Source organism: Emydura macquarii, unplaced genomic scaffold (genome assembly GCF_026122565.2).
Source record: "Emydura macquarii macquarii isolate MOO-44397 ecotype Brisbane River unplaced genomic scaffold, CSIRO-AGI_Emac_v2 contig_1253, whole genome shotgun sequence".
Lineage (NCBI taxonomy): Eukaryota > Metazoa > Chordata > Testudines > Chelidae > Emydura > Emydura macquarii.
Genome location: NW_027131390.1, coordinates 73,684,388 through 73,745,335, shown reverse-complemented (window position 1 = coordinate 73,745,335; position 60,948 = coordinate 73,684,388). Strand labels below are relative to the sequence as shown.

Here is a 60,948-nt window from a genome sequence, read left to right as displayed (position 1 = left end):
ATCATATACATGATTATTAATAATGCTTAGCTCTTGATTACACATCAGAAGTTGTAGGCATTTGATATGGAAGGTGGATATCTCAATGATCAGCTCCCCACCACATACAAATACTCCCTGTAAGGAACACCAGACTAGAAGACTGACATAACAGTGGTATACTAGGAGGCCCAAAACTGTTCTCTGGTTCTAGGCTTTGATATAATGTAAACCACAGAGAATTACCCTGAAGATATAGGGTATACACTGCAATGACTTAAATCTACCTTTAGGTTGGTCATGATCCTCTACCCTTGGTCATGCAGAGAGAACCGCTGAAAAAATTGAGGCTAATAGCAAGTCCAGAAACCTAGTCAGAATCTTGAGACGTCGGATATGTCTACACTGCAATAAACATCCACGGATGGATTGTGTCAGCTGGCTTGGGCTGTGCGGCTCTTTTTTAATTGGCCTAACATCATTTTCTTGCAGATCTTAGCCAACTTTCCTACATGAGGTCTTAGGACAGATCTACACTACCGCTTAAGTCAATCTAACTTGCGTCACTCAGGGGTGTGAAAAAGACACCCCCCTGAGCGACGCAAGTTACAGCGACCTACGTGCTATCCACACCGGCCCTTTGTCAGCAGGAGATGCTCATCTGCGAACATAGCTTCTGCCTCTCTCAGAGGTTGAGTAATTACGCTTACAGAAGAGCACTCTCCTGTCGACATACATCATCTTCAGCACACTACAGTGTTGCAGCTGTGCCAATGTAGCACTTCTAGTGTAGACCTGCCCTATCTGTGATAGTTTCTACTCAGAACATGGAAAACTTACTGAGATAAACTTCAGTTTAATCATAGTAAATAGCTTGTTCTTTTTTCATCTCCATCTTCCCTGCAAATGGCAGATTGCTCCCTACTGTACATTTCAAGGTGTATGTCCAGTCTTAAGTGTCCTCAGTTATTATGCTGAGAATTCCTTTCATAGTTTTATCCTAAGTGTTTACCAATAAGCAGTTAAACTCCCCAAACTGTTTTTCACAATTCACTTTTTTTATGTGCTGAAAAAGCACCCCTTTTCCATTTTGGAATTTCTAGTTTTTTCTTTTTCTTTTGGAATTTCATCCTTGAATCTGTTATTGGGAAGTTAAAGAATACATCCAAGATATAGTTAGCTGTTATTTGGAGCATATCATTTTTATAGCTTATGAACACAGCATTCTTGGAAATGAGAGTTGAAACTGGGAAGAAAATTCACACTAATGCTGACATATGTAACTAAATTCTCATGGAGTTGACAAGTTTGTATATGTCTATACTTATAGACAGCATTTGTAAAGCTACAGTTTGGCATCACATGTTGCTGATACCCACTGTCAACTACTATACTTTTTGTAGTATAGAGAGTGTACGCTCTTTTAGTCTAGACAGGAGTTGAATTTCTAATTTAAGACACAAGTCAAGGAAGGGAAAGTGCCATACCTATTTAGATATTCTATACATCATAAGGCAGCAAAAAGAAAGGAACAAGACCAACTTTTCTCTCTTTACAAGTCACCTCTAATTTACACTGTGTTCTAATTATGACTTGTTACACGATTTCAGCTGTTTAGAATATTTTTGTTTCCTTTTACCTGTCCTCAGCTTATACTTATACCTTTATTATATTTCTTGATATTGAATTGTTATCCAAAATCTGCATATATTGCTTGTTTACTTAAGTCATTTAATTCTTCCTTTATATTAACTGTTTCTCCCTCCAGATTTGTATTATCAGTTTATTGTATGCTTTCATTCATGATCCCAATGCTGATGGTCTAATCCTTCCATCCCAAAGTGTGTTCCATTCTAGTTTTGATATCTAGTGTCCTGGCCCTGATCCAAGGTCCACCCACATAGATCCAGTTGCAGGATCAGGGGGCCAAAGTTAGTACAGTGTTTGGTTAACTACAGGAGTTCACACTGCTTGTAAATTAGTTGTTTGTATCAAAATATTTCCTTGAGTCCAAAATAAGTTATGACCATATCTTCTGCAAATTTACTGTGTTGCTTGATCAAGAAATTCTTTTCTACTTGAAGATAGGAATAATCACCCTCTTATGAATCCACATAATCTTTCTTTAACTAACCAAATTATTCCTCAAAGTCTATTTCCAATTAACATTTCAAGTAACTTCCCTAACGCGGAAGTCCGACTTCTCCTGAGGCAGGAATTACAGCAAGTGAGTGATGCAAGATACATAATTTACTTGGACTTCAACAAAGCTTTTCAGTCCAATACTACATCATATATGTTTACCTAATAGAATGTGGATTGGACTCCATTAGATAAAAAACTTACTTCATAACACTGGTCAGAAAGTGGTTAGACCGTAATTTAATATGTGTAATATCATAGTACCCAGAGGCCCCGATCTTCATTGAGGCCTCATTGTGCTAGATGCTGTACAAGTGAAAGATCAGCACAGAAGTGGCTAGGGTCTTGCCACAGGAAACAGTATTAGGCCCAATTTTTTTTGACAAAAGTCCACAAACTAAATCCTTAGATAAAAGCGTTATTGATGGCAGGCTCTTTGCTGCCATTTTGTTAATGGGGCTGCTGATTCCAGGCAAGTTACTGTTTCAGCTCATAATGAAAATTGTATATTTCTTCATGCAGTTTTTCTATTTAACTGCTTGACTTAGTACTAGTCAAACTTAGTTGTAAGCTACTTTTTATATTACCTAACTTAAAACTACTTTTCTATACTCTTCCCCCTTCCATTACTAAAGTGCTTATTTTTCTGCTTCTTTTATTAGATACTTGCTTTCACATTATTTTGTTTTCTCACTCTATCAGTCTTCATATCCACTCATGTCTTCAGCCCAAATGCCAGATTATCAACTATCCAAACTGTAATTGGAGTATTCCCTTATCAATCATATTCAATCCCAGGGTGGAGCTCCCTCAGCTTCTCTTCTGACCATTTAAGGAGTGGAAGTAGCATTTTCTAGTAGAGCAAGTGAAACTACTGGAGCACTGCAGAGGTATATAAAAAAATCAGGTAAAAAGAAGGACTAGACATATTAAAGGATATATATGAGTGTTAGAAGAGAGTAAGTTGAGAAATGAAAGTTGCAAAGAAACATCAATTGTCTTTAGAAAAAGGTCTGAAAGGAAAGAAATTGCAAGAGCAAAAAATCTATTAATAATAAACTACTAAAATTCTAAGTATTTTCTATAATTAGTATTTTCACATCAGGAGCAAACAAATTTCAATGGAAGAAAAGGAAACCAGAAAAATCAGGGTCACAAAAGAACAAGTTCTCTAGCTAATTCTAAATATCTTGACAAGCACATTTACATAGCCAGAACCATCCAGGAAGTGGCAATGAGATCTGCAACATAATAATTTACAGAGAGGCTTTCCCTCAAAAGTCAAATGAATAACATACCATGAGCTTGATTCACTGGGAAACTTGGAAGAAAAATTAAATAGGGAGTTTTTTAGCTCACATGTTGACACTGTTTGAGTGTCCATCAAAGAAAGGCTTGAACAAATGAAGCACCATGAAGAGACCTGGACGTTTTGTATGACTTTAGAAAACTGTCAGCGGACAGGAAAACACTCTTGAACAATTGTATGGACCTTCACCGGATGCTGATACATGGGGAATATTTGGATGTCAATGATAAAGACCTCTGTGTTGACTTGGACAACATCCATCGCATTTTGCCACACAGGAAGCACTCTCCACTCTGTGTTCTCCAATTCATTCAGAATGTAGAGCTGAAGGACACTTTTCCTAATGTGTGGATAACTTTGAGGATTCCGCTCATGTTGCTGGTCACAGTGGCAAGTGTGGGGTGCAGCGTTTCAAAGCCCAGGCTCATTAAAACGTAACTTCGATCAATAATGGCCGACAAGAAACGGACATCACTTGCTATTTTATAGCTTGAAAATGCCATTTGCCAGTCCATGGATCCCTCTAACTCTGTGCTTCAGTTAACATTCTAAGCCTGTCATGTACTGTAACACTAAATACTGGTCCAGCTGATATTGGTGCACAATTCAATTTCTTGATGTTTGTACATTTCAGTTATTCTTAAAATTAAAAAGTTTCTATAAGCTTAGAGGAAAGTAATTTTTTTATTTGCTTATATATGGCATGAATAAATACAGATTTACAGATCCTATTATGCAAACGTGTCATTTTATATGACAGGAATAAATTATGCATCAAAATCATGAAATGGGATTACAAATAAAATATAAGGTCTTCAGAACTTTAACAAAGGGGCAGAGGGGGTGTGCGCCGAAATGCTCCTTGCCTGGGGCACTATTTGGTCTAGAGCCAGCCCTGGATCACAGAAGTCGATATTACACAGCTCATTCATTTTACCTTGTAATTTCCACTTTAATAAATCTAATTTTTTTAACTTCCTAGAAATTATTTACCACTGGGCCTCTTATTATCCATGTTGCCTTCTCTATACCTTTTTAATTTGTAGCCTCCACAATGGATTGTATTCTTAATAGGACCTAATCCCAGGCACAACGTGTACTGCTGCAAATGAACCAAGTAAATCAAATGAACCAAGTAAAGTGTTTGCTGGAAAAGGTCCATAATTGTGGCTCCCATTTTCAACAATGTTCATCAGATGATCCTTCTCCCCTCTGCACAAGAACAGCATAGGAATAAAGAAATAGTGGAGACTTATCCACTGGAAAAATGCATCTCTATTTATTCTTTTACATAGTCTGGCAAACCTTTTGTTCTTTGAGTGCTTGCTCGTGTCCATTCAATTGTAGGTGTGCGCGCGCCTTTGTGCACGGTTACCGGAACTTTTTTCCCTTTAGCAGTACCCGTAGGGCTGGCTTTGGCACCCCCTGGAGCCCTGCTCACATGCCGCTGTATATGAGGCACTGCTGGCCCTATGTCCCCTCAGTTCCTTCTTTCCGCCTGTGACAGTTGCTGGAACTGTTTCGGCTTGCATCGCAAGTGCTCATTCCTTCTTGTTCTCCTTAATCTGTTGTTTGTCTTAGTTAGGTAGTTTAGACCTTAGGTGTTGTTAATAGTGGTAGTTAGGCACTTAGGATAGTCCTGGCTGAGACGTTGCCGGGAGCGGGGCATGCCCCGGTCACCGGGCTTCAAACCGTGCGCCTATTGTGGGAAGGCCTTCTCACTGAGCAATCCCCTAAAGTGCTTGGGGGGAAGCTCATCGTAAGGACAAATGCAAGATTTGTAAGGTTTTCAGACCTCGGACCCAAAAAAGACAGAGATCCGCTTGAGAGCCTTACTAATGGAGGCAGCACTCAGACCGACCTCCGAACCAACACTTTCTGCTTTGGTACCAAGCATGGCATCGGTGCAGAGCACGCTGTTGGCACCGGCCCCGCCTCAGCAATGGACTTCTTCCTCTCCATCGAGGAAGAAGCGGAGAAAGCAGCACACAGCGTGGGATCACTCCCCTGCACTGTCCAAGAAGGCGGGGTTGAGCATGGGGCCGCACTGAAGCCAGGCAGGGGAGACTTGCTCACTGGAGCCTGTGTCTCCAAGCAGAGAGTCACCCCCAACTCCTGGAAGTGGGAGGATGTCTCTGCACCTGCCGGTGCCGTTGACACTTGTTGGTCTTTTCTACGCCATCCCCACCCTGGCCTCCACCCAGGGAGAAGGGGCTGATGTTGCAGAAGAAGCCTGCGTTGGGACCCCCTGGTTGTCTCAGGCGATCCCTGGAGTAGGGAGGAAGATCTCCAACAACCTGGTCGCCCCAGGTGGAGGGGTCGACATGATGCCGCTCCCCCAGAAATTGCTCCAGGTCGCATCAGTGCGGCACAGAGCGAGATCACCCTCCCAGCGCCAGTTATCATCCTCAGCATCAGACAAAGTTTGGCCCAGGAGGCATTGCCTGTCTGAGTCGCCTGCAAGGGGCTGCTCCCCAGAGGGAAGTTAGCACTGCTCCCTGACACTGAGGAGTTCATCCACACTAGTGTGGCTCGGACCCTGGTTGCTGGAGCCGACTCGGCACCAAGAGGGAAGTGGCGCTGAAAGCCATCGGTGCCCAGGTGCCACTCTGGGTGCTCTAGTTCGCAGTCGAAGCATGGTTCCCCGTGTCTGCACCGGTCACAGTACCGGCACCAGGTCTCGTCATCATCAGGATTGACGACACAGAGAGGCCATTCTCCACAGCGCCGGAGCACCCACAGATCGGGTCATCACTCCCCCACTACGTGGCACCGTACAGCTGGACCCTCCGAGGCAGCCCCGCCGTGGTCGTCTCACAGTGAGTCAGTGTCCTCTCAAGAGGACGGCCACTGAGCAAGTCATCGCCTCCAGCAAAAGATATTGGAGCACCCTTTGGCTCAAGCAGCCCCGGGCTGGTTTCAGGGCAGTGGTCACTCCAATGGCTGTATTGGGGACCCTGGAGGTTTCCGGTCCGGCTGGGTCCGCAGTCGTTCAGGTCGTCGGACGTGCAACCCACACCACCAGTGCCAGAGAAGGGACATTGTTCGGCCTCTGACAATGATTCGGACCCCCCAGGCAGGGACCTCTGTTGGGGCCCCTCGTCAGCGGGAAGGGATGCCACCACCCACCACACCCCTCCAGTCCTCCTCCTTTTCCCCAGACGAGGCGGTCACCCAGGGACCCTTGGCGCCACTGGATAATTTCTGGGCTCATCAAGAGTGTCTCAAGAGTGTGGCTTCCCACTTGGGGTTGGAGGCAGAGGAGTTGAAAGATGTGTCATACAGTCTCTTTAATGTCCTGGCAGCGTCCGCCCCAGCCCAGGTTGCCCTCCCTGTGCATGAGGGGATGTTGAAGCTAGTGAAGGCCCTGTGGCAGACCAGCTTCTAAGGGGGCCGAGAAAAATTGTCCCGGCCAAGGGATTTGAGTACCTTTTCACCCACCCCTCTCCCGGTACCCTGGTGGTGGATGCGGCCAACCAGTGGGACAGGCAGGGACAGCCCCGTTCCACATAAAAAAATAAAGAGAACAAGAAATTGGACCTGTTCGGGAGAAAGGTTTATTTGACAGCAAGCCTGCAGTTTTGAATTGCCAATCAGCAGGCTCTCTTGGGTAGGTACAACTTCAATCTCTGGGACTCGCTAAAGCGCTTTGCGGATGCTTTGCCCCAGGACTAAGCGCTGGACTTTAGTATTGTCTAAAGGAGGTATCATTGTGGAGGTATCATCTGGAAGAGGGTATCATAGTGGCCAGAGCAGCGCTGCAGGCGTCTTCAGATGCAGGAGACTTGGCAGGCAGAGCCATGGCCTCTGCAATCTGTATGCGCAGGTGCTCGTGGCTGCAATCCTCGGGTCTGTCCCAGGAGATCCAACAGTCCATCCAGGACCTCCCCTTCAATGAGTCGGCCTTGTTTTCGGACCAGACAGATGCGAAGTTGCATGGTCTGAAAGATTTGAGGACCACGCTCCACTCCCTGAGTCTTTATATACCCCAGACCTCTAGACGCCAGTTCCGTCTTCAGGGCCAGCAACAGCAGAGGTACCAGCCACAGCGGTTCATGCTCTCAGACAGAGGGACAGAAATAGGGGGTCTAGGACATGTCAACTAAATGCCATCCCCCCAGCAAGGTCATCTAGGCGATCTGGTAATCAAAGGAGACCACTTTGAAGGTGCGTCCGAGGGTGGCGTTCCAGCCTGTTCCCTGGATCCCTCCCTGAACCATCTAGCCCCCTTCCTGTCCGAATTGGCCAAGGTCACTTCCAATTGCTGGATCCTTGGCATAGATTCAGCAGGCTGTGCCCTCCAGTTTGCTTCCATCCCTCCCAACAACCCTCTTTCCCAGTCCCTCTTCAGGGACCCCTTTCATGACCAGCTCCTCATGTAAGAGGTAAAGACCCTTCTCAGCCTGGGGGCCATAGAAGGGTTTCCACCGGACATGTGGGGGAAGGTTTTACTCGAGGTACTTACTCATCCCCAAAGCAAAAGGAGGTCTAAGGCCTATACTAGACCTGCTTCGTCTCAACAAATATCTCAAGAGGCTGAAACTTCGCATGGTCTCCCTTGCCTCTGTCATCCCCTCCCTGGAGACTGGTGTGCCACCCTCAACCTAAAGGACACATACTTCCACATTTCTATTTTCCCCAGCCACAGGCTTTTCCTCCATTTCTTGGTGGCTGCCTCCCACTACCAGTTTGCAGCATTGCCCTTTGGACTTTCCTTGGCCTCCAAGGGTGTTTACAAAATATATGGTGGTAGTGGCAGCACACCTGAGGGGGTCCACATTTTCCCCTACCTGGACGATTGGCTAATCAGAGTTAGGTCCAGGGCCTAGGTCATGGGCCTGCTAATAAACGAGCAGAAGTCCACATTAACTCCATTGCAGCGGATAGAGTTCAGAGTGGTCCTGGATCCTTCCCAAGCCAGAGCTTTCCTGCCCCATCATGACTCGCCTGCACCTCTGACCGACTACAGCAGCCAGGCACAGTACATGGCGGCCTGCACTTACATGGTGAGGTTGGCTCAGCTAAGACTCAGACCATTTTAGTCATGGCTCACCTCGGTTTATGCCTCGAGCAAACACTCCCTGGACCGGATGGTCACAGTCCCCCGCCCAGATCCTGGCCACACTAGACTGGTGACGGAACCCTGGGCAGGTTGAGGGGTGTGCCGTTCAAAGAGCACCTCTCTCTGGACCCCTGTGTGCCGAGGTGCAGATATGGGCCCACCCACCCTAAGCCTGAGGCATCCGATATCAGGGTAGCTCATCCATAACTCCAGGGTAGTGCTTGTGAGTCACCTACAATGGAATGGACATGAGCCAGCACTCGAAGAAGAAAGGACGGTTACTTATCTTGTAACTGTTGTTCTTCGAGATGTGTTGCTCATATCCATTCCATAACCCAACCCCCATTCCTGCTGCTGGAGTTGGCGGCAAGAAGAAACTGAGGGGTGGTTTAGGGCCAGCAGTACCTCATATACAGCGGCATGTGCGTGGGGCTCCGAAGCCGGCCACTCCTGTAATAGACCCTTAACCTATGACTGAGTTATCAAAGTCCTCAGTTCATGGTTTAAAGACTTCAAGCTACAGAGAATCCACCAGCAAGTGACCCATGCCCCATGTTACAGAGGAAGGCAAAAAAAACCCAGGGCTTGTGCCAATCTGCATTTTAAAAGTCTTGCTTTCCAAATCCACAGTATGGTGCTGAAACAGAGAGGTCATGGAGGTAAAGATAAGAACCTGACGTTATCAATCAACTGGAGCTTTTTCTTTGGTCATGTGAATAAAAGTTAATTCTCATACTGACGTCTCTTGTAGAATCATTGGTTTACCTTATTTCTCGTCCCAAATACTAATACTGAAAGTAGCTCATGGTGCCCTAGGAGTTAATTTACCAGACATTTTTATGGCTGCCTCGGATGTGGTGTTTTCCCCCTGCCATTTATAAATTCCATTGTTCTATGCATTTTCCTATCTGCTACTGAACAGTGATCTGAGGGTTTTAGTTTCTATCCAGTATCAGCTACAGTTCCTTTTCTTAAACAATGCGTTGGAGCTTGTGACCCTTTAGGCCCTGATCTTGCAAACTGATCTGCACAGGTGCAGAGGTACACTCATGTGGAGCAGCTTGCAGGTTTAGGGCCCTAATGTAATATACCTTTTGACATTTTCACTACTACTCTCTTCGTTACTTTTCTTTTTAAAGTGAACAGCAAAAGGAAAGGGATGGGTTTTGTGCCCCTTTTTGCTTCTTTATGATTTATAAAGTAGGCTGAAAGGATTGTGGAGGTTGGGATGGGGGAGAAGTTAAGGATTTTTTTAAAAAAACAAGACATTTGTAATTCCTATATCTACCATGTTTTTCCTGCAAAATAGTAACAACCAGGTTTACAATCATCACAAATACCAAGAAATACCTGACAGAGGTTGGGAAGTTTAGTTGACTGTGTTAAACACTAGGGTTTGTCGAAGTTAAATGGGTGGTAATAAAAATAAATCTCTTACTTAGAAACACCTATGAGAAAAATACATCTTTCTACTCTTCACTTAAGGACTGAAAATATCACATCGGGACTTCAGCAACAACAAAATTTCACTTGGATGTATTTTTTTAATAAAATAAAAACACAACCTCTCCCCTACCACTTTTGCAGATCACCACTGACCACATTGCTCGTGTTACTTCTCAGACCATGCTCCAGTTTACTCTTGGTCCTTTTAAACTGATCCTATTCCAGCATTATTAGCCAGCCTTCCCAGTTTAATATCACTCTCAAATGTCCATACTTTCCTGTCCTCTGTCCTTTTTATTCCTAAAAATTAATAGGCGTTAAAGCAATTCTGCATTATTTTCAAGAAATATTTTCAATGTTGACGAGTTCCAGAGGGGTAGCCGTGTTAGTCTGTTTTTAGCAAAACAATGAGAGTCCTGTGACACCTTAAAGACTAACAAATGTAGGTGCCACAGGACTCATTATTTTTCAATTTATTTCTCTTTCTTGAGGGCTAGTTACTATCTACATTATTGAAGTGCATCATTGCTACTTTGTTTTCATAAACTTAAAAAACCCCTTGAAAACCACAACACTCTTCCTAGGACTATGGTGTCAGTTAATTACAAATTGAGGGTGAAATCCTGGTCCAATTGATTTCTATGGCAGAACTCCACAGACTTCAATGGGGACAGGATTTCATCTCAGAACCCAAATCCCACAAACATTTTTTGCACCTACTGAACTCTACTCATGCAAGTAGCCCATCAAAGTTAATGGAACTACTTGAGTGTTCAAAGTTAAGCATTGGCAAGAACATTTGCAATATATCCTGTGTTCCACAGAACTAAAGTCAGATTTTCAATAGCATAAATTGCACTTAAGATTGGGAATCCTGCGCATAAAGTGCCATGTACAAAGTTTGAACCTTAACATTGTGTACGTTTCCCTAGAACGGTTTAATCTATCCATGGGCATAGTTGGGGGGAGGGAGGTGCAGGCACTGCAAGTCTCAGGCAGGTGTGGAATTTGCTCCTCCATGCGCAGCCCCATTGGCCTGACTGGAGCTGCCCCCCTAAATATAGAAGTCAAACTACACCTATTAATCTGTCCTCCTCCCGCCCCCCAAAAGATAGTGCTCTATTGTTTGTGCACACACTACAACTTTGTGTTTGTCAAATTTCTAGTCTACTGCTGTCTGATTCAGAATATGGCAGGTTGTTTGGTTTATTTTTAAAGGGAGAAGAAAATCTACCCTTGAAATTAGCAACTTTTTCAAAGTAGCCTTCATGATCTTCTTCTACAATATGCTAAGAATAGGTGAAGGCTGGATGGACTCTTGAGATCCTGTTCTTAAATAATTCCTGTTTTCTCGTACCTGGTCAACTGAAACTCGAGATAACAGGAAGGACAAAAGTTCTATCAACAGCGTGCACAGTTGCAGGAAATTAGAAGTTTGGGATATTCTAACCATATTCTAACTGATTATTCCTGCCCCGTGCCCTAGAGAAAGAAGGGGAAATTACAAGGTCCTTGTGTCCCAGGAAGTGCAGGCAATTCTTTCTTGCTCTGAAGTCTGGCAATTAATTTAATATTGTTTATGTTAGCAAGAATCACTGTAGTTAAACATCTAATCCCATTTGTCACCTGGCATGCTATTCATGTCCAAGGACCCCATCATTCCATGCAAGAGAGATTCCTACGCAAGGATATACAACTCTGCCCACTCTTAGTTTCCTATGATTTTTTCCATGCAGAGTGTGGTTTGCCCACATGGAAGATGTAGCAGTAAAGGAACAGCTCAATCTCCCTGGGAACGACTTGGCCCTTGGAATGCGGCAGTTGTTACATAAGGGTGGAGGGCCCAGCCTCTCCAGCCCTGGACTCCAGCAAGAAGTCCCCCATAAGGTCATTATACACTCAATGACCTCCTCTTCAATCCCCAGCCCTAGGAAATGACAGAGGAGCAGCTGAGACTCCCAGAATTGATATAGCAAGGTATGGGCAGGGATAAATCACTCAAAACATTACCATGCTGGACCTGTACTCCCGTAGGGTGCTATTTGGAGGCTTCTCTGGCCCCTCCCATGTTTCCAAGTTCTAGAATTTAGAGATGTTCTTATCTTCAGGGGGCAGCATGTGTCCCTTGGCACCAGTGCTCTGCTGCATTATCAGAAGTGACAACTCCCCCACAGAGATCTGGTAGTCATGCACTTTTGAAACCGGTGAGTGATGCAGTCTCCTGTGTTGGACAGCAGCTCCAAAGATTAAGAGAGTTGGTACCAATGCTACCAAGGGGTGGTCTCTCTTTGAGGAGATAGGCATTTGGAAGTGGGAGTGTGGGCTTTAAGAATGGGAGCATTTGATTAACTTCAGTTATAGCACATCACTGTGTATTTGAGTTGCTCTCTGGGAACTGACAGGTCTGTTTATTTTAGTGCATTTTCTAAAAGTTGTCAAGGGTTCCTAGAACACTGGATGGCTGCTCTTTTATTACAGCTTGTATAAAGCTAAATAAAAGGCACTATCCTGCTTCTTTGTCATGAGGTTTCAACACACCAGAACTAACAGCTGCTTTTCAGCTCCAGTTAGGAGTGTGTGCCTTTATAATGATCTCTGTTCTTCTACCTTGGATTGCAGAAGACAAACTGTGAGAAATGCACAATCAAGATTGCATGCTGTACAACTAAGATTTCCAAGTACACAGTCCCCAAACACTTACTTTAATGCTTGCTTTTTGTTATACCCATTTCTTTCCTCTTCTTGAGTTGGGCATGTTTGATGAGGTGACTGGTTTTGTTTAGTTTATTTCAGCAGGCTTACTTCACCATCAAGTGTTTGCCATCAAGGACTGAGGAACTGTCTTAACTATTGCACTTCAGTATTCACAGTATCTTCTGGATGGCTCTGCCTTTCTTTTCCCTTTCCTATGCACAGTAACTTATCTTTCATCTACATCTCTCTTCTACACTGTACACTTCAGACTCTGGTTTGCTTGGCATGCTCACCTCTCTAAAAATATCATCCATGAACTTTTTATTCTTCTTAATGTTGTGTAGCAAGGAAAGTTGGCTCTCAAGATCAGCAATCTTGCTCTTATGTGCTCCCGAAACCAATGCACATATACTCTCTTGGATGTCAGCACCATATCTCCCATTGCTCTGATTCACAGTCCTTCCTACCCTGCACAAAAGAAAAAGAATTTGGCAGTCAAATCTCACTATTTTCTCCGTCTTCTGAAAAAGATTAATTATAAGAAAAAGAGAAGTAACCATTTTTGACAGCAACAGAGGTTAAGGACTGTATGACATTATTACTATTCTTGCTGTTATACATGTATGAAGTTCATCTGAGATGCTTTTTATGAATTTTTTATTATTTTCCTTTAATCTTTTGTTGCTGAGAGAATAATAATGATCTGGCATGAACAGGAATCTCCATGTCTCCAAGCAATGACATTAAGTTGCAGTCTTATAAACCACCTACATTTTGTACTTTTATGGGAAAACAAACATCCATCCTTTTCAGCATATTGCAGCTGTCATTCCGTTTTTAAAAACAGGTCTAAAATAAATTAGAAGAGTAGGTCTCTTTTTCTACTCTGCCATTCAATAGTTAAGGATATGAGAAATTATAGTCAACACTCTTGTTAAGTTACATATCTACCTATTCAAAAATGTACTTTCATTTTATCCCATCTTAGGTTAAATACTACCATAAAACCTTAGATAATTAGCAGTATTACATTTTTTTAGTGACACTAAGGTTAATCACTGGAGCCATTATATTCTCAGATAAATTAATCATTTTAGTGTTATTACTAGAAAGACAAACATGCATAATAAAATAAGTCAGTTAAATCTGCAAGTAAATTTTATGCAGGAGGGGATAATGCATTTTCTCAAGCACTGCTTTCTTCCAAGGAACTAAGGCAGTGGGATAAGCACTTAAAAGTTAAACACATAGTTAAGTGCTCTCCTGAGTTAGGGTCTAAATGCTTATGATTCTCTAGTCTGCTATAATGCTGTCAATAGTGAAATAGTGGACCAGGCAATGCTAGATAACATCATACAAGTCAAGAGATTAATTACTTATTTGCAAGAAATGAAAAAGCAGCACTCAGAAGTGGCTTTCAAGAAGTCAGATGAAAAACAATGTCTTGGTTTTCTAAATGTCCCACAAAATCTTGTCAACTGCCTTTTTGTTGATTTTGGGGAAAGTAACTTACCATTTCAAAAAAATTAATGGTACTATTTGACTTCTGAAAAATGAACTCAGCCAAATATTGCTCTGATCAAATAGAAATCAATAAGAATTAAACATGTTAATTGATTATTTCCCAAAGGCAGGAAGATGGAGCTGACAGTAGCATTTCATTTAACACCAGCCAATCATGCATCAAAAAAATTGGAAGCAAGCATGATAATGAACTAAGTCCTATTCATTTCTTCCATTTTCTCATTGATTCAACCACCATTTCTCCAAATTTAGTTTGGTCATCAGTATAAATAATCAAGAAATACAAAAGACATTTCAGTAAACACCCAATACTGAATCTAGGCCAGTGTTTCCTAGGGAAAGGTGATGAAACTTGTAGAGCGTCTGACATATCCTGTTGTAATTTTATATAAAATTGTTTCAGATATATTGTATGGAGAATCAAATCTGAGGATTTCCAACAACTGAAAAAACATTTAGGCCTCTTCACTGTTGCAACTAAACCTGCTTGAAGACAAATTGTTTTCATGTTTATAGTTTGCAAGATGAAATATTCTCAACTTTCACAACATATTACTATGCACCAAGACCAACACTTTAGATCTCCTAGAAGTGTTTGAAATCTTAGATTATGCTGCTGTAGTAACAAAGCAATGACCTATCTAGATATGTATGTATATATATATATATATATATATCTATATATATATATATATTCTACTATAGTAGTATCCGAGCATCTCACACCCTAATGGATTTTATCCTCAAAACTCTCATATGGTGGAAGGAGGGTATTATCCCTATTTCACCAATTGAAAATTGAGGCATAGGGAAGATTAAAGGGATTTTTCCAAGATGACACAGGAAGTTTTGTGACAGAGCCAGGAATTGAACCCAGATCTGTCAAGTGCCACTCCAGTACTCATTCACTAGACCATCCTTCCTAATCCATGAAGTTACATCAAACAATATAGTAGAAGAGTTGTACTTCCATTGCTATTTGTGTTTAATAAAATACATTTCAAAGTAAACTTAATACTCTGTTTCCCCTTTCATGGAAAGTTTCTGCTACATCCCTGGTTAAAGGACCTACACCAAATAAAGAAATAAAATTCAGTAAAGCATGGAATTAATTCAGAATTAACTCCCTGCAAAGTCATTGAGAATACACATGTAAACACTAAAAACACCACTTTAGTAAACTAGTTGAATCATCAGTGAGGGGTTTTAACTAAAGTTCTTTCACTCAAATATTTTCTTTTTGTGGGTAAATTCTTGTTTTTAATACAGCCTTAATATGGGGCCTATTTCAACCTGCCTGCGTCCCTTTACAGTTTGAGTAAAACATTTTTCTTTCTTATCGCAGATTTTCTACATTAACACACTTTCATTGTTTGACATATAATGCAACTGTGACAGCAGTATAAAATGCATTTTGCATTCTCTACAAAGGAAAAAAAATGAAGAGGGCCTGGTCAGTTGACAGGATTCCCATTGATAGAACCTGAACTAACTAAAGAGCAATTTCATGTATTTGCATTCTGGGTTACTCAGCAAAAGAGCTATAAGAAAAGGTTGATTGAGAAGCCCACGCCCACCAATACCAGAGTAGTTTTGAGATTCTACATGGACTGAACATCAGGGGTCCTGGGCTGATGAAGTTTGCAAAATCCACTCTAAATCCCTCCATCAGCCATCCCTATTTTTTTATTTTTGGCCTAATGGTACTGTATTTATGGAGTGCTTATCACTTTAGTGGCTAGATGCTGTGATACATGAGTTTTAAATAGTAGCCTTTTGGGACTATTTTGATAATTGGTGGTGCTGCCCTGATAATGGCTGCAGATTATTTTGGCCTTGTTTTTCCTCTTTTTGGGGGCTGCACAGTACTTTTAAAAAAAACTGTTTATACCCACCTTTCCAGTATTAGTAATTGTTTCCTTGTGGGATAGTGCTCTCTCAATCATCTCCTTATGGTTTTCAGTTTTAGCCACCTGCCCATCTAAGTTGTTAATTCTCTGACATTTTCCTGCATCTTTCTTCAAAAAAAGAAAGAGTACATTGAAGCATATCGTGCAGTGTCTCAAGCAGTTCCCGAATTGATCCATCATGGCTCAGGCTGGCAAGAGGGCAACAGTCTTAGAGGCAGCACACGACAGAATTTTTTGAGGAATCTTTGAGCTAGCAGCATGCTGCTTGAAAAATCTTTTTCTTTCAGACATGTTCTTGCCTTGAGTCATTACCATAAATAGAACTTATTCTTTCAACAGATATTACTTTCACCACATGAGGTATCTAAAACCGTGGGAAAAGGTAAGGCTGAAAAAATACACAAGATATATTGTCAAATATGGTACACGATTAGATCATATAAAATCAGTGGAAGAACACTAGATGGAATTATCTGTAAAACCTTAAAGTGTAATCAGTAATTTTGTAACAAAGATTTAAAAATCCCCATCACTTCCGGTGCATTTGGTCCTCCATTGAACTACTCACACAACTGCTGTCATGGAACCTCCTTGTTTCAACATTGTCTCTCTACTGTAGGGAAACAGCATCAGTCTTTCCTCCCACCTAAGCACCAAACACTCTGCACTGTCACAAAGCAGCCTCTCTTTCTATTTCCTTTCTGTGTGGTTTGTCTCTATCTCCCATTACACCACCAAGCCAAAATAGGAGTTTTAATAGGTTATTGGCACATGGCTTAGGCAAGTTCACTCACCCAAGAAGTGCACCAGTAGCCTTGTGCTGCACATTGTGACATAGCTTAGTGCTCTTAGAGAATGGCATATTAATTTAAGATGAAGCAAACAATGTTTGGGGTGTTCATGCAATGTGTCCTTCCACCATGAAAATATTTCCTAGGAAAAGGATAAGAGTAGGAGAAAAGTAAAATTCTTACTCTTAAAAGATTCCCTGAACTGTTAAGATCCCTTTTCCCTCCTTCTGTGTCCTAGAAACCAGGCTGCCTTTTTAGCAGCAGTTTGTTCCCCCAAAAGCCACTTCAATATAATTTTCTATTATAAAAAGAAATCAACAGTTCCAACTTTAGTCTTTATACTAGGCAGTCAGTTTAGCATGCCGGAGGCCGATGGACTGTCACTGAAAGAGACAAGGGAGCAGAGAGCTTAAAATAGCCATTTTCTCTTTTGGCTTGTCCCTGTCAGTCTCACTGCTTCTCTTCCCATCTGTCCCAGACTCCCTTTGTTCCTATTTTAAACAGTAAACTCCCCTTCTGCCCCCACCCATTTGACGTAACAGCCACAGGGATTCATGTTCATTTCAATGATTATGTCCCAGCTGTGCACCATTAGGAACTGGGAGTACAGCTATAACACCATCAGAAGGCTCAAAGTAGTGGCTTTAGGCAACTGGCACCCACAATCACATTCATTTGTGTTCTCTATCCTCCTGACCTAGGATTTTTCTCCCCTTATATTCTCTCTGCTCCCTCCTTCCATTCTGTGTGGTTTCCCTTTCGCCTAGCTCTTCCTCCTATTCCTGTGCAGTCTTCACCTGTTTTGTTTTGGTTTTTTTCATATGTTTCTATGTACAGGCAGGAGAGCAGCAAAGTGAAACTCTTTAGAATTTTGCTACTGGTGCTCAGGCTTGACAGTGCTTCAGAATCCACCATTCCAGTCAGTTTCACTTTGCTGCTTCCAGTCTGTGGTGCATTCATGTTAAGGCTCTCCATTTATAGGAAACAAAGATCTTTGAAAAAAAAAATATACCATTTGCCATAATGTACAAAATGCATACACCCATGCATAGTACAGTCCATATTTTATCCTTGTTCACTTAAATATTAAAAACCAGTTACTAAGAGATTCAATCGGCCCATCTCAATATTTCTCAAATATACACAAAACAATATTCACGATTATGTTTTTCACCATAGAGAAAGAGTAACCATTTATGATGAGTCATTCAGGCTGAAAGTAAACTAAAAGTAAACAACGAAACAAGAATGTATAAGAGCAAATTCTACATAAGTGAGTACTGTGACACTGACTCATTGACAAAGGAACCCCTGTCCTTTGCAAACTACTTTCACCTCAGCTCTGACAAACTCACTTCACCAAACCTGTGTCTTACAGGCTATTCATCAATAAAGAGTAATATATCTGCAGAAAGTTCATAACTTGTCAAGATTCAGTCATTGTGAGATGTGTGCATAGGTAATTTTTAAGGAATCGTGTTTATGTTGAAAATGTGTTTTAAGGACGTGGTCACCAGGAGTGCAGTGTCTCTGTGCTGACCAATACAAGCAAGAGGGAGTTGTCAATCCTCCCTAGTCAGCCAGTGAGATAATGCAAGGTTCTATTGTCTACCCTTGCCACATCCCAGAACAGTCAATGGAAAACCATGAAAGACAATTGCAAACTGTTAAAACATCTTGGAGGATAACAGGCAGGAGATCGCCCTGGCTAGGAATAAAGAAAAAGACTTTCAGTAAAACAGAGTATAAGGAAAGGCACTCTGGATCCATTCATTGAGGAAACCCCTTGACTAGCATGGGGCCTTCAGATACTTTTGGACCCTGGTTCTTAGGAAACCAGCTAGCTCTGTGACAGATTGAACTTTGGGAGGTAAGCCTGCTTTATTAGAGAGGAAAGATAACTTGATAAATGTATAGAGCCAGGTTTGCATTTTATGATTTTGTTTTGAGTTATAACCATTTGCTTCCATCACTTTTTCTCTAATTTCTAGTTAAATCTTTGTTCTTTCTTAAATAAACCTTTTGATTTTCCATAAGTACTCACAAGTGCTGTGGGCTTTACAGGAGAGGTGGCTTGCAGTAAAACTGGTAACCTGGGGTACGTTGCACCTTTGGGTGCAGAGGATTTGGGATTTCTGTGAGTAGCCAGTGACAGGAGCTAGATATCACAGGGGAATGAGTCAAGAGACTTGGGTGCACCTATTGTTAATATACAAAGCAAAGTTAGTCTAATATTAGCCCTAGTTAGCCCTAGAGGAAAGTACTTGAGTGGCTAAAGGGGTGGCAGCATCAGGGAGCTAACACCCAGCTATCACAAGAAAGAATCCCTCTCGCTGGAGGCAGAAGTAATAAGTTGACTCCCAGTCCATGGATGCCTCAACAACCATCATAAACAGCGTGCGTCTTCTATGTAACGTGAATGTTATGTCCCTAGTGGGAAAAAACTAGGTAAGTCTAATCTAAACTTAACACTAACTGAAGCCCTGTCACTATTAACAAAAGAAATTATTAAGAGAAATCTCTGTGAACGACCTCTGCTAAGACTCCGTCTCAGACCAAGGGCACTTGAGACAGAACTGAGGGCAGTTTGGCCACAGAGCGCTATGTAGCAACTGAACACGGCATGAGATGGGGAGAACACGTGCAGCCCAAATGGGCATTGCTACCAAAAATCTCCAATATTAGGCACAAAGACTCAAAGACACCTAGAGTGGGGCACCTATAGGGACATACATCTCGAAGACTCACAGTTACTGCCCAAGGTGAGTAACCTTCATGCTGTATGAATTGTGCCTAACAAAATGGCCGCCTGTTCATAGAGACAGTTGGGCTCTTTAGAAATAGAAAGGTAAAGATAAAGAAAAGGAGTCATAACAATACATACATACCACCAAATACCTACTGGCGTTTTGGGCTGTGTGTGTGTTTTTTCAGGGGAACATTGAAGATCTGCAAGGAGAGGTGGTTATGCTGCTCCGCCAAATAGAGAAAAAAGTGAAGGATAGGAAGGGAAGCAAACCATCACTCTTTTTACCGCCTGAGCACTGAAGGTCTGACCATACTTGTATGAGAAACAGCACCTGAAGCATTACTATGCAAACATTTTTCAGACACAAATACAAGATGCATTCACACACCAAACTATCCATAACTTCTCTATAACAGCATTTTGCACACATTCTATTGTTCCTCTGCCGACACTCTGATCATATAACTTGAAAGCTAATGAATTAAAATGAAAAACACTGACACTATAATCCCTAGAAGTAAATACACTGAATCTAGCTAAAGGTATCATGCCCCTGCATGAACCAAAAATCTAACTTATCTTCATTTTACATCTTTGACCCACTCATATTACACATTGAATGCAGCAGCGTCTCACAAAACTTGGCAATGAACTATTTCTTCCCCTAGTTCTCTGATTAAGATGCCTGGCAGAATAACATACATTTGTTAGAACTAGAGAACAATAGTAGGTCAAAATATCACAGAGAGAAGAAAGGGGAATGCTCACCCCCCAGCACAGAGATTGTGTTGGGACAGCAGGAAGAGTGGCCCGCTTTCACTCTGCCCTTTCAGGCATACTGGTCCCTAGGCTCATAACTAATCAAATGAGCCCTGAAGCCCCACCCCTTCAGCTGCACCCAACACATATCAGGCACAGCTGACAACGAAGGGTTAGTTTCCCTTGTTTTTTGTTCCTTTCCTTCACATTGTTCCATGGTTACATGCTTGGCTGGTGCTTTTCTTCAGTCTTTTATTTAAGAAAATAAATTATTAAAATCCTTCCCCTCACAATCACCTTCATTTCCTCTTCCGGCTCAGCTCATGTTCCTTCACTCTCTCTTCCTTCTCAAATAGGGGGACTAGACAGCAAATGTGAAAATCAGGACGGGGCTGGGAGGGTAATAGGCACCTATAAGAAAAAGCCCCAAATATCAGGACTGTACCTATAAAATTGGGACATCTGGTCACCCTGTAAATCTCAAATTCCCTCCCCACAATTATTCCCCCGTTCTCCCCATTACCTTTCTAGCCTCTCTATGCTGCCTCAGGAGAGGTGAAAGGACCAGACACCCTCACCCCCATACATGACTAGAAATAGGTGACTCATCCTCATTTCCCAGGTTGCTTCCTCCAGGGGGATGCTGGCTGGGGCGAAAGTCTGTTTCAGCTCAGTGGGGAATATGATGATCTGTATGAAGAATTGTGCTGCTTCTGCTGTACCATACCCATGGTCTGCAAATGTCCAGTGCTTCCCCCTGCGTCACAATCACTGTGGCCTCTTAGTTCTTTCCCAATCCCATTCCTGAGACAGGTGCATCACAATCCTGATGGTCTTGATCTGTGCCTCACAGCTACTGCAGCCACTTAGCAGCTTCATTCCTACTTCCTCCAAACAGGTGTACATTGGGATGGGTGGAGCTGTCAGAAATTATAGTTCCACCTAATTATCAGGGAGCCTGGAAGAATCCACTGAAGACCTGCAGTATCTGGCCCAGATCAGATCTGCCAACCAGCTTTCTGTGCAGGGAAAAATCAAAACTATTCCCTCACCCTAGGCCACATGGCTGGCTTAGCCTACACTGCGTGAGGGGTATCTGGGCAGGAGCTACACAATGCCTGGCTGGACCATACTTAAGGTCCAGTTCCACAGATTGTATATTCAATGGGAAAAGACCCTATCTTCCTCTATATCTGGAAAGTACTTAGTACAGTCTGAGACACAGCCAGAATACAGGAAATTAATAATCACAGGTGGTCTCTCTCTGAACACAAACTGGGTTTCCCTGGCCAGTGTATGTAAGGATTTTTTTCCCCTGCCTGGAAAACAGGCTAACTGAACTGTGTAATGCATCCCCCCATCCCTAGTAGTCTATTGCATGTTTCTACAATGCTGTTAGAAAAGGGTTCATAGAGAAACGCACCCCCGCCCTTGCCCTGCACACCTGCCAGGGGCACATAGCAATACGCATGGTTGCTAGCACAGTTATAACCATAATGTGGTGAGAGCAAAAGCAGGGAGTGCACTTAGCCTGTGCTTGGTGGTATGCCTTGCTGGCACTTCTCTGTTTGTTCCACCAGAACATTTAGACTTTCATTAATGAACAAGTTTCTAGCCCCTACAGCTGTGATGGAGAGATTCTGAATTGGAACTAACACCATTGTCTTCCAGAGTCTATCCAGATATAAACAAAAACCCCCTCCTAGGATAGGGATCTGCCCCGACCCCCTGAGTACTCAAGCCCCCTCAAGCAACTAGCCCAAGCCACTGCCCATGCTATCCTGGCTACATTGCTATTTTAACACACTAGCTCCAGCAGAGCTAACGCGGTATGTGTATGCAAGCTGGAAATCAGACCTCCCAGCTCAAATGTAGACATATCCTTAGAGTGTCAAATGCCCCCCTCTTTACTCAAGGGGATATTAACTCTAAGGTCTGCTGACAATTTACACATCAACACAATTTCACTATCCAATTTTAGCAGAAACGCTCTGGAGGCTCTGGGCAGAGTTTGGGATGGTTGGTGGAGCTTCAATAGAGATTTTCCTCCCAGTCTGAGTACTGGATCTAAATATTGTTAAAAGATCAAGTAAAGTCCCGAATAAATTAATATTGGTGGCACATTTTTCTTAGCTGCTGTGCTAGATTACTAACTAGAGTCTACAAGAGGAAGTATCTTGTGTTTAAATAAAATGAGATAGCACAGTCCCATAAATAAAAGAGTTGTGTTTAATTGGACCTGCGTGGGATGACTGATCACAGAGATTTATCAGACAACCATCTCAGTAGATCACAAAGCTGCCAGAACAATATTTGGTTGCTTTTTATATCTTCCTATTTATCAAATTCTTTTCCAAAGTTCTTTCATTGTTTTCCCGTTCTGTGTTTCTTCCTCCTCCCCAGCTATGGCTGGTATTTACAGAAGTTTTACTTCTCTTTTTTCTAACTTTCTTTATTCTGTTTTTTATGGCTGTCACTCCTAACACTGAAAAGCCTTTTCTTTCATTTTGATATATATTATATTACTGAGGTAGGCAGGAAAAGAGAATGCTTGTCTGGGCTTGTAGGGAAGATGTCCCTGTAAGGTAACACAGACAAAGGAGAAGAAAGCTGCAGGACGGAAGACACAGAGACAAAGGGAAATGAGGAGGAGAGTTGATTTTTAATTGATTTAGGGGGCTGATTTTGTTAATTAATATTCATATTTCTGATCATTGCTTTTTTATAAGAAAGGATGGGAGAGCACTTGTGTGGTTAGACTCAGTGGAAAAGAGTACATCACCAAGCTGGGTAAGATCAAGATGTACCAGGCCAGATTCTGGGGTGAGGTTTCACCATGTAGAACACACGTTGTGGGGGGTGGAGGTACATGCGGCCATGTGCACTCTTAAATCTCATCTTTGCACTCCCTCACACTCCTGGCGTTGCCTCTCCTCCGGGCGTGTCCCCAACATGGCCCTATAGACGCCTGAGCACTGTTCTGCCTTAGCTACAAACAGAGTCAACAGGCCAAAACCACAGTCAAGTATCATGTGGGCTCATGCTCTCTTTCCTCTAGTCACATTTTTTTCTCCCTGACATGCAGACAGTAGCGAGGGGGAGTGGCATAAAGGCCTCTATCTCACCAGAGTATCACCCTTATACTGGCCTGACATCCATGGGCCTGTTGAAATGGAAAGTACTTGCACTGCGTCAGAAAATCTGGCCCTGAAAAACAAGGTTACTTACCAGTAACTGCTGTTCTTCGAGATGTGTTGCTCATGTCCATTCCACTATAGGTGAGTGCACGCCTCCGTGCACAGTTCCTGGAACTTTGTTCCCCTTAGCGGATGCTGTAGGGCAGGCTCTGGTGCCCCCTGGAGCCCAGTGTGCATGCCACAGTGTATGAGGCACCACTGGCCCTACATCCCCTCAGTCCCTTCTTTCTGCCAACTCTGGCAGCAGGAATGGGGGGTGGGTTGTGGAATGGACACATCTCAAAGAACATCAGTTACTGGCAAGTAACCTTGTTTTCTTCTTCAAGGGATTGCTCATGTCCATTCCATTATAGGTGACTAGCAAGCAATACCTTGGCGGAGGGTAGGAGTTACTGGTGAGCTGCCCTCAACACTGCTCTGCCAAATCCTGCATCCTCCTCGCCTGCTGGACGATGGCGTAGTGGGACGTGAAGGTGTGCACCGACGACCAGGTGGCGGCTTTGCAGATGTCCTGCAGGGGTACTCTCTCCAGGAAAGCTGTAGACGAGGCTTGAGCTCTGGTTGAGTGCGCTGTGATGGTTCCCGGAAGTGGCACCCTCGCCTGCTCGTAGCAGAACTTGATGAATGATGTAATCCATGAGGAGATGCGCTGAGTGGAGACAGGTGAGTCTTTCATCCAGTCCGCCACTGCGGCGACCGTGCGGCGATTTCCGAAATGGTTTTGTATGCTCAATGTAGAGGGCCAGGGCTCGTCTCATGTCCAGCGAATGCCATCTCCTCTCCTCCTCCAAACCGTGCAGTTTGGGAAAAAACACAGGGAGAAAAATATAAAATAAAATACTTATAAAATACTGTATCAGGGGGCTCTGAGGTCAAGGCCCTTATTTCAGAGACCCTCCTAGCTGAGGTAATGGCCACCAGGAAGGCTACCTTCCATGGAAGCATGAGCAGGGGGCATGAAGCCATGGGTTCAAAGCGGGGCCCCATGAGTCTTGAGAGGACCAGGTTGAGATTCCAGGGAGGCACCAGGTCATGGACCTGCAGATAAAGCCTCTCTACCCCCTTGAGGAACCTGACCGACATGGGATGGGAGAACAGCGGTCCCCCTCTAGCTGTTGATGGAAGGCCGAAATGGCCGCCAGGTGAACCCTCAATGAGGCCAGCGCCAGACCCTGGAGCTTTAGCTGGAGCAGGTACTCCAGGATCACCTGCATAGGCGAGAGGCTGGGCGGAATGCCCCAGGATTCCGCCCAAGAGGTAAACAGTTTCCACTTAGACCGATACACGACCTGTGTAGAAGGTTTCCTGCTGCCCAGGAGGACTTGCTGGACCTGCACTGAGCAGGCTTTCTCTCCCTCCATCAGCCACAGAGCCTCCAGGCTATGAGGTGCAGGGAGTCCAGGTTCGGGTGCAACAGGTGACCATGGTCCTAGAAGAGAAGATCGTACCACCTCAGGAGCTCCAGGGACGGAGCACTCGAAAGGTCCAGCAGCATGCTGAACCAATGCTGTCTTGGCCAGGCCGGAGCGATGAGTATAACGTCCGCCCTGTCCCTCTTTATTTTCAGCAGGACCTTGGGCAGGAGCGGAATGGGTGGAAACGCATACATGAGGGTCCCCGTCCAGTAGATGAGAAACGCATCAGAAATCGACCCAATCTCGCGACCCCAGAGTGAGCAGAACCTTGGACACTTGGTGTTCCAGGCCAATGTGAATAGGTCCAGCTGGGGAACACCCCACTTCTGGAAGATCGTAGTCACTACTTCCGGGTGCAACAACCAGTCGTTGCGGGGTAGAAACGACCTGCTGAGGTGATCCACCTCGTCGTTCTTCACTCCAGGAGGTGAGAGGCAGTCAAGTAGAAATCGTGCCTCACGGCAAAGTCCCACAGACAGGTAGCTTCCTCGCAGAGAGCCAAGGAGTGTGCTCCCCCCTGCCTGTTTATACAAAACATAGCTGTGGTGTTGTCCGTCAGCACCTGCACCATTCTGCCTGTCAGGAATTGGAGGAGCACCCGGCACACTAGGCGAATGGCCCTCAGCTGCTTCACATTGATGTGCAGGTGTCTGTCCTCCTGCTCAGATTGGCACTGGTGTGGGCTCCCCATCCCACATCTGAGGCGTCGGAGATTAGGGTGACCGACGGGACCAGTTCCCTGAATGGAACGCCCTTCAACACTGCCCTGGGAGACCTCCACCAGTTTAGGGAGGCTAGGATGGGTGGGGGGAACTGTGACCATCCGATCCAGTGGGTGTCTGCTCGGCACATATACCGAGGCCAACCACTCCTGAAGCGGTCTGAGCCTCAGGCGAGCTAGTCTCACTACGTATGTGCAGGCCGCCATGTAGCCCAACAACTGTAGGCAATGCCTCGCTGTTGTCGTGGGGCATTGGTGCAGCTGGGAGATGATAGAGGCCATCACCTCGAAACGTGGCTGAGGCAGGAAGGCTCTGGCCTGGGAAGTGTTCAGGGTGGCCCCAATGAATTCTATATGCTGCACTGGAGTTAGTGTGGACTTCTGCTTGTTTATGAGCAGTCCCAGCCTGCTGCACATGGAGCAAGTGAGGGTCACACTTTCCTGCACCTGGAACCTGGACCTGTCCCTGATCAGCCAATTGTCCAGGTAAGGAAAAATTTGCACAGCTTTTCGTCTCAGGTGCACAGCCACTACCGCCATGCACTTGGTAAACACCCTTGGAGCCAAAGATAGGCCAAAAGGTAGGGCTATAAATTGGTAGTGGGAGCCAGCCACCGTGAAGCAAAGAAAGCGCCTGTGGCTGGGGAGGATAGACACATGAAAGTATGCGTCCTTGAGGTCGAGGACGGCATACCAGTCTCCTGGATCCAGGGAAGGGATTATGGAAGCTAGGGAAACCATGCGAAACCTGAGTCATTTGACATATTTGTTTAGACGACGCAGGTCTAATATGGGTCTCAGACCCCCCTTCGGCTTGGGGATGAGGAAGTACCTTGAATAGAACCCCTTCTGCCTTGAGGAACCATAACCACCGCTCCTATGTTGAGGAGGATGTCTACTTTCTGCAAGAGGAGTTGCTCGTGAGAAGGGTCCCTGAAGAGGGACGTAGTGGGAGGGTTGTTGTGGGGTGTAGAAGTAAACTGTAGGGCGTAGCCCCCTGAGACTATCCTAAGGACCCAACAGTCTGACGTGATCTTTGCCCATTCAGGATAGAAGGGCCTTAACCTGTTTAGGAAGGGGTGGGGCGGATCCAGGAGAGCAGTAGAGGCGCCACCCTCGGGCACACCATCAAAACTGCCTCCTACGATTGCCTGACCCCCTGGGGGGCCCTGGCTGGGGGGCTGATTCCATCTCCTAAACTCCCTATTTCTGTCCCTGTTTCTGTGGGGTTGAAAGGGTCTAGGCGGAGGCCTTGATTTCTGCTGCGCCTGTGGCCATGACTGCCGCCTGGAAGCCTGGGGCATGTACAGGCCCAGGAGTGAAGCGTGGCCCTGGAGTCCTTCAGACTGTGCAGCTTCACATCGGTCTGATCAGAGAACAAAGCCAATCCATCAAAGGGGAGGTCCTGAATCGATTGCTGCACCTCCTGGGACAGGCCCGAGAATTGCAGCCATGAGCACCTTCTCATGGCAATGGCGGAGGCTATGGCTGTACCCGCGGAGTCAGCAGCGTCACTGGACGTTTGGAGCGCTGCCCTACCACCGTGATTCCTTCGTCCAGGATGGCGGTAAAGTCTGCAGCCTGGTCCTGGGGCAGGATCTCAGCAAACTGCCTGAGGGAGTCCCAAAAGTTAAAATTGTCTCTCTCCAGGATTGCCAACCATCAGGCCCTCCTGAACTGCAGCGCTGCCATGGAATAAATCTTTCTCCCAAACAAGTCCAGCTTTTTGTTGTCTTTGTTCTTGGGAGTGGAACCAGGCTGACTTTGCCTGTCCCGCTGGTTGGCTGCGTCTACCACCAGGGTTCCCGGGGCCAGGTGAGTGAACAAATACTCGAACCTTCGGCCAGGAGATAATACTTCCTCTCAGCCACCTTCAACGTAGGGGCGACTGAGGAAGGGGTTTGCCACAGGGCCTTAACAATTTTGAGGACCCTATCGTGGACAGGTAGGGCCACTCTTGCTGGGGCAGCTGCCGCCAGCACATTGAAGACGGTATCATCAGCCCCCTCTAACTCCTTCACCTCCAGCCCCAAGTTAGAGGCCACCCTCTTGAGCAGCTCCTGATGTACCCTGAAATCCTCCAGTGGTGCCATGTGGTCTCAGGAGACTGCCTCGTCCGGGGAGGAGGAAGAGGACTGCCGAGGCGCGTCCTGCAGGTGCTCTCCCACCTGACAAAGGGATACATCCATAGAGGGTCCCTCCATGGGGTCCGACTCCTTGTCCAAGGAGTGATGTCTTCGGGCCGTCTCCTGTGCTGGGGGCATGGACTGAACTCCCGCTGACAGGGTGGACTGGAGCCCCGGTCCCATCTGGATGCCCCATGGGGCCCAGTAAGGCATTGTTGTGGCCATTGTCCCTGGGGCCAAACTGGGGCTGACTGCGCCACCTGCTGCGACGCCTTGTGGGGGCGTCGGCTGTCCCAATGACTGTCCGCCCTGTGGGACCCCAAGCCACTAGACCAGCAGTGCTGTGCCCAGCCTCGGTCCCAGGTGCCGTGGCATGCTGGGGACCGTCCTCTCGACGCCTCCGATGTGGAGGACAATGAGGACCGCCTCCATCACCGCGAGCGGTGCTGGCGAGTGGAGGCGCGCTCCAAAGAGCTCTCGGTACCGGAGCACCGTTGGTGACCGAAACCAGCGCCACTCTGGACTCCACAGTGCCAAGCCAGACTACGGTGACCGGATTCTGCGTTGGGGACTGTGTGGTGCGGGGTCTTTGGATGGCGACCGAGTTCTCAGTGCAGGCGAACTCCTCGATGCCGGGGATCTGGAGCAGGTGTCTGAGCACCGCCTGGTGGACCTTGACTGGTGCCGCCTCTTGGCCTGCGCTGCCTCTGGTGCTGAGAGGGAGACTCCAAATCCTGAGTCGAAGCAGGCCGGCTCGACGACGCCGACCTGGAGCGACTGCTGGGGGAGCATCCTCGCTCTACCCTTGGTGGCTGTCTGGTGGGAGATCTTCCTCCCCGTACCGGGGATCTCCACCACCCTTCGGGGGGACCCAATGCAGGCTTGCCATGGGACACCGGCTCTTTCTCCCTCGGTGGAAGGGGGAGCAGAGGTGGTGTAGGCAAGGCCAACAAGGCTCGTGCCACCCGAAAAGCCTCCGGTGTCGACAGCATCTGCAGGGGCACTCTCCCACTCCCAGGAGTCAGGGGAGGCTCCCTGACCGGAGATGCAGGCACCAGAGAAGACTCGATGGGCTGTGGCCAATGTATCTCCGCACTCGACCCTGCTCGTACCAACGACACAGGGGAGTGTCCATGCTCCACGCGCTGTTTCTTCTTCTTTGGCACCAGGGATGTTGCTCGGTGCCGAGTCGAGGTCGGTGCCGGTGGTGCACTCTGCACCGAGGAGATGCTCAGTGCCAAGGGGGAGCAGGATGGCTCGAACGCCGGGCAGAGCGCTGCCTCCCTGAACAGGGCTTTTAACCGGATCTCTCGGTCCTTTTGAGTTCATGGTTTAAAAGCCCTGCAAATCTTGCATTTATCTCTCCTGTGCTCTTCCCCCAGGCACTTAAGGCACTGATTGTGGGGGTCACTGAGCGGGAAAGCCTTCCCACAGGAGGCACACAGCTTAAATCCAGGCGACCAGGGTATGGCCCGGCCACTCTAAGTCCCTTAGGGACTTCTTATCTAACTACGCTTAACAACAATTAACACTACTTAGCACCTACTTAAAACTAACTAAAGTACTTCGAATAACAAAGAGTTCAAGAAAGGGAATAGTACTTGCAGAAAGCAAGGCTAGTTCCAGCAACCGTCACAGGCGGAAAGAAGGAACTGAGGTGGCGTAGGGCCGGCAGTGCCTCATATACTGCGGCATGTGCGCAGGACTCCAGGGGGCACCAGAGCCGGCCCTATGGGGTCTGCTAAGGGGAAAAAAGTTCTGGGAACCATGCATGGTGGCGTGCACTCACCTATAGTGGAATGGACATGAGCAATCACTCAAAGAAGAAAGACTCTTTTCCCTGAACTAAGTCATATTTCACTTTCTCCTCCTCTCTTACTCAAGCGGGATGGCAAAACCTTTCACTTTAAGTTCTTCATGGCACAGACTGTCTCTTAAACTTGGTCAGTACAGCACCCAGCACAAAGGGGTCCTAATCTCACTGAATCCTGCTGGTGCTGCTATCAGGGAAAAAAATGCAGTTCTTCCCCTAGACAAGAATAAATAATCCTTAAAAATGACCCCCTTTATCAATTTGTCAAGTGGCTATCCTTGGTGCACAAGTGCAAGGAGTCTGAGATGGGTAAGTGTCTGGCATACTTTCCACTGTTGTATTAATAATAAACAAGTGTGCTGCTATTTACAACAATGCAAAGAAAAGATGAACTGCAGATAGTGATACAATAAGAAATGAGAGTGAAGTAAGTTTTATGTACAGGCTGCCTGGCTTGGGTCAATAGACAGAATGGATACATAGGCTTTCCTAGTAAGTTTTTGGTTCTGTTTTGTAGGATCACAGCTGGAGGGCACCCTCCTTTCTCCTTACTAAAATGGAGTTCAGCTTTAAAAATAATTGGAAAACATGGATTTTAGTAATAAATATACATACAGACAATGTAGAGATAGGCCAAAACTACAAGCTTCAGATCCCAGCTGCCTCATTTATTTCCTTTAATCCAAGAGGTCCTGCAACAGACCATTCTCTGACATCCTTCCATCACTCATACCCACTATTGCCTTCTGGTGGAAGAAGACTACTAGTGATCTGCTCTGCCCTTTAATGGAACCTCAGACAGGCCATTGGTCCCCTCTAGTGGTGGGGAAGACCAGACCCTCCTTACATACACATACTATAATTAGGAGCAATACAAAGCATCAGTCTATTGACACCACCAGCTTTTTTTAATTACTAAATTAATAAGAGAGAACTCTCAAATGCATCCTCTTCCTCTGATAATATGATTCAAAATGGCTTCTATTAATCCTGACAGAGGGTAAGCTCAGCCAGTCAGGGAACCAAAACAAATACAATGTGACCTGAGACCAGTCATAACCAAGCAACCCAGCTTAAAATTAGAAAAATCAATGTGAATGGGGTCCATTTTTGCAGTCATCCTAACAGCAAAAAAATGTTAATGCAAATTGTTGAAAGATGTAATAAAACTGCTCCAATTTTGTGACCTCAAAAATAAATAAAGCTAATTTCAATTTAAAAAATATTTTGCTCTGAATATTTTGCTCAGCTTTAGTTCAGAGACGGGAAAAGCTACTTCAGGAGAGTGAGAAAATTCCCCAGTTTCCCAGTACAAATATACTACTACGGTGGAGCACATAATATTTGTATTATTTGTGGCTGTTCATATTAAAATATTTGACTCAAGGTCTTTTAAAGATTTTTTAATATAAAAATGATTTTATGCTAGTCAAATGAAAGAGTGAAATGTGATCTCTTTGCATATAGTAGATATAATAAATTCCCTGCTAATTTTTTGTCACCTACAACTGCATTTTCCTGTTTTTCAGAATATTTTCTTTAGTCTGTTGCTATTTGAAAAACTAAGGCCATGATTCAGAACAACATATAATATATGCTTAAGCATGTGTGTAAACGTAAGTCCCTTTTGACATCAATGAAACTTAAGTCCCTGCTTAAAAAATTAAACACTTGCTTAAAGTTAAGCAGGATGTTGTACAGAATAGGGATTTTTTTCCTGAATGGAGGTGTAAGGGTCAGCTCTTACACCAAATGAAATCAGTGTTAAAATTCACATTGATTAAAGCTCTAGTCCTGCAAAGATAGATAGAAAGATAGATAGATGTTTAATTTTACATACTGGGAGTAAACCTATTGAAGTCCATGGGTTGGAATAGTGCAGAAGAAGGTCTTAACTAAGGCCCCCAATCCTGCAACTATTTGCTCAGACAGGATCAGAGCTTAACTGAGGACTAAGTTCCCAGTCCTGTAGTCAACTCTACATACCCTGCACCTGTGCAGAGCCCCAGTGAGATGATTGGGTCATGAGGAGTTGAGTGTATACATGCCTTAATCCAAATGTCGGACAAGGGCCCACCTAAATATACAGGGAAAACAAAAGACCCGTCAAATGCTCACAGAGAAACAAACCGAAAAGACAAAGGACTGGGTTTCTCTTCTCTAATTTTGTTTAGTTATAGTAATTTTAGGTGTTCCTTTTAACAACAGTGTGTGATTTTTGTCAACAATGTCTCTATAATACAGAGAGATACCACACATAATCAGAGATTTGCCATCCATAAATATATGGCTAGACAGACACATTTTAAAAAACCTTAATTTTCTGAAGCACGTTATGTCAAACTCCTAACCTAAGAATCCCTTCTGTGCAACAAAGCTCTCCTTTTTAAAATTCTGCACAGGCATGTTTCCTCTCTTCTCCCTCAGGTACCATTCTTTCTATGTACACTACAGTAACAACTGTTCCTTTACTAAGACTGAACACAATAACCAGATCTTTGTAGAGGATAATTAACAGCCAGCAGTGAGTCTAAGCATTTATTCAATGGACTATGAATGAGTTATGAAAATTCTCTTTACTGGAGAAATAATAGGACATCATACTGTTCACATATGTTTGCCTCATGAGTGATATTGTATTTATAGTTTTCATAATTTAAAATGAAAAATATGTGCCTAATTAAGATTATACATTCATATTGATATAATTAATGGTAAATATATTTGTCTCCTTTAATGTCACTAATGAAGTCCCCTATTCATTTGCATTTGTTCCAAATTCATAGCGTCCACTCTGAACAGGCAAATGGCTGTACTGGTCAATATTAATGGGACTGAGCTTCAACAGCTATTTCAAGCTATTTGACGTTTGGTCTTTGATTCTGCAATTGGATCCATGCGACCTTCACAGAGCTAACTGAGGGATTAGAGCCTGAGAGTCTTCAGAATCACAATACATGTGGAAATTGTTTGGAACTTATATAGCCAGTATCGTTAGAGCCCTGCAAATCTGCAGATATCCGCTCTATAGCCACAGACTGTTTTTGTGGATTGCAGATTGGATGCGGATATAAATTTTTATCTGCACAGGGTTCTAAATATAGTGGTTGCCATTTAAGAAAATTCTCAAAGGTTTTCACACAGTGGTCTGTGCATTAGTGATGTCATTTCCTGTTCTAAGTATAGAGGAAGTGTGGCACAGTGGTTAGCATGCTAGTCTGAAATTCAAGAGACCAGAGTTCAATTCTGTAATTTGCTATAAACTTCCTGTGTGACCTTGGGCAAGTCACTTAGTCTTTCAACATCTCACTTCTCTACCTGTCAAATCAGGCTAATAGACCTTTCCTACCCTACCTCACAGAGGTGTGGTGAGGATAACTATGGTAAAGACTGTGAGGTGCACAGATACTGTGCTAATGGGGGCCATAAAGGAACCTTACATATGTAGGAAAATGCTGCAGTATCTCAGCATACATCTACACAGCAAAAAAAAAAAAAAAAAAAAAATCTGCAGCAGCAAGTCTCAGAGCCTGGGTCAACTGACTTGAGCTTGCAGGGATAAAAATAGCAATGTAGATGCTCAGGCTGGAACCCAGACTCCAAGATGTGTACTAGGTTTCAGAGCTCAGGCTCCAGCCCAGGCCCAAGCATCCACACTCCTGTTATTTGCAGCTCTGTAAGCCGGAGTCACTTGACCCAGGCTCTGAGACTTGTTGCCACAGGGTTGAGGGGTTTTTTTGGTTTTGTTTTTTATTTGCTATGTAGAGGTGCACTTAGAGATCACTCTGTAGTAGTTGTTACCAAGTGCTGATTTTGTTTAACATTGGCCACTGTGGATGGTGGCATTACATGCACTGTGATTATATTTATGACAGGTACCTCCATTTCTCAACATTGCTTCCTTCCTCACTCACCCATTCCTGTAGAGCTTTGAACTTCTTCTCCCTTCATTCTCTTCATGGTCCCCATTTCTCTGCTCAGGACCCACTCACTCTGTCTAAACGCAGGTGTGGATTTCTTTAGCCCTCTCTTTGTTCTGTATCAATGAATCAATACGACCCCAGGATGTCTGGAGGTAAATATAAATAAAACTGCATTCTTCTGAAATATATTTCATTCCTAAGCATTGAGAGATGGACTTGTGCTTTTGTTTTCATTCTAGAAAATTATCCCATTGCCCTTTCTACTGTTTACTAGCTACATATGTGCGAAAGAGAACAACTCACTGTCACAGGTTGGGACCATTTTACAGGGGATCCTAATGGGAAAACATGTCTTTTTGCTGTGAAGCTGATAAACCTGTTATAGAGCAATTTGGAATTAAAAGAAATACTACTCTCTTCATGTTGAAACACTGATGACCATCAATAAAAATGTGAGGGAAGGAAAAGCTTTCTGGATAACTAAGAAACTACTAAGAAATAAAGCTTCTTCCCAATATATCACCTCCTGCCTCCAACATCTTACCCATGTACTAACTCAGTATAGAAAGCCATAGGACCCCCACATAAGGAAGTGTTTCCTTTCATTGCACAACATAAAATCAACAGACCCTTTGTCCCAATTTACACAGAGACCTGGCTAATCTAACGGGACAAGCTACTGGAATACATATATCTTGCAGATTTCTACAGAAAATGTATATAGACATAATGGTTTTCATAATAAAAATGCCTGTATAGAAACCTCATGAAGAGTTTGCAGAGAATCTTGAAGCTGCACAAATTACCAGAATCAAAGCCCAGTCAAAAAGGAGGGAGACACTGTTCCACTCAGTGCATTAGTAGGATCATCTCAACTGTGTGAGTAATTGCTACACAGAAAGAGACTTTCACAGGCTGTGCTTATAAAAGCTTAAAGACTCCATTTGTGAAGAGAGAAGTGAGTGAGCCTACTGAGTATGAGCCCTCCTGACAAGGGATCAGGATAGTGCAAGCAGCTCATGCTGTGACAGAGACCCAATCCCACCTAGAACCAGGCACCTGTAGCAAGCAGGACGACACTTTAAGACCTTCTGAGATTACTTGAAGCATCACAGGAACCTGACCTGGTAGAATGTGATAAATAACAGAATCCAGAAATGTTGGATCCATGCAAATGCCTAGTCAGTGCTGGAATGCTGACACAATATTGCTGTTCTTGTGAAAGTGCAATCAGTGGGGCAAGGCATTCACCTAAGTAATTAGGATGTATTGAGATGTGATTGATTACATCTAAGTGAGATTTCTAAGTAGCTGGTGTTGTCTCTACTGCTATTTAATTTTATATTATTAGCTAAAGCACAAAAAAGAGTTTGAGAACGCACAAACAGGAACAAACCTTTTGATTTGGTCTTGGAGCTGTGAAATAGCTGGAAGAGCATTCTGGTTATTACTAACATGCAAATGAGCACACCAGGCAACCTACGTTGTTTCAGGATTCCTTTCTCCAGGAGAGCCACTAACAGGTAGCTTTTATATTAGTTCAGGTTTTACCCAGGCCAGGATTAGGGAGGCACCCAAGAGTATGCAGTTAACCCCAGCAAACATTTAATGCCATTACTCAAGACACTGAACGTCATGTCAGTTCTGTACCTGTTTCTAGATTATGAGTTTGTTTTTAGTTTGCGCTGCAACTAAACTCTGTCAGTGGAGCAAGTCATTCACAGTGAAAGAGCTCTTTCAAAAGCAGTGATCTTAACACAGGATGGGAAATAAACACATGCTATTAATAGAGGGGGGCATTCAAACTGCTTGGAAGTTGTCCTGCAGGGCGGGCAGGCAAAGTGCATTGCTGGGGAGAGTCCAATGGTCTGATGCAGCGTGACAACACTTAAAGGTGACCTACAAAGTAACTAGAGTTGAGCTTGTGATAATTTTTGCCTCTTTATGATATTTAAGAGAGGCATGATATTTTTCTTTTAAAAATAGTGGCAGTAGGTGGGAGGATTCTAGTATTTTACATTTGAAATCTGTGTCCTGTCTAGCATAGAAGGATTGATACTATTCCTATTTATTATTTGTATAGCACTTAGGAGCCCTAGTCATGGACCAAGTTCCATTTGTCTAATGCTGTATAACAACAGACTCTTGATGCTGGGTAACTAGTGAAATGATATGCTAGGAGCCCAGGGAAAGAAAGTTGAGCAGTTGAGAAAGGAAGATATCTTTAGTCTGACTGTGTAAAACCCTCTGTTTCTTGTTAGCATCTATTTAAATTCAATATTAAACTGACATTTTGAAGAAAAGAGACATCTTTGTTAAAGATTCAACAACGCTGTTCCCTCAGCTAAGCCTCAGTTCTAACAATATTCATCCTCAGACCCTACAGAAAAGCAGGAAACACCAATGCTGATACTCCTGAGCTTTCTAAGACTAAAAAAAAAAAAGCAGGGGAAAACACCCCCATCTTCTCCCGGTTTTTAAATAGCCTTCCTTGTCCTCTTTATCCATCAGAAAAATAAAAAATGCTTAAGGCCAATTTTTAAAAAATCCTCAGGGAGTCACCTTAAAACCGCCAGGGTTCTCAGTTAGAAGAGTTCAGTTCCATTCATCTTCATGCCAGTTCAAGCAGTTGTCTACACACTGCCAGGCATGCAATCTGAGTATTTAGCAAAGTAATTCTATGGTGTGACATACATTTGGTTGTATTCTTTCTGAACCAGTAGACATGGGGACATGGCAGATATTGTACCTGAGGTTATTCAACACAACTGTCATTTTAAAAATGGCTGTCCGTCATTTCTTTCTGGGTAGGTGCAGGAAAGCATGCTTAGGTGAGGCAGGTTGTTTGTAGTTCAGCCAAACTGAAAATAGACACCGATGGAGTTGCACATAATGGTTCTGTTACTATGACCCTGACCCTGCTTAATTCTAACACATTTTGTTAATGTTCTAGTCTAGGTTTAAAATAAGCATTACAAAATGGTCTTAAGCATTCTTGGTGTGATTGGTTATAAAGCTCACATGGCTTGGTAATTAACATTACTTACCACAGAGTTTGGAGCACCTTTTTCTATACAATAGCTTCGTTGCTGCTACAAACAAAAACATGGATTAATATACTAAACACGTCAAAATAAGTCAATGGCTTAATAACCACTATTAAGGATTTTCTAAATCCATTTAATAACTCTAAATTATACTGAAATTGTATTGCCTCAGCCAATCAGCATGCAGGGATATTATACAATTACTGACCCATAACTATATACTTATTTCTCAGTTATGCAAATCTCTGCATGCTGATTGGCTTAAGAGGGTTGTTTTTGCATTGGTATACAGTTACAGTCTCAATAACTACATTGTATGTACATCTCTGAAGCTGGTTAAGGGCCATTAGCCAATCATAACACAGAGATTTCCACTGGTACTGTACAATATCCTTTACCTTTCAATAACATGAGTACTTAACTAGGTCTCCCCACCCATATGTGTATAACAGACATTGCTTTCCTCAATCCTTTGAATACAATGCCCTGGATCATCCCATTGAAATCTGAATAGAGAGAGGCCTTCCTCACACCCACCTGCTGGGCACTGTCTTCTATCTCTTCCAGAGCCCTCAGAGCCCTCGCTACTGATCCAGTCAGGGAGTGTGCAGGGTTGGAGGACATACATATCATCCAGCCCCACAGTTGTCCCTTGGAGAAGATAATACAGCCCCAGGCTGTCTTCTATTAATCATGTAGCTTTTCCCCATCATCTGAACCAGCCCTACAACCAGGTAACAGTGGAGGCCAGAGCTAGTGCAGAGGCCTTGGCCTCCTGTGGATCCTTCAAATTTAGGAACAGGCCCAGCAACTTTTTCTGTGGGAGCGGGTAACCAACTCCCACCCACATAGGGGACAATGAGAGATGTCCATGTGGGGATGCTTGCAGAGCTTTCCTCCCACAGAACTGCCTCCTGTGGGTGGGAATGATCTAGGCCAATTAAACGCATAACTAGAATTACTCTTTGGCAATGTCTACATGAGGCCTAAATTTAAACATCACATCGTCACCGCCACCAGCAGTAGCTCCAGCCTAGCCATGAGGCTGGAGGGAGTGCTAGCATAGCTAAGTCATTGGTGGCTAGATTTATTACCTAGTGCAAGGTTAGATGATACAAATGGGTAAAATGGCAGCCCCCACTAGCACCTTGTGTGTACTAGTGCTCTCACCATTGCGTCCTTCAGTGAAACTGCACCAATGGTATAAATATCGACAAAATTTAGAGAGAAAAGGTCTACAGCAGCCATAGAAAGGAACTCACAATATTTATTTACTCATCTATAATTTGCATTAATTTATTAGCATATTAATTATTCTTTAACATTTCAAAATCAGATAGACTAGGTAACTTTACAGCTTACTATGCAGCACACAGAAGTTAGAGATGGAAAAGACATACTAGATCAGCCACTCTGCCTTCCTGCAGATGTAGCATTAATTTGCTTCTATACATTTTCTAGTTTTGTGCAGTATGATTTTAAAAATTCCAAGCTATGAGCCTTACTTCTCTTGTCTAGGGAAAGGCATTCTTCAGCCTAACACATTTCATGGGGCAGGAAGTTTGTGATATTCAGTCAAATGTTTTCCTTTCTAATCTCATCTTGCTACCCTTTTGATACATCCATGGCTGAATCATCTCCCTCCTTCAACCTTTCAAATAGTTGTAGGCTCATGGTCCAGATTGTTAAAGGTATTTCGGTGTTGCTCCGCTCAACGTTGCAAAGCCTAAGTAACTTAGGATATGTTTACACTTTGAGCTGGCGGTATAAATTCTTGCTCTTGGAGAGAGACCCACATGAGCGCTGATCAAGCTAGCATGCTAAAAATAGAGTGTAGCTGTGATGGTGGGAAGGGTTGGTCATCCTGAGTAAAGTACCCATCCAAGACGCTAGGTTACATTTCTATTTTGCTGGCACAATTAGAGATAGTGTGGGTAAGTCCCCCAAAACTAGGAATTACGTCTCTAGCTCAAAATGTAGATGTATTTTTACCAGCTAAGTCCCATGGGACTTAGGTGCCAAAGTACCTCAGTCACTTCTGAAAATGGGACTTAGCTGTCTAAATCACTTAGGCCTTGCAATGCGGAGGGGAGCAATGCCTAAATACCTTTAGAAAGCTGGGCCAGGCTTTCTTAGTCAAGCTATGCATATTTAGCTGTGTTCATCTTTCCTTGTAAATAACTCATTCCTGCCCCTAATCATTTTTCTTGCTCTTCTCTTTACTCCTTCAATTTGTCAGTATCTCTCTGGTAATGTAGTACACTGAACTGAAGGGAGTGTTCCAGAAACAGTTGCCCAAAAACCTCCTTGTTTCATAATGTGATGTATTAAGGCCCTATCATACATACAAACTTATGTCTAATTTGTTCTCCGCTATCATCTTTTAGGTCTTCTTCAGAACTGATGCTGCCCAGGTATCAATCTGTTATTAATTATCTGCATTCTGGATTATTTTTGCCAGGCATCACTTGTATTTTTCCAGGTTAAATTTCATTGATATTGTCTGCTCATCTTTCCAATATCTCTTGGTCCATTTGCATTATTTCTCTATTTTCACTAGTGTTCATAAGTTAGTATTATCTGTGAATTTAATTAATATGCTCTTTACCCAATCTTGCAGATCATTAATGATAGTGTTAAATAAAACTCATCTTAAATCTGACCCCTCGGCTAACCCACTCTCTCTCTTCCTTCAACTCAGTATGTTGTGAGCCATTAGTATGCTTTGTTTTAACCATTTTTCACTCATGACGGAGAAGAGGAATAAAGTTTTGTTGTACTGGTGTAAAGAGTTAATGACTGTCCATAAATTGATTTTGGCTTTCATTTGTAAAATTAAAATTGGTGTGAAAAACATTTAAAGTTCATACAGAATTTCATGTTTTATTTTTGTGTTAATCTCTGACAACTCATGACATTTGATATTTTCATCACTGAAATTTCTCAAAGATGTCAGCAGCCTACACTGGAGTCTAATTGCAGTTGCAATAACTGGTCATTTATTCAATTTATTTTTCAGAAAATAGGCAGCTGAGATCTAACTGTACATTGTTCTAGTTTTTAATAAGCATGTCATACTAGCCATTTAAAAAGTTCCCAAAAAGCATGCAGCTCTTTAGCTCATGTTTGCTTTCCAGGCTAATATTTAATTGAGTTTTAGCTATTAACATTTGTCAACGGTTCAGCACGGAAAATGTCAATACTCTCCCATAATGTTGCCTAAAGTAATAGATGCCTTTTTTTCTGAATTTGATTCCAATGGCTAGAGCAGATTAAAAGACATACTTTTGAATTCCCTAGTGTCTGAGATCATGATTTATCTGGTTTTGTGTCTGTAAATCAGCGAACATCGTTAAGATTTTGTATATTCCTGCAGGCTGTGGGCTAGCGAAAGCAACTCTGAAACATACTTCATTAGAGTGGAAAGGCCGTAGGCTCCACCTCATGTGAAGGGTAAGTGCAGAGAAAAGGAACACTACTTCCAATTGCCTTTTCCTACAGACGCCCTATATTCAAATAGCGATTCTACCTTTTTGCTACCCAGGTATTGATTTAGGCCAAAAATAAATCAACAAACATTTTTTAAAGCTACAACTAAGGCTAGTCTGCTCGGAGCTGGTCTAAACAACATGGTGGTAGAAATGCCAGAGCTAGCAGTGGCGGAGCTGAAACGAGTGCTTAGACCAACAGAATGTTAACCACTGAAAATCATCCTCCATGCTGGAAGTTCCTGCAGAAGCTTGCAGTTCCACAGACGTGAATTAGAGTGCCTGGGTTTGCCAGGGTAGCCTAGGCTCTAGGCCCCAGGCTGTATATTAAGTAAGGCTGGCAGAGCTGGAAATGTTCCTGACAGAAGTATGGGTTTTCTATTGATTGTTGTTATAGTCACAGCACTCAAAACTGTGGTAGGCACTTTCTATTTGTCAATCTGCAACAGTTCACCATAGACTTGCAGGAGCATGAAGTTACAGGAGTGAATAATGCTGTTCTCACTTATGGCTGGGGAATCTTAGCTGCTCTCCCTTTCATTGAAGGTTAAATCAACACAACTAAAGACGGTACAATCTATAGTGACTTTGCCACCAAAGAGGACTAGACACATTGTTATCTACTTTATTTTCTATCTGCCATTGCATGGGGGCACTGTCTGAAAATGGTGAAAGGGAATAAGGCTTCCTTTTTTCTTGTGTTTGAATGGAGCTGAAATTGAGTTGGTGGTTTTATATTTAACAAAAATAACTTCAACTCCTACAATGTCTGTTGTGCTTAAAGGTCTACACTGACATATTAGCAAAGCTCTGGGAATACTGTTTTACTGAGCTGCTGCAGCTGAGTCAGTAGAGGGAGCACAAAGCTACAGAGTGGTTGGTTTGGGGTATGATTGTTTATTTTTATATAATGAATCCCAAATGAATCTTCCCATTATAGCAACTGTAAGATGGGGGTCAAATCTCGGTCTTAAAAAACCATTGACCAGTCCCTTAAAAGTCTCCAGTTTAAAATAAAACACAGAACTGGCACCTCGCCATGGGACTCAGCAGCTTTTAACTGGCCCCTCGTGTAAAGTCAACCTGAGAGAGCTGTAAATACTTTAATCCGGCCCTTCAGCCCCCTAGAGGCATGTTTTTCCTGTGAACTGTGGAGCCAAAGTTCTGCTACAGAAAGCTTTAAATCTGCCACATTAAATACCCACACATGTAGTTTGAGAATAAATGTGTTTATTCACCAGGACATAATGAACAGTAAACCAAATGCATAAATTAGGGACAAAATTGGCTTTGTGGCCCATTCCTGAGAATATAAACTTTTCAAGTAGTTTTTAATTTAAAAGGACTGATTGAGCTGCAAAGTTTTGATTGGATCTTGGCTCTCTCAGCTTCTCCACAGTTTGTGGGGTGTTTGGATCAGAATCTTGGGCTTCTCTCTCCCAGCCCTGGGAAAAGCCCCATTGAAATGTTTGGTATTTCATATGCCAGGGAGATGTACATCCAGCTTCCAAAGTAATACGAACAATGAATCCTAAAGAAAACCATTTAAAACGAATATTTGCTCTTGGGTTGATGATGTTTACTAGGAACTATACTGATACTTTAAAGAAAATTCTTTAAATTTAAATAATATTGAAGTAGATACTGAGGTGGGGGATGTCATTTAAAAAAAACCCAAACATCAGACATTTCTTATCAGCAAAGATCATTCCGACTAGCCCAGTAGGAAAAAACATTGATTTTAATTAGCTCTCTACAACATATTGGACTAAATCCCTTCTGTGACACAAAGATCTCCTTGTTAACATTCTGTAACCATACTAAGGTACTATGCTGCTTTTTGATGCTGTGGAGAGCAGCCCTTCTTGGATGCACTTGGGCTTCCCTTGTGCTTTGCAACAAGCGTCCCACTTACAACTTAGCTGTGTTTCAGATGAAATCTGGACTAGATTGGGCCCAAGTTCTACTTCCTCTACTAACCTCTTCATTATGTGCATTTTTCTTTCCCACAGAATCCTAAAGGAAAAAAATGTTCATAAAAGCATTTGCAGTTAAAATATGCTGTTAAACACTCAAAATGGAAGACTCTGAGGTTAGAGCCCTTTTCAAATATTACTGCATTGCGAGAAAATAAAATAGTCAATTTATTAGTTATTAGACAATGATACAGGAAGCTGTCCCTCTTCTTCGTGTCATGTAAAACACCAGCACACGTTATCAAAGGTGGCTTCAAGACCAGTAAAAACCTGCACAGTACTGCTCCCCCTCCATGTATTGCAAAGGGGCTGATTACTTTGATTTATTGACTATTAATGTATGAGTGTTGAAGTACTTTGCAGTGCAGAAAATTCAACTCCCAGAAAAAAATACAATATAGATTCAATCTGGAGTAAAGAGAAACAAAAAACAAAGGACGTATTTAGTTAAAACAAACTTTGATGTTTTTGATTCAGGAAGTAACATAGTTCCTTAAGCTTCATCTCTGTGAAACGTTAAGTGAAAGATTGTTTCCAGCAGAAAACGCTGATGAAATCTTGAGATTTTTGCTAAATTTAGGATTTCAGTGTTTGATTAATTCTCTGGTTAAGAATTTTAATTAGGTGGGTAGCTGGGGGTAAACAGCAGGAATTCTTGTCCATCTTGTGAATACTTTAAAGAAAATTCTTTAAATTTCTGCTTAGTACTGAAGTTTTAAAAACTAGGAGGAGGCTGGAGAATAAAAGATTGATTTTTTTATGTATGTGATATGTCAAACTAGAACCAGCCCTCCAGATTTTTTGCTTGTCAGCTTTGCATTCACTAAGCAGAATTTTCCCTTATAATTTAACATGATTACAGGCCTCAGTTTACCGTTGAAGTTCTCTCACTCCTCACTGAAAAGGGAAAAAAAATGGCTTTTCTTCCTTTTTTGTTCTTTATTATATATAAAGAAAAGCTGAAATATTTTAAATACGTTGTTAACTGCTAGTATTTTTTCCTTAGTATACGTTGACATGTTAAATCTTGTCTTTCCTAATTTGCTACGGGACTTCTTGGATGACTCAGGTGTGTACTGGGAGTGCCTTTTGTCCTAAGTGTATTGGTGACATAGGTGTTTGCAAACAAAGATAATTTTTTTGAACAGTCTGAACAAAAATCACAATTAATGAGGTTCACTTCTTTGGCATCTCTGATGTCATATTTCCATAGAGTCTGACCGAGTAGACAAGGCCTACATTTCTATGGTTTAAAACATGCAAAATGTAAACAAAACAAAAAAACCACCACACCTTTCAGGCCTTTCTTTATACACATCATAAAGATGCCAAAAAAAAGCATAAATTTTGTTTTTCTTCCGAGAGTAGTGATGATTATTAGTACTTAGGACTTACATGGCATTTCTCATTGTAGATCTCAAAGAGCTTTACAGATATGTCTAAGGATGATCTAAGAGTTAATATCTTTGATGCACACAAGAGAAAACTTTTCCCTACACCAGGGAAGATCTGAAGCTATCACCTCCCCAAATTGGATATCTACAAAACCTAGAATAAATGAGTTATCTACAAATGTAAAAAATACCACACTGAAGTAAAGTGGACTGTACTGAAGAGAATTCCAATATACTGCAGATAGTGAAAATTGTCTAACCCCCTGAAGTTTGCTATGCTTGTCTAAAGTACTGTATACTTGATAAGTAAAACCTCCTGCCCCAGAAATCCAAGGGAGGGTGAAAGAACTCACTTGAAGATTTGTCTCTTTGAAAAAGACCTGAGGAAAGAAAAAAGGTCTGTTCCAGGGCTTGTAGAATAAGTGTATTTAGATACTTCTCCTTAAGAAAGGACCCAGATGCAAGCAAGGTTTGTGCCATAGTTTAAATCCAGGTTCCCAGAAAAACTTGCTTACAGAAAGATCAGAAGATCTGAAGATCATTACTGTAGAGGATTTTGAGAAATTACCTCCTAATACACAGTTGAAGATAGAACTAGTTGTGGTCTCTCTTTGGCTTGAACCTCTACAGAAATTTAATGCTGACAAATCAAAAAGGGATATATCCAGAATTCGTAACCCTTGTAAAAATGGGAAATCTGTATCATCTTAATCAAAGGATATGCCACCCTGAGCTGGATCTGTGTCTTGTCCCTTGGCCTCATGTGACTCCTGTGTGCTAAAGGTTAAGGGTTTGTTAAAGAATATCGGTTTTGATTAAGTGTCACATATGGTGTAAAACATCCTCTTTATCATTGGAAGTGAAGGTTGGGGGCCAGACAGTGCCTTTTAGTGAGCTTAATATAAATTAGGTGTCTTAGGTAATGGGTGGTTTTCAGACAGGATTGATCTTTCTATGGTCCAGTGAATGTAGGTATGCTTGGTAAAATATCACAAAAGCAAGTTTCCTGGCACCTATACTAATAGGCTGGTTACCCCTTTTAGAGTAGGACTTGAAAAATATAACACAGGAATCCCCGCCCTTTCCAACTTTTTCATTTTTTTGATGTAGTGAGCAAAGGTCTATGTATTCTTTACTCCTTTGGTATTTCAGTAGTTGTATTTGCAGTATCACTCAGTGAATCTTAAGCCACTCATCCTTTTAGTCACTTACAGCTCCCTAAACTTGCATGAACTTAAAGATGAAACTGTGATGAAGTAGTCTAGGTTACTTACTATTTTTATCAACATACGGCCTTTTTTTTTTTTTTTTTTTTTTTTTTTTTTTTTTTAAAGTCTTAACCATCAGAACCAAATGATTTCTATTTCCCATTAAGCCCTCTATAGAAACCGAGATTGCACAGAAACCTAGATGGCAGTGTAGAAATACCTCAGAAATAAGAGCAAACATGCATTTACAAAGCCATCAACGTGTCTATTTTCTTCTTTATGAAACAGAATGTCCCCAGCTTTGTGCATAGCATGACCAAAAGCACAAGCCAGTGTGTGAGGGCAAGAACCTCTCCTTCAGAGACTTTGAACCATAGACCCCGGGAAAAGAGGATGTGTACAAAATAGACCAGTGCTGTCTTGCTCATCAGTATGTTGCAGTTAGACCTTTTCAGAAGTATGTCCCTGAATTTAGCCAGACATGGAAGCAAAAAGACATGATGAACATGATAAACTTGGCCTGTGAAAAATATCCAGAAACCTAATCATATCTTGCTGGCAATATGCAAAATCTATTATGAATTTAATAAAACTTTTAGTTTTTCACTACAGTGTGGCATATCCACTGATCTTACTAGTAGACAGTGAGCACTGATATACATAATGTGGAGATTTGTTGAGAAATAACTAGGTAAGATATGTATCTACACAAGATTTATGTATGTACAATAATCTTATGTAAGATACATAATATGTAAAATACATAAATCTTATGTAATCTTAAGATACATAAATAAATAAATACATACATAAAACAAGATACATAAATCTACTCTAATTTCTTACCAAGAAAAACTCTGCAGTTCTCTTTTTGACAGTTATAATGGTATTTTAGCTTGATCCAGAATTCATTTACAAGTCAGTGCTTATAATGATGTATTCTTTTTTATAAAGATGTAGGCACATGCTTAACTTTGAGCACATGAGTAGTTTCATTACTTTCAGTGGGATTAATCAGGGGATTAGAAGGTTAGTACATAGCAAGTTTTTGCAGGATCAAGGCCTGAATTAGTTTTGTTAGACCTGATGAGTTAATGCCCTTCTATTAGCATGACAGACTTATGCCACCCTATCACTTGTTTTTCAGTATCATTGGTGCTTATCTTTGCAGACTCTCTCATTATTAAAATGATGCAACTTTGTCAAGCGGCACTTATATTTCCTTGTCTCATGGGAGACATTTCAAAACACACTTGCATGGTAACATTTTTTTCCTACTAATGATGAATGGATATGGACACTTACACCTCATGACGCAGAATAGCTTTTCAGATGCCACTGTTTATGTTCAGAGGGCAGTTAATGGTGTGAGAGAATGGTTTGCTATTAGCATGTCATCTCTATTTATTATATTAACATAGTGCAACAAATAGAAATGTCGGACAACATTTTCCAACTCTCGGTGCTTAAAGTTAGACACTTAAAAGCACTTTGATTTTCAGCAATGCTCAGCAATTGCCACTCTCTTGACTTCCATAAAAGCAATGGTTACTTAGTGTGTCTGAAAAGTCAGGCCACTTCTCGAGGTGCCTGAATTTAGATGTAGGTGTGTAACTATCTATCCAGTTTTGAGGCTGCTGGCTGTAATGGTTCTCTTGCCCCACTGGGGTGCCGTGAGGATGAATTCAGAATATCTTTAAAGTGAGTTCTCAGGTTAAGAGGAGCTATAAAAGAATTAGGAACCTGTTTTATTCAGTTTTAAAGAAAAGGTCTGATCCGGATGATAGCTAAAATGCAAGCACAAATGCTTTTAAAATGTAGCTAGCCCCGCAAAATTAACGTGTGATAGTTTTACAAAGAGGATTATTCTACTTTTTAAAAATAGAGCTAACAATTTTGGGGCAAGTGTTTCAAGCTTAAATTGCATAACACACACCCAACCTTTTAAAGGGGTTTTTATGTCAATAAACAAACATTTGCTTAATAAGAATGCCTTACACAGGTACACTGCAGCATCCTTCATGCAGGAGGAGCTTAAAGCACTTTACAGAACCACTGTAAGGATCACCAAGGAGTGTAATTTTCCTGTAGGAAATTTACATGATCCTGTAGTAACATGGTCTGGGACCATGACTGTAACTGTGAGGCAGCATCAATTAGCTTGTTCAGGATTTATTGCCTTATTACAGACAGTTGCCAGTCAGGTCCTACAGGATACCTTCAGCTCTGCTAGATACAGACTGATACAGTAAGTAGCAGTACCACCTACAGTTACCCTGGCGACACATTGCCCCACGGTTAGACACCACTTGTCAAGATACCTATATGCTGCCACCCAACAGCTACAGATGAGATTACAGTACTCTTACTCCCAACCATTTACCACATTTCCCTTCTACGAATGAACTGCTTTCATGTATGTTATACTCTACCCAAATTTTGTTATTTAAACAAACATATTTAAATATAACTTCACTCTGCTTCTGTAGCTAATACCCATTTTAGCTGTTGACACCTAGAGACCTAATTTGTCATGTGAAGTCCTCATTTCATATCCCCCCTCAGTGGTGTAGGACTTTGGAGATATGAACACAGAATCACCAGGGTTGCTGCTGTTAGATGCCCAGATTCACTGGCCTAGATGAAGCCCTAACAGACTGCAGACTAACTTTTCGTTAAAAGTCTTTTGCTATACATATTTTTCACAGTCTGGTAATGTTGAACACAGGCTTGTGGAGTGAATTTTATTTTATATTTTTTTGTTTCTTAGGGACCTACTTCTGGCACTGAACATGGATCAGCAGACTATTGCAAAAGTTCTTTAATGATCTGGTCTTCTCTTTCATCTTCCCAGATCCTGTGGGCATTTTTGATGGCTAGTGTAATGCTCAAACCTATTTAGTAGAGAAGATATGAGAAGCACATCATCAGTCACAAATACCTCTCATGGTCCATGATTTAAATGGATTTAAAGATAGCTATAATTCTAGGGGATAAGAGAGAGATGAGTGTCATCACTGCAGTGAAGTAGGTGTTACAGTCCATCACAGTGAGTCCCACAACAATCCGTGATCTGTTGGCCCATTACTGGAGTTGATAACTTGGGTCTCTCATTTATGAGATTGCAGCATCCCGTGAAGTTGGTTTTCCTGACATTATCGTAGCTCTCTCATTATACTCCACTGAGCTGTTAGCTCTTTAGGATGATACCTGGTCTGATTTTCATGAATATTAAGATGCTAGTGGGCTTGTTTCTTCTGCCAAAGTCAAGATACTGGATCATCTAAGCCTTTCAGTCTTCTGAGTTTTGAAAGTTAAAAAGCTGTGGAGGGCATAGGAGACATGTTGGAATGGGGGCTGGTTGAATACTCAGTTTTTTGGGATCTCATCTTTGGAGCTGTTGAAGTTGAGCTGGTGGTAGCAGTTTTTCTTTCAAGTGAGTTATGATACAAAATGGTCAATGAGATACTGAGCACCTTCGCTTTAACAATCTGGGTATTAAATTACTTTTTTCTTTCGTGCCTTGGATGGATGTTTTAACTGGTAAGATGGCCACACCATGTTCTTGCTGAGAAACAAGTGTATTTCAGCAAGATGGAACAGAATTTAAGAGTTGCTGTTTTGGAATATAGTGCTTGTTGCCATATAAGTACATTGGGACCCTGCCTGTATGTACCCAGGTTGATAAAAGTTTATGCCTGAGCTTAAGTGAACACTTAAAATTCTAAGGGTCGATACATTCCACAATTCAAAATTTTGCATCAGACAGCACCAGGAAGTAGCTTATTCAGAGGGAAAATGTTAAACCAAGAACATTCCAAAGGCTGAAAATCTACATCTGCTACGCTTCGATGCCGACAGTTAGGCGACCAAGAAGGATGACCCAAATGCAGTTATGGGCAGTCAGCCCTGAGAGATTTCTCTTGTGAACTTTATAGGTGCAAGAATTAACCCTTAAGCAGTGACCTTTCTAGAGTTTCTTTGATTTTTGCCATAAAAATGAAAGGAAGATTGTTAGCAAACAAAAAGCTGGTCAAGAACAGGGACAATTTTTGTGAGAGAGAGTGCAAGTCCCGGTCCCACTCTAGCTACCTATAAGAACCATTACTAATTAGCCTGCCTCTGGTTTGGGCTTATTAATATAGAATTCCTATATATTATATTTTCTTCATTAAATGGGAGAACAGAGTATATTTAACATGCTGTGTTATGGATCTATTTTTATCATCAAACTCAAATTGAAAAGAAAGAGCTATTACCCTGCCCCATTTGTACCAGTCACAAGTGTTCCAAGGCCTGAACATGAGAGGTCTTTTTAAACACAAGCTCTTTATTAGCAATAGGTTTTTTTGTGTTTTGTTTTAATATCTCCATTCTCTGCAGAATAGTAATGTTTTATGCCACTCTTGTGGTGTGCTGTGGCTCGCCTGAGGGGTATTGTGGCAATATATGACAGATGAGCTTGACAGACTGCATTAGAACCAGGTGACTGAACATTAGCTTGACTATATGTGCAGGCATAAGAAAATCTCATTCTTAATCTAAATTGTTTCTGATAAGAACAAAAGCCGTGTACAAATGAATATTTCCATCTTATTTCAAATTCTAGGTTTCAACTACAGTATTAAAAGCTATTCCACAGTGTAATTTACTTGTAATAATATGTCATTATTGCCATTTTACAGTTTTCTCTTAAAGTAGTATAGAAAATGTTTTTAAAAGCACAAATATCAGCAGCACCAATCTCCATTCAGCCTAAGCATCAGTGCTCTCCTTTCAGACAGGCACATCATTGAAAACAATGACAACCCCCACGTGCTAAATGCTCCAGTTGTTAAAGCAGTTTGATTTGGGAATAAAAGAGCATACTTGTAGCTTTTTTGTTTTAAACAATAAATATAAATTAAATATTTTTCTTCTATTCCCAGAGTGGCGTCTGCTGGAGAAGCCAGGGCTGACCTCACAGCTTGTCAGACACCTACCTCAAATCAATAAGCTGTTTTTAGACTTGAACCTGTCCAGTACAGAGAATTTGCCACAGAAACAGTCTCCATAAGTCTACATTTAACAACAGGATTGTCTCTGCCTTGTAACTTCTTTGTACAGCAGCTGAAGTGACTGCACCACTATAGCACTGCTAGGATTGGCAAGAAAACCCTGATCTAGGGCCTTCAAAATCAAGGAGGTAAGGGAGAGGAGATCGGCATTAGGGTACAAGAGCAGTAAATTACATGAAGTTGGTTTAAAAACAGGATTTTACCCCCCATGATGTTTCTGCTTCTCAGATACATCAGGCTGGAATGAATGTGTTAAATATGTCAGCTCATGCGGTTCAGTGAGGAAGGATAGTCATGTGCTTAAAACTCTGGCCTGGAACTCAGGAGATCAGAGCCCAAATCCCAGCTCTGTCACAGGCTCTGGCTGAGCTTGGGCAAATCACTTTCTTTCGTAGTTCCCACATCTGCAAACTGAGGATAACACTCTCCTACCTCACAAGGGTGTTGTATAAGCGTAATTGATTTTTGTGAGATGCTCAGTAGTATGGTGATAGAAGCCATATAAGTCGCTGGGACCCTAGGCACTCCTGTGTTCACACACTACTGCAATATTTGTACAAAACGCACCTTGGGAGGTATCATTTGAAAACTCACAACACACGGTTAACAATGTCATAGCATTGTCACGTGCATTTCACAGTGGGAGGAATTATGGATACTCACTGATTTTATGCTTTCAAGTCTGTGACTAAAAGGTGTTCAAACCAGGCATGTCAGGGGCAGCTGATTAACAGGTTTTCTCAAGACATAGGAAAGAGGCCAACACTTCAAACTAGGTGTGGTGAAACTCAGTGGGCTATTCATTTGTGTTGGAGGTTGCAGGAAAAGAACATTTACATGGTAAAATTGCATCACATTGGAACACATCAGAGGACACCTTATTCAAGATGGAGTTGGCCCCTCTGGGAGGAGACAGAAGACAGAACCCTAGAGGATCAATTTGACCCTTGAAACAAAGGCAGACTTTGAGATATAAGGACACACAGAAAGACTTTGGTTTATCCATCTGAGGAGATTTTACTGCCAGTGTCTGAGGGGATCCTGCCTAAGAGCTAGCCAGCTATTGATGGGAAAGGAAGGTTGGTGAGGAAGCTACCTTGAACAAAGGCTGTAGCTTGTTGAGTTAGGTCTTAGCCATTCAAAAGCATATTTTTACTTTGGTTTGTAACCATTTCTATCTTACTCCTTCTACTTGGTATCACTTAACCTATGAACTTTGGTTAATAAACTTGTTTTATTTTTGCTACAAGCCATGAGAGTGCTGTGTTTGAAGGGATGGGTGTGTTTACGGCTTATTAACGTAACTGGGGTAGTGTACTGACTCTTAAAAAAAGTAGCAAACTTAATATCTTCTGTGAATGTATAGTCAAAGGGGCTGCGCATTGCAGAGAAACATCTCTAAGGAGATCGGGGCTAGAGTTCACTGACTGAAACCTGCTGGGCAACATCTGCACTAGTAGAGCCTTGAGGAGTTTGCAGGTGAGGAAGACAGACTGGTGTGTCAGGGAGATGACACAGTCAAATCACCAGCAAAGCTCTCTTGCTGAGGCAGAGAGGTAACAGTGGCTTACAGCTCTGGGTTCCAGCAGTACGTTGCAGTAGCTAAACAAACAAACTGATGTGTGAATCACAGACAGAAGCAATAAAGATATTGGTAGGGAGATCCGTTAGGATCTCATCTCATACAGGGAAATGAGGCCACCTCTGAGGTACAAAAAACTGGAATATCTGGGATGATCCTGAGTTGATAAAACTAGACAGCTGGCAGTCTGTACTGAGCACCCTTACGAATTTCCAAGAACAGCAACCTCAAAAAAGGGATGATCCTAGGAAAACCTGGACAGATGGCAACCCTAAACAGGAATAAGAAAGAACTTTCAGTTTTTAAAACCACCTCTCTAGCCACAAAAAAAGATAGTTACTGACTTTTCGTAACTGTTGTTCTTCGAGCTGTGTTGCCCATGTCCATTCCATTCTAGGTGTGCGCACCCATGTGCACAGCTATTGGAATTTTTTTTCCTTTGCAATACCCGTAGGGCTGACTTTGGGTGAGCTCATGCACCAGTATATGAGGTGACATCAGCCCTGTGTTCCCTCAGTTCCTTCTTGCCGTCAACTCCGATGGCAGGGCCGGAGGGCTGGTCATGGAATGGACATGAGCAACACACCTCGAAGAATAACTGTTATGAAAGGTCTTTTCTTCTTCGACTGCTTGCTCATCTCAATTCCATTCTAGGTGACTCAAAAGCAGTATCCCTGGAGATGGGCTCGGTGTTCATGGATGCGCCATGTGCAACACTGCTCTGCCGAAGCTGGCATCGTCCTAAGCCTGCTGTATGATGGTGTAATGGGATGCAAAGGTAAGCACCGAGGACCAAGTATCAGCTTTACAGATGTCTTGGATCGGTACTTGTGCTACGAAGGCTGCTAAAGAGGCTTGTGCTCTAGAGGAGTGGGTGCTGACTATCTCCGGCAGAGATATGTTTGCCTGCTCATAACAGAATCTGATGCAGGAAGTTATTCACAAGGAGACCCTTTGGGAGGAAACCAACAGGCCTTTCATCCTTTTAGCTGTATGGACTTGCAGAAGGGTTTTATTCTTTCTATGTAGAAGGCCAAGGCCCATCTAACATCAAGGGCAGGCTCCTCATTAGATCTATGCGGTTTTGGAAAGAACACTGGGAGGAATACATCCTGGTTATTGTGAAACTGAGACACCACCTTGGGTAAGAAGCTAGAGTGGGGCCGCAGCTGGACCTTGTCCTTATAAAACACTGTATATGGTGGCTCTGAAGGGAGCATTCTAATCTCAGAGACCCTTCATGCTGAGGTGATTGTTAATAAGACTGGTACCTTCCAGGAGAGAGGCAGGTAGCTAAAGGCTCAAAGGGTGGGCCCGTGAGCCTTGATAAAACTAGATTCAGATCCCGGAGGGGTAATGGATCCCAAACTCGAGGGTAAAGTCTCTCCAGGCCTTTAAGGAATCTGACTCTCATGGAATGAGAAATGACTGTTTTCCCTTGGATCGAGGGAAGAAAAGCCGAGATGGCTGCCAGATGAACCTTCAGCAATGAGATAGCTAGCCTTGAAGCTTACGATGCAACAAGTAACCTAGTAGAAATTGAACTGAGGCCTGAAGAGGTGAGATTCCCTGGCTTGACACCGAGCAGGAGAACCTTTTCTATTTGGCCAAATATGTCACTCTGGTGGAGGGCTTTCCACTGCCCAACAGGACTTGCTGGACCCAGGACAAGCATGCCTGCTTATCCGCGTTCAGCCATTCAGCCTCCACGCTGTCAGGTGAAGGATGCTAGGTTCAGGTGTAGGAGTTGGCCATGGTTCTGGGAAAGGAGGTTGGGCCAATGTGGTAGTTCCAGCGGGGGGTGGGGGGAGTTGACATCTCCAGCAATGTGCTGAATCAATGCTGGCGTGGCCACATGGGAGCTATCAGGATCAACTTCATCTTGTCTTGCTTGATCTTTAACAGGTCTTTGTGGATCAGTGGTTATGGCGGGGAGGTGTACATGAGGTTCCTGTCCACAAGAGGAGGAAGGCATTGTGCAGTGAACCCTCGTTGAACCCATGGATCGAGCAGAACTGACAGCACTTGTTCAGCTTGGATGTGAAGAGGTCCATTTGAGGAGACCCCCACCTTCGGAAGATCATGCCAAATATATCTGGATGGAGAGACTACTCGTGGCGAGGTAAGAAGGACCTGCTGAAAAGGTCCGCTAGGGCATTCCTGGTCCCCGGGAGATGAGAAGCCATGATATAGGTATTGTTTAGCACAGCAAAGTTCCACAAGTGCAGAGCCTCTTAATACAGGGCCAAAGAGTGGGCTCTGCCCTGTCTGTTGATGTGGAACATCGCAGTGGTATTGTCCATTAGAATCTGGATTACTCTGCCTGCCACATAGGGGAGGAACACTTGGCAAGCTAGATGTATTGCTTGAGCTCCCTGATGTTTATATAAAGGTTACGGTCTTCCCTGTGACCAGATCCCTTGGGTACTGAGATTGTTGTTGATCTGTGCACCCCATCCGAAGACTGAGGTGTTGGACACCAGGGCCACCAAAGGGACCATCCCTTCAAAGGACATGCCCTGCGTTACTGATTGTGGGTTGACCATCAGTTCAGGGATGACAAGACGTGCAGAGGTACTGTAACCACACGGTCCAAGCTGTGTCTGCTTGGAGTATACACCAAGGCCAGCTACAACTGTAGAGGCCTGAGCTTTAGGCACCCATGGCATACCACATATGTGGAGGCTGCCATATGTCCCAGTTACCTGAGGCAAATATGGGTCATTGTGAGGGGAAAAGCTTGGACTTTTCTGATGAAGTCCAATATGGCTCGGAATCAAGACTTCAGGAGGATAGCTCCGGCTTGGGTGGAGTCAAGGACCACTCCAATAAACTCTATTCGCTGAACTGGCGATATTATCAATTTTTGTTCATTGACCATTAGGCTCAGGCATCAACAGGTGGTCCTTACTAGATTAGGATGTGTGGGAGGGGGAGGAAAACTGAAGGGTGTAGCCAGTTGAAATGATGTTGAGAGTACCCAGCAGTCCGATGTAATTTGGGCCCACGTAGGAAGTGGAAGTGAACGTCTTGGCACAAGGGACCGAAAGTATGTCTTCAGGGACTGGTGCTGTGAAGGTGGCGACCTCCTCCATGCTGATGACCAGGGCCGAGGTGATATGGAACAGCACTGGGATTCAGGGGAGTGATGCATCCACTGCGGAGGCCCCCATTGTGGGTTTCCCCTTTGATAACCACACTCTCCCAGGCTCCAGTGCCGGGGGATGCCTGGTTGGGAGGCAGTGGCAGGGCCATCAGTTCTTTGGCTGTTTGAAACACCTTTGGCATCAACAGCACCACTAACTGGAGGAGCCCCCTTCCACTCCCTGGAGTGGGGGGCTGACTCCCTCCATTGGCCTGGGTGGAGAAGCTAGTTCTTGCCATCCTGATGCAGGCGGCTGGCCCAATGAGGGTCCTACACCCAGCCCTACTTTCTTGTTCTTCTAGGTGCAGGGGAAGGTCCTATATCCGCACAATGCTTCTTCTGGCACTTCTTCAGTGATGGAGACGAGGAGTGGCTCGAGAGGGACCCGGTGCCGGTGGTGTGCTCTGCACCGAAGCTGATGTGCTTGGCCCTGAGTCGGAACAGGGAGGTTCCAAGGCCGATCTCAGTGCCGCCTCCATGAGCAGGGCTTTCAGATGGCGATCTCTATCGTTCTTCGTTCTTGGCCAAAAAGCTCTTGCAAATTTTGCACTTGTCCTTCCTGTGAGTTTCCCACAGGCACTTTAAATAGCTATCATGTGGGTCATTAAGTGGGAAGGACATGTAGAACAGGGTTTGAAGCCTGCGGAATTAGGCATGCCTCACTCCCGGACAAATGTCCCTAATGGGACTATTGGAACTTAACTACTAACTATATTACAGAAAAACAAAGGGGAAGAAAACTATTCTATAATAACTAAGAAAATTCTGAGCACTTGCAACAGCAAGAGAGAAGGGGTTCCAGTAACAATCACGGGTGGGAAGAAGGAACTGAGGGAACACAGGGCTGGTGGCGCCTCATATGCCAGCGCATGAGTGCAGGGCTCCAGAGGCTCCAAAGCCGGCCCCAGGGGTACTGCTAAGGGAAAAAAAATTCCAGTGGGCGTGCATGTGGGCATGCACACACCTCAAATGGAATTGACATGAGCAAGCAGTCAAAGAAGAACTCCTGTTCCTGGTACTCTATGCTTCTGTCTACACTTGGAGCTGGAGGGGTGATTCCCAGCTAGAGGAGACAGGCTTATGCTATCATCGGGCTAGTGTGCTAAAAAGAGAGCATAGCTGCAGCAGTAGGGTGAAGGGCTAACCACCCAAATGATGTGTCTGTCCGATAGCTCCTCCGGATGGTTGTGCTGGTGAGGCTATATTCTATTTTTATTGCACTAGATCGACAAGAGATAGCAAAAGTATCACCTCCAGCTCCAAGTGTATTCTGTGGGGGAAAGCCATGTTTGCTGATGCACAGGTATCAATCCAGTAAAGACTGAAGCCTTGTGTGTATTCCATCAAGGCATTCCGTCTCTCTTACGAATTAGGAAGCATCAACAGAATGAATAGACAGACTTTGGCATTCAGAAGATACAGGAGATCTCCTTTCCTTTGTTCACTGAAATGGCATTGTAGAGATCTTGGTGATCCCTTTCATCACAGTTGGATAGGGGTGGGAAGAAATTTGATTTTTGGACACCAGGAAGCATTTGAGGCCTTGGGACTGGGGAAGGCACACATCTTTTCTTTCCTTCCCACTTGCAGACAAGAGTGGAGATGAATTGTTTTTGGAGGGATAAAGAGGGGGAAACTTTTTCTCCTAGTTTCCTGCAGTACTGATTGTCTCAACTAGGGATGGACCAAACCCCAGAAACAAAGACCCAGAACTTGGGAGAAATTTGGAGCTGTACCTGATCTTGTGGCTTAGGCATTTCTCTGGGGTAAACCAATCTGTAAGTTAAACATTTTATTGATATGTCATCCGAGTTTGTGATGACCAAAACCGCCTCCTCTTCTTGGGCATTTGGGAAAAGGTATTCATGCAATAGCTGATTCTTTAGGAATATTTTTTTAAACTCCTTTGTCTGCAGCTCCCTTGCTCAGATGACAGCATTGGTTTTAGCCATTCGAATCTCTCAGCATGCTTCACTACCCAGTGTCCCTCGCAACCATCCGTTTAGGCAGCACATGCCACAGGGGACAGTTCACCTTTACTTTTAATTATCACCGTCAAGTTTTCCTTCCGACACTGAAAGAATGTCCCTCTTTTCCAGCAACCCAGAAATCTAGAAACATGGGGGAATATTATTCCAGACCTAACAGGCAGAAACAGCAATCAATGGAAGGACTCTGGAATGCATCAAATTCTCTCATCATGTCTGCAGCTTTACACTGGGTGACCACAGTCAGATAATAAATGTGATTTCCATTACTTGTCCAACAATGGTAATTTCATTTCTTAACTTGATCATCTCTGACTCAGTATTGCAGAGAAACATTTAAACAGGCATTTTGGTAATCATCATAAATGGCTGGCACAGCATTAGGAAACACACGGACACCAAAATGGTGGCTTAAGATGCTCTCTCATTGCAATGGGGGAGAAAAGAACATCGTGAACAACAGAAGATTGAATCAGTATCCTTTGTCCCTAGGAAATCCCTGCTTAGAGAGGCTCCCTTGGACTCATGAGAGAAGCCATACCTGAAGATTTAATTGTCCTAGGGAAAGACTGTACAAAGTGTTGAGCCCCCTGTGGTTCCAGCAGAGTCTGAGAGCGTTGGGGCTGCATGTTGTTGCTCTCCTATACGATTTAAAATCCAGTTTCAAGACTTGAGCCTCAATTAAAATATTCCTGTGAAGACAAGAGACAAATGAGACCTTTTTTTTATTGAAGTTGGACTACTGTAGGCAGACATTGCGCTTTCCCCTTAATTTTCCAGACCTGTGTGCTTATGATTGCCATTCTAATAGCAAAAACTGTATAATTATTGAAGAGAAAATTATTTTTGCTTGAGAATATAAGGACAGCTATGAGTCCATGAATGACTCGCCCTCAGGCACTGGGTTTTAATTTATGAGCTATTTATCTCCTTGTACACACCCCAGCAGAAACAATTATACTTAGTAATTTGTTGATCTTATCAAGGCTGTTTGATGTTACTATTGCTACCTCCAATAATACTGTGCTTTGAAACTTAAGTAGAATTTATAACCAAAGCTGGATAGTTTGCACATAATTGCTGTGTTAGGGAAATGTAACTCTTATAGCTAGTAGTTTTCTCCTGGAGTTTTTAAAGGAGAGCAAATGCAGTTTCCTTTACTGCCTGTTTTGGGTATTGTGTCCCTTCAGTAACAGAGCACAGAAAACATCAAAGCATGTGTTAAACACATTTACAGCTCTCTTATCTTGCTGGTTTTACATGTTGCAAGAGTTTTTCTTTTTGCTAGAAAACAAGAAGTCCAGTAAGGAATAACTGGAAGGTAAGAAATTGGGTCCAGTATAAGTGGCGGCTTTGGGCTGAAATTGTGCCTGTGGTTGCCTCTTCATCAGCCCATTAGTGCAATGGATTCCCCCAGTGCTCTGATGCACTCTTATTACACTACAGGTGCTAACCTGTTGGTCTAGCATGGTGAAGGGCATCCATGCTTTAATACTTTGTGTGTGTAGCGCAGGCAGAACAATGTTCTAGGATCCTTTGAGGTGCTGATCGGCTGCTTCATCACCTAACACTTCTAGGGAGTCTCTTTAAATGGATCAAGTCCCTCCATATGAATCATAAAACCAAACTGATTTATAATCAATTAACAACATTCATTATTAAACATTTGTGATAAATTAAACTCTGGCTGTCTGAAGCAGCTCCCACTCACTCGTCTCAGGAAACAGTCTCACTCTGAGCTTTGGAAAGCAACACCATTACCCCTGCTATAGGCCCATTTCTCTTGGCTTCTGGGCTGAAGGAGTTTGACTCAGTCTCCCTTCTCAGCTATCAGACCCTCTCCCCTTCTCTGCAAGTTGCCCCCTCTATGGCCTCACCAAATCCTGGAAAGTTAGTCCCCAGGTTTCAGCCACTTGGGAGCCGGCCAGTTACCTAAAGGTTTTGAGGTTAAGTGATTTAACTCACCAGATTCAAGCCTGGGCTCAAATTAGACTTGGGTCACAACTGAAAACGTTTGGGTGGTCTGAGCTGGATGGAGTGTGTTCCAAAATCACATCACAATCTGCAGTAGTTGTCAGTCTCTGCTCAAGGCTGGACCAGTGGAGCTGTTGCAAGTCAGCAATGAGCAGCACCTAGCAGCTACCCACACTACACCTGATTCCAGTTAGTGCTAACTGTCCCACTTTTTTAGGAAAACTTCATTCACCAAAATGTAGTCAAAACAGCATTGTGATTCTTGCATGAGTACTACTCACCGAAACAATCCTCACCCATACTATATACCCCTGATTGCTCAGATTCAGTTATATACAGCCTTGACTCTTTAAAATTCCTTTTGTTGTGCTGATTTCCTGCCCTGCAGGTGGAATTGCACTGAATAACAGAGTTCCTGTAATAAAGGCACTCCCTTTCAACAGGATGGGTGGAATTTTAAAGGGCCAGGACTAGACGTTCTTCTGTTCATCCATCCTAAATCTTTAGGCTCAGTTGCATTCTCATACAGGGAGACATCTATTTTGTGGCTAATTTGCTACTTCCCATGCACTTGCAATAGCAGTAGCAGATTTTGCTATGTGGTTTATAAAGTGCTTGTGCACTGAGCACAGAATCAAACATTTTGCATATTGCAAATAAAAAGCCACAGGATTCTGTAAATGTAGGTAGCTATTCTGATCTCTGACATGCAGACGCATATTGACTCATCTCTTTATGAGAGCAGGTCTGCATGTTTAACCAATTTTACAATACACACTATGCAGCAATATGTACCTGCTCTCAAAGATCAGAAATGGACCCTATCTGTAGATAGAAGCCTAGTAACAACTACTTCTAAAACAGCTTTGAAACAGTTTACATTAAAACTTTAAAAGATAAAACAACATCAGCATCTCAATCCCTTAGAATACAGTGATGAATGCCACCACTTTGACTTTTTTTCCAAAGCATCCAGTGGATTTTCTAGCTTAATTGAAGTGAAATGACAGAATTAGCGTAATCAAACATATGTAATTAGTATTTTCCAAAGAGTCAAAATGAAAATGGACAATTTAGTTTTAAACAAGTACCAATATTCTAAAAGATGATCTTACTTAATCTAGTGTGTGGGGGGAGGAAGAGGGGGTCATCACAGGAGGGGGAGAAGAGAGAATATGGTTGTTTTTAAATTTTACAAAGTGTACTTAGGTAGTTACTTATGTTTGTTTTACAACAGGATTTTATAGCTCACATAACGCTCACTATTTAACCACATCTGATAAAGAGGCAATATATCATCATGGCTGACTTCTACCTATAGGACCCATAAAATCCTGCAGACATTTTAAAAAAGAAGAAAGCCAGCAGGCCTAAGAACCTAACCACACGCTACACTGGCAAAGCACTACTACAATTTGAAGCTGAAGTCATTTGCTAGCTTGGTGGGTGGAAGCTAGTGGCACAGGCTACCATGCAACCCACCAGGCTGAGTTCCAAACTGGAGGCTCTTGCTGCCTGAGCCAGCAGGCTGGGGAGCACTTTACAGGAGACTCTCAGCTTCCAGCAGGCGTGGCTTTTGCCCATAGCCGACAGCTGGACAATCATGAGCAGCGTTAATATAGTTCTGAAAGGAGCTCCGTTAAACCATCCCAGCACCAGTTTAGTCCTTGTGACAAGAATTCTATGTAGTATGAGAGGAGAGGTATGTAAGGAACGAAAAGGCTTTTGCACTGCTACTTTCAACCCAGACTCCCTGCTATATAAACTCATTGATTAACTAGATTTACTGTCTGGGAAGAACTCACCCTGTGTACTTGTGGTGAGGAGAGCTGGGGATGGGAAATTGTAGCAGGCAGGGCCCCAGATAAGCTGTATAGAATTGAGGAAATGTAATGCTGGAACAGCAAGGGATCATAAAACAGACACAGTGAAAGAGCAAATAAAGATGAAATTAAGCAAATATAAGAAAGTGAAATGTTTAATAAAACGTGCAAAAAAATTACAGCAAATAAAAATATTATGCACTTTACACAGGTGCTTTCAGAGTGACCTTTGAGGAAAGCTGAATTGGGTGGCTGCCTGAGGCAGCAGAATTTAGAGAGAGTGAATACGAAATTTACATTCTACAGCTACAAAAATTCGGAAACCCTGCATCCCAAGTAAAATAGTCTGGCCCATATGGATGCTGAATGGCTAAACGTAAACGGCTAGAGGTAATCTGAACCCTAGGTGCTGTTACAACTATTTTCCAAAGCAAACATTTAGACTTTTCAAGAGGAGCTCAGATGCACCTGAATTTGACTCTTGTTTTTTTGGTCACAGTGTTTCCTAGTTTCACATTTTCAACAACTGTCTCTGTTTCATTTGAGCGAATGTACTGTGGAAACAACCACTTTACATTTTGCTATACACTCTGGACCAGATCCTGGCCCCCCCATCTCTGTCCTTTTTGTGTTGCTCTTGGGAACTTGAAAGCTTATCTGAAGAGTCAGAGGGGATTTCCCAACATTATGGGAACCCTCAAGTGGC

At 43.0% G+C, this 60,948-nt stretch overlaps 2 long non-coding RNA genes across 3 annotated transcripts; one reads left to right on the top strand and one right to left on the bottom strand.

The window, feature by feature from the left end:
- Positions 1-2,759: 2,759 nt before the first annotated feature.
- On the bottom strand, positions 2,760-20,769 carry LOC137153639 (uncharacterized). Of its 2 annotated transcripts, none has more exons than XR_010919859.1 (4): positions 20,663-20,769; positions 16,052-16,174; positions 12,926-13,100; positions 2,760-3,003 (listed from the first exon to the last, which is right to left on the bottom strand). It is a non-coding gene; the product is annotated as an uncharacterized lncRNA (long non-coding RNA). The 2 variants fall into 2 exon arrangements; XR_010919858.1 differs by lacking the exon at positions 20,663-20,769 and adding an exon at positions 20,375-20,521.
- Positions 20,770-22,494: 1,725 nt separating this feature from the next.
- LOC137153638 (uncharacterized) lies at positions 22,495-27,404 on the top strand. Its single transcript, XR_010919857.1, has 4 exons — positions 22,495-24,225; positions 25,130-25,404; positions 26,098-26,184; positions 26,935-27,404. It is a non-coding gene; the product is annotated as an uncharacterized lncRNA (long non-coding RNA).
- Positions 27,405-60,948: the final 33,544 nt, after the last annotated feature.